Source organism: Rattus norvegicus, chromosome 2, assembly GCF_021556685.1.
Source record: "Rattus norvegicus strain SHRSP/BbbUtx chromosome 2, alternate assembly SHRSP_T2T, whole genome shotgun sequence".
NCBI classification, from domain to species: Eukaryota; Metazoa; Chordata; class Mammalia; order Rodentia; family Muridae; genus Rattus; species Rattus norvegicus.
Genome location: NC_141535.1, coordinates 12,483,453 through 12,555,541, shown reverse-complemented (window position 1 = coordinate 12,555,541; position 72,089 = coordinate 12,483,453). Strand labels below are relative to the sequence as shown.

General features: G+C 37.6%; 1 protein-coding gene and 1 long non-coding RNA gene across 3 annotated transcripts; both read left to right on the top strand.

Moving 5' to 3' along the window:
• Nucleotides 1-11,454: 11,454 nt before the first annotated feature.
• LOC147995958 (uncharacterized) lies at nt 11,455-20,024 on the top strand. The gene is made up of 4 exons (XR_015677486.1): nt 11,455-11,676; nt 14,856-14,910; nt 16,438-16,527; nt 18,367-20,024. It is a non-coding gene; the product is annotated as an uncharacterized LOC147995958 (long non-coding RNA).
• A 3,735-nt stretch (nt 20,025-23,759) lies between these two features.
• Nucleotides 23,760-60,993, top strand: LOC147995957 (uncharacterized). Of its 2 annotated transcripts, XM_087643068.1 has the most exons (5): nt 43,188-43,289; nt 47,493-47,626; nt 49,792-49,887; nt 55,477-55,586; nt 58,664-60,993. In XM_087643068.1, exons 1-5 carry the CDS (start codon nt 43,220-43,222, stop codon nt 58,674-58,676), a joined length of 423 nt encoding a protein of 140 aa, XP_087499194.1. In that variant the 5' UTR covers nt 43,188-43,219; the 3' UTR covers nt 58,677-60,993. The 2 variants fall into 2 exon arrangements, 1 of the variants encoding a protein (XP_087499194.1); XR_015677477.1 differs by lacking the exons at nt 43,188-43,289; nt 47,493-47,626; nt 58,664-60,993 and adding an exon at nt 23,760-23,865 and having other exon boundaries at nt 55,477-57,194.
• The last annotated feature ends 11,096 nt before the right edge of the window (nt 60,994-72,089 follow it).

The window sequence follows — 72,089 nt, the reverse complement described above, 5'->3', positions numbered from 1 at the left end:
AGCGGTCTATATTCTTATGTCATGAACTTTTAACCATGTGATGAAATAGGGCTGCCCAGCACAGATGGCCTATTCTGAGATATTTCCCCATTTTTGTGGTTAGCCTCAGGCTCTTCTTTGGAAGTGGGTTTTATGATCTTGTCATGGATTTTATGGTCTGTTCCTAGAGTTGGTGTTTTATGATTTAGTTTCTGGCACTTATAGTCTATTTTTGAAGCTGGTACCTTATGGTCTCTTTTGAAAATCAGGCCTGGTCCTTAAAATGGAGACAAATGTGGTTTATGTTGATCTTTCAGTGATATCTTGACTTCTTCCTTTTAAACTTTTATCCCCTTGATCTTCTTTTGTTGTCTTACTGTTATTGAATAGATAGGGAGAGAGTGGGAAGTCCGTCTTATCCCTGATTTTGGTGGTTTTTTTTTTTTTCTCCATTTAGTTCGATATTGGTTACTGGTTTGCTACATATTTCCTTTATTATGTTCAGGTATGTGCCTTGAACCCCTGATCTTTCCAAGACTTTTAACATGATTAGTTGTTAAGTTTCATCAAATGCTTTCTCAGCATTTAATGTGATGATCATGTGATTTTTCAGTTTGTTTATACAGTAGATTATGTAGATACATTTTCATGAATAGAACCATCTCTGCATCCATGGGTGAATGATGTGTTTGATGTGTTCTTGGATTCTTGAAAGAATTTTACTAAGTATTTATTTGTCAGTATTCATAAGCAGAATTTGTCTGAAGCTCTCTTACTTTCTTGAATATGTGGGTGACTCTGGCCTCATAGAATGGATTAGGTAGAATTTCTTCTGTTTCTATTTGGTGGAATAGTTTTAGGATTATTGGTATTACCTCTTCTTTGAAAGTCTGATGGTACCCTGCACAAAAATGATGTGTCCCAACGCCTTTTGAGGGGGGAGGGGTCAGCATGGGAGACTTTAAGTGACTGCTTTTTTCCTAAGGCATTATAGGGGACTATTCAGATAGTTTATCTAATCTTGATTTAACTTTGGTATTTAGAAAAGCATACATTTCATGTAGATTTTCCAGTTTTGTGGATTATGGGCTTTTATAAAGACCTAATGATTTTTTTAATTCCCTAAATTTCTGTTGTTATGTTTCTCTTTTCATTCTAATTATGTTAATTTGTATTCTGTCTCTGTTCCTTCTAATTAGTTTGGACGAGGGTTTGTCTATCTTGTTGATTTTTTTCAAAGAACCAGCTCTTGGTTTTGTTGATCTTTTGTATTGTTTCTTTAGTTTCTAATTGATTGATTTCAGCTCTGATTTTGATTATTTCCTGCCTTCTACTCCTCTTTGATATGCTTGCTTCTGTTTATTCCTAAAGCTTTCAGGTATACTTTTATTATTTATTTTTTTATTGGGTGTTTTTTATTTGCATTTTTAATGTTATTGAATTTCCTGGTTTCCTGGACATAAGGCCCCATCCCACCTCCTTCCCTTTTCTGTAAGGGTGTTAGCCTCCCCAACCTCCCGCCCCTTACGGCCCTCCAATATTCCCCTATACTGGGGGATCCAGTCTTGACAGGACGAAGGGCTTCTCCTTCCATTGGCAACCAGCAAGACCATCCTCTGCTACATATGCAGCTGGAGCCATGGGTCTATCCATGTATAGTCTTTGGGTAGTGGTTTAGTCCCTGGGAGCTCTGGTTGGTTGGCATTGTGTTCTTATGGAGTTGCAAACCCCTTTAGCTCTTTCAATCCTTTCCCTAATTCCTCCAATGGTGATCCCATTCTCAGCTCAGTGATTTGCTGCTAGCATTCACCTCTGTATTTGACATGCTCTGGCTGTGCCCCTCAGGAGACATCTATATCAGGCTCCTGTCAGCATGGCCTTCTTAGCTTCATCAATCTTATCTAATATATGGGCTGTGTAACCATGTGAGGCAGGCTCTGAATGGCCATTCCTTCATTCTCTGCTCCAAACTTTGCCTCCATATCCTCTCCTATGAGTATTTTTGTTCCCACTTTTAAGAAGGAATGAAGCATCCATACTTTGGTCATCCTTCTTGAGCTTCATGTGGTCTGTGGATTATATCTTGGGTAATTAAAGTTTTGGGGCTAATATCCACTTATCAGTGAGTGCATACCATGTGTGTTTTTCTGTGATTGGATTACCTCACTCAGGATGATATTTTCCAGTTCCATCCATTTGCCTATGAATTTCATGAAGTCATTGTTTTTTATAGCTGAGTAGAATTCCATTGTGTAGATGTACCACATTTTCTGTATCGATTCCTCGGTTTAAGGGCATCTGGGTTCTTTCCCGCTTCTGGCTATTATAATTAAGGCTGCTATGAACATAGTGGAACATGTGTCTTTTCTGTATGTTGGAGTATCTTTTGGGTATATGTGCTGGAGAGGTATAGCTGGGTCCTCAGGTAGTGGAATGTCCAATTTGTTGAGGAATGTCCAGACTGATTTCCAGAGTGGTTGTACCAGCTTGCAATCCCACCAACAATGGAGAAGTGTTCCTCTTTCTCCACATCCTCTCCAACATCTGTTGTTACCTAAGTTTTTGATCTTAGCCATTCTGACTAGTGGAGGTGGAATCTCAGGGTTGTTTGATTTGCATTTCCCTGATGGCTAAGGATGTTGAGCATTTCTTTAGGTACTTCTCATCCATTCGATATTCCTCATCTGAGAATTCTTTGTTTAGATCTGTACCCCATTTGTAATAGGGTTATTTGACTCTCTGGAGTCTAACTTCTTGAGTTCTTTGTATATTTTGGATATTAGCCCTCTATCAGATGTAGGATTGGTAAAGCTTTTTTCCCAATTTGTTGGTTGACATTTCTTTTTTTAGGTTAGGGCAGTTTTCTTCTATAATTTTGTTGAAGATATTTACTGGCCCTTTAAGTTGGGAGTCTTTACTCTCTTCTATACCTATTATCCTTAGGTTTGATTTTCTCACCGTGTCCTGGATTTCCTGGATGTTTTGGATTAGGAGCTGTTTGCATTTTACATTATCTTTGATGGTTGTGTCGATGTTTTCTATGGTATCTTCTGCCCCTGAGATTCTCTCTTCTATCTCTTGTATTCTGTTGTTGATGCTTGCTTGTATCTATGGCTCCTGATCTCTTTCCTAAGTTTTCTATCTCCAGGGTTGTCTCCTCTTTTGCTTTCTTTATTGTTTCTATTTTCATTTTTTGATCCTGGATAGTTTTGTTCAATTCCTTCACCTGTTTGGTTGTGTTTTCCCTTTAATTCTTAAGGGATTTTTGTGTTTCCTTTTTAAGGGCTTCTACCTTTTTACCTGTATTCTCCAGTATTTCTTTAAAAGAGTACGTATGTCCTTCTTAAAGTCCTGTAACATCATCATGAGTTGTGATTTTTAAATCCAAATCTTGCTTTTCCACTGTGTTGGGATATTCAGGGCTTGCCATGTTGGGGGTACTGGGTTCTGATGATGCCAAGTGGCCTTCTGTTGCTTTGATTCTCGCCTTACCTTTTGCCATGTGCTTATTTCTGGTGGTAGCTGGCTTTGCTCTTTCTGACAGTGGCTTGACCCTCCAGTAAGCCTGTGTGTCAACACTCCTGGAGACCAGCTTTTTCCCAGCGGGATATGGTTACACAGAGCTGTGGCACAGGGTCTCCTCTGTGTCAACTCTGGGCACATGCAGAAACCGGAAGGATCCTGTGTCAGACTGCTCCTAGGTTCCTGTGTCCAGAGGGCTCCAGTCTGGTTCCTCTTGGGTCAGGAATGTGACCAGAAGTGGTGTTCTCACCTGTGCTCTTGGGATTGTCCACACTTCTGAGAATTCAGCTCTCTCCCCACACCAACTGGGTACAGAGAGCTGTGTCCCAGGATCATCAGCTCCAGGCACAGGCCTACCATATCCTCTAACAATGTATAACAAACTTTTTATTCTGTTATTATCCATTTGTCTATCTATCTATCATCTATCTATCTATCTATCTATCTATCTATCTATCTATCTACCTACCTACCTACCTACCTATCTTTCTATCATCTATACATCTCTATGTGCATATGTCTTATAAGACATATGTCTTGGAGAGATCAACTGAGCCCTGAGAAGGGTTATTCATATCTTCTATCTTACCTGATATTACTACTTTAAGACAGTCTTTTACCACCTAGAACTTGCTATTTTGGTTCAAAGCTGTAAGCTAGGTGTTCCATCTGCCCTCTTGTCTCTTCCTACATAGTCATGCCCAGCATTTCATGAGTTATCATTAACTTTACTCAGTAACTATTTTCTGTTATGATTATTTCTTAACACATTTCTTGGAACATTTCTGTGATTCCAATAAATATTCTGACAATTAGTGAGCATTGATATCCATAAAATATCTTTTCAATAGCACAGTTAGTAAAAGTTTATGGTCCTATCAGATCTATCTTTTGAATGTAAACCCAGGCTAAGACTTGGAGTTTATTATTTGATTACACAGCACACCTACAGTATGGAGTTCTGTGTACACATTCTCAGTTGATTATTATACACCAATACCACCTAAAGAGGGCTGACACTTATGCCTTTATGTTCACATCTATTTACGTTATGTATTTGTTGTCAGTGATTCTCACATGTGTGGAGGTAAGTGGACAATTTGAAAGAGTCAGTCCTGTTGTTCCACCATATGGGTGTTGGGGTTGAACTCAGGCCATCAAGCTTGTTGGAAACTGCATTTACCCATTGAGTCATCTCTGCAGTTCTACATTTAGGTCTTGTTTACTCTTCAGGTTAAAGAACATATTTATGAATTGTGTGTTAAAACAGTAGTTGGAGATATAAGTCTAAGATAATAATTTATTGAAAGAAGCAATAAGGTATCAAGGTTGGCATGAGCAAATGTTTTCTACTTTAAAGTGATGTAGAGTAGTTACTCCTCTCATCTGCCTGTTTCACCAAAGAAAGTTTTACTTCAAGTTTGGGGCTTTTTATTAAACTTTACTCAAATGGAAAGCTTTTTCCTTTCAGCTATTAGGTTTGTGCTTGAAATATTACTATCTATGTGTATGTTTTCTTTATGTTTGATGTAGAAAACACACTACAATACATCATTAGGATGTTAAAAGTACATGTACTAGGGAGTGAAAGATGTAGCAGTGATGCTCCTGGATATTTATGTTTGTTGGCAAAGCTACATGATGCGAGTTTCTGTCATATTCACGATAAAACAATCATTAGCCATTATTAGAATTTATGTAGAAACAGGGGAGATAGAATAAATAAATTATAAGTTTGAGCAAAACATTATCTGTTTCTTTGAGAGAAAAGATTCCATTGCTTTTGTTTTGTTACTATCATTTCAATAGGATGAATTCTTGGGTGACAGATGATTATTTGACACAGAAATTCTAGTCTTAAACAGAGTGATCTAGCACCATATTTTTAAGTTGATGCTATTTAATGTTCCATTTTTAAAAGATATATCAAATCATTAAAAATGTAATAGCTTCTTTATCCTGTGTTGTCTGGGACTAAGCTGACAAAAAAGGATAAACACAGTGCATACCAGGGTTCCTTTGGTAATACCATAAACATGACACATGTCATCCAATGATAAATTGGCTTAGTGTCTGTTCAATTTCAAATCTAAAGCTCTAGAGGCAGAAGTGTTAGGAAGCAGGCATAATTCTGGCGAGCAGAGGCCTCAGATGTACAAAAATTAGTGTGCATGGAACAGATAACAGAGGAGGAGATCCGTAGCAAGAGGAAGTTTACACAGGTTTAGAGACTTCCTGGGGTTTAGGTAGTATTGGCAGATGTTAGGTGGGGAGAACACATCTGTAAGCACGATAATGAGCATTCCCAGAATCTGAAGTGACAACTGTATCCAACACAAATGCTGTCTTGTTGCTTTATTTGCATACCAATTAAATTTTGAAATAAAGAAACAAATATTGGGTTACTGAATTTGTTTGACATAAAATATAGGGCTTACTCAATACAACTGGGTCAGGAATATTGGCTGTTTGACAGCTGCTGTATTTATGAAAGATTTAAACAACAACAACAACAAAAATGTATCCAGATTGTTACCACCCACAGTTTTATAAGTATGAATCTGAAATGGGTTCAAGATGGTTTGATAGCCTGAGGCAGCCACCATGGAATGCTTATACCATGTGTTTTGAGAATGCATTCAGTAGGGGATATTTCATAGTTTTAAAGTAGGAACATTTAAAAAAAACTATCTATGTATATTACATTTGATTGTCTCTACCATTCAGGCTTAAACTTTGTATTAAAAGAATTTGATATTAAACCTTATTTTTAATTTTAAATCCAGGGAAATTTTCACAGTCATCAGGGTTTAATTATATGTAATGAGTCAGCCAGGAACCATCTTTTTCACTTTTATTTGTATGTCTGGTGTGAGTGTCCGTGTAGAGTATTCATGTGTGCATGCAGAGGCCAGAGATTGATTTTGGGTTTCATTTTCTATTGCTCTTCATCTTCCTTTTGGAGATGTGGTGTCTCACTGCTTCTGGAACTTAGTGATTGGCTGGACTGGCTGGCCTCTAGGGCTGCAAATGCACTTTCTATGTCTTGCTTCCCAGCTGCCATGGAAAGTCAGTTCATAGTGCTAAATGTAGCTGCCACCATTGTATAGGCTCGACTACTGAGCAGAAGATAAAGAGGAGAAAGATGTAACAGGGCCAGCTTCTGTCTGTGCTGGTTTGTAGTTAGGTGAAACTTCTTCTCTGCCACATTCTTTTGCCAGCATGGTGTTCTGTCCATTCAAACATGGACTGAACCTTTTGAACCAAATATGTGTTTTTTCTTTTTACTTGTTGCCTTCAGGTCTCTGAGGACAGCGATGAGAAAACACATCTACAGTTCAGTTTCAGGCATGTAGAATGTCTGTTAGTGTCCATATACTTTACTCTGTCATGATTAAAACACAGTCTTGGTCATTAAAAATCTTTATAGTGTCATTCTGAAAGATATACCGATTATTTCAATGTCATTGATATGTACAAGGTGGGTAGTATTTGGCCATGAATCTTAATTCTAGGAGTTTATATTAGAAAATTCTCCTGGAAATTGATCCTAATTTATTTTTGTTTGATACAATGGCTATGCTTTACAATGTGTACAAATCAAACATTTAAGTTAAATCATATTTCCCTCGATTATATCTTCAGAGGCACCTTTTATTACCATTTGCCTCTTCATTTAGTTTATTTTCAATAGATGTTGGCTTTTCTTGTTAAAACCTCTCTCTTCCACCTTATATTCCTGTCAAGTAGTTAATCATCTTAAAGCCTTAAATGCTCTAGAAAAGCACTTGCAGTTTGAAGGCCCCCTGAGGTAAAGCATTATTTAAACAAAAATTTGCTGTTTGAGCAGAATTACCTTCTTTTATCTATTTGGTAAAATAACCTACTCAAATACTTGGTTCAGCTAGGCCAGACAGTATTCTCTTGACCATAATAACTAGTCAGCAGAATGCTCAAATAACAGGCTAATTTGAGTGAATCTTTTATTATTGTTGTTCATCCATTAACTCTACCACTGTTTAATGAGATGCTCAACAGAACTATGTTTGGTGAGATACACTTTTTATGCCTTCTAATAACTCATATTTTTATAGTCCGTGTAAATCCATAAGCAGAAGTGAATGGTATAATTTTGGCATATTCTGGGTGCTTGGTTTGCTAAGAGAGCCCCAGAATAAGTGTGGGACAAAGTTGTGATTGGCACAGGAAGTGTCATGATTAATAGTGATTGTCAACTTGACAGAATCTGAAATCACATGTGAAACACTTCTATTTATCAAGATTAGCTTAGCCTTGGATCATGCCTGTCAGAGATTATATTTCTTGGTGAGTCGTAAAGACCCACCTACCCTAAAAATGAGTGACATCCTTCCCTGGGTTTAAGTCCTAGGTTGCAGTGGAAGAAACTCAGCTGAGTAAAGCCATTATCCTTAGCTACTACCTGACTGTGAATACTATGGTACTAGATACCTCAAATTGTTGAAGTCATGACTTTCCTTCTATGGTATCCTTGAACTGTGAGTTAAAACAAAGTTCTTTTTCTTACATACTTTTGTTTGGGCCTTTTAGCACAGTATCAAAAAGGTGGGTCAGGGTCATTGATCCTAGTGTGTAGCTGATTGGTCCTCTGGGTCAAAGGGTGAACATGAGTCTGAGAGGGCAAGACATTAAAAATGCCATATACAATGGTAAACATGAATGATAGCTTTACTCAAGGGAATAAACACACCACCTCAACATTTAAACAGTAGAATAGCACTATTTCCCTTGTGCTTTATAGAACACTATTCTGACAGCAGTGATGTCTCTAGAATTTCTGGAACAAGTAATCTCAGAAATGATGAAGTAAAGGTTATTTGAAAATAATTCTTAATGCCTGTCTTCTCTGCAAGGCAAGTATTATTAAGTGGCCTAATTAAGGGCTTAGTCACACTATTTTTATTGCCTGAATTAGACTGAAGGCTCAGAGAAGCTTTTATAGTAGCTTGGTTTCTTGATTCCAGCTGGGCCCCTCTCATCCAAAACTGCTTCCACAGGGCTGAGTCACACTGGTGTGTCAGCCTGATGGAGCCTCTGTTGCTCTTGGCTGACCCTGCCTCTGTCTAATGAGCCTGCTGCTGCCTGCTCTCTGTTGAAGGCTCCCAGAGGGCAGGCACTTGTGACTCTTTTTGCAGCTGATGCTGCTATTGAAGGAGCACCATGGATGGAGTCCCAAGTTCTTTCAACAAAGCAGAGACTTGCATGAGATGTGACAGGTCTATAGAACTACTTATCAACGAGGGAGAGGCACAGGGGGTTGGCACTTCCAGGAATATGACAGAAAGGATAGGAAGAATAAAAAGCTGTTATCACACCTGCCACAGAGGGCAATAAGAGATATGGCAGAGTGGAAAGCTACTAAGGCAGTTGAATGTTGGGTGAACAAATGGTATATTTAGGGTATAAAAAGAGTTCGTTAGAAAGAGTTTTTAGATCATATTGCTTCTCTAACGAATAAAGAGAGTTCTACTAAATTGCATAAGTTGTAAAAAGGGTGATTTTTTTTGCAAATTTGTGAACACTATGCATGAATGATCTGTTTTACATGACTGCATGGTTTACATGTAGAATTATTTGTCTCTGCACACTTCCCATCACAGGACTTAGTATAGGAACTTCAAGTTATGAAGTATTAAGTCATGCTTTGGAGGACAGGATTATTGGGATAAACTTATTTTGGTTCTCACTCTTCTGAGAATATGTAATCACCAATAAATCACTGAAATTCTATATGATCAGAGAAATCTTGATTAGGAGTATTATTATTTGGATTGTGATATTGTCTGAGGACGTTATCATTGCAGAGAGTAAATTAAGAGACATTCTCAGAGCAGATAAATCATCAACCACTTAGAAGTAAAGGGAACCGAGAGCGTGGTTAAGAAGGTGTGTGTGTGTGTGTGTGTGTGTGTGTGTGTGTGTGTGTCCACATATGTGTATATTTGCATGTGAATGTGCATTGCGTGTTTACATGTGCATACATATATGTGCATGTTTGTGCATGTGTACGTGACTATCTGGGTCTATGTCTATGTGTGTGGGGAGGAAAGATTCACGAATTTGATGTGGCAGACTAAAAGTGGTTGAGGTGATGTTGAAAGCAGACCAGATTACAGCACATGTGTTGGTTAGAAAAGTCATTCCGAGTTTGGGTCTAAGAGTTCTTGAAAGTATGCTTAACAAAAAGCAGGATAGCCAACTGTATGTTTTATAAATGTATCTGTAGAAACTATATCAGGAATGGTTTTGGGGCTATCAAGATTTAGGGGGGGCATCACAAAGATGATCCAAATGGGGAAGTGAGCATGGCAGACGTAGAACAGGGCTAATGATGCAGGGTGAGCCAGAAGACTGGGAGAATGGTTGTCATGATAAAGCCGAGTAGGAGGAGCCTCTTCCAGCATAAGGCAGTGCTATCCGAGACACATGATTATGAGGAAAAAGATGTTTTTATTTGCATTTAGTTACGATCATTAGTCTTTGCGCAAGTATGTCAACAAGATACACAGATCTTACAAAGAAGACTAAATTGTAGAGAGGGAAAGCAACAAGTCAATGTTCCCTCTTGTCAAATTTCCAAGCTTCGGCTTTCAGATACCTTCCTGAGACTTTTCCATATTTGTGTGTGAAAGTGACTAAGGGAATTGAGACTAACATAGGACAGGCCTTGGCAAGGAAGTCAAAATGGCTTTCAGGAAGTTGTGAGGGAAGAGAAATAACTAAGGAGCTTCAAATTTCTTAGAAACTACCTTGGTTCGCACCTCTTTTGGCTGGAAGCATTACCAGTAGTCATTAGAGTGACTAATCTTTCTTCTGCTGTAGTCACCCTGTCTTAGTCAGCTGGGGCTGTCAAAACAACATATTAATACCATAAGCTGGGTGGCTCAACCAATAAACCTTTTTTACTGTTCTTGGGTGCTGAAATAGACAAGACTAAGATATTGTAAGGCTTTTTCCCCTGTGATATTGCTTTTGAAACTTTGAAAAATGAAACTGTTAATAGAATTTCTCAGAAATAAAAAGCACAGTCCTTAAATAACTTTTATTACACTATAGATATAATTACGTTTTGTTATTTTTATTAACGTTTACATAATATAGAAATTAAACTATATTATTCATGTGAACATAAAGAATAAAACAGCATATACATGGTTTAGTACTAGACTCAGATGTAGGAATTTTCTGGAAGGATTGGAACATACTCTAATAGGCATTACAGTACACTGCCTCTGCAGAATCCTTTTCCTGCTTGCCTCTGTGCATTCTTACGTGGCAGAGAGATTAAGGCAGCCATATGGGATCCACTTCCACAGACACAGTGCCCACATCAATCCCTCAAATGTCTTTCTGTGAGAAATCAGGCTGTAGAATATGAATTTTGGAAGGAAAAAAATCCCAGCCCATGGCAGCACAGAATTATCAAATTCCTCATAGAATAATAAAATGTCACAATTAGTTTCATTTGTTACTCTTTTCAGGATGGTTTGCCCATTATTTTTCTTTCTGCCTCTGGATCCCCAGCTGATTTCGGCAACTTCCATGGTGACGTCAGAGCCACTTAGCTTAAGGAGGATTTTTGTGAACACCAATGATGAAATTCCACCTAACTGATCTTTTATCTTTTGTCCTAACTTACCACTTGTCTTATGTGGGTTAACCAAGGAAAACTTTGTTTCTGAACATTATGTGCATCTGAGGTGGGAGATGTGGGAGATTTAGGCGAGGATAGTAAGTTTAGCTGTCCGCATGTTCATTTTGAATATGCTGGACAAAATAAAGCTGATCTTGAGGAATTGTGACATTTTGTTTCTGAAATTGTGCCACTGAATGATTCATCAAGTCCTGTATGGCTATGGGAATTCCCCATAATAATGATGTTATCATCATGGTATGTGGTCAGGCAAGAATCCTGATAGTCTGTGGCTCAGAGAGGGTCACTATCTGTTGGCCTGTGCACTGGAGGCTTTCCACGGAATTCTCTGGTCTGGCTAGGTGCACTGGTTCAAGTGAAAGGGAGTGAACTCAGGTAGGGAGGGGAAACGGCTTTCACTGCCACCTCTGCTGCTAGTGCTGCCACAGGATGTTGGGCTGGACTGAGCTAGCAGGGGACTGACTATCCGGCAAGGGGTTCAGGTGAGCTTCTGGTGGTGATTTCAGGAATGCTCTCTTTCCCAAGTGGGGGTGTTATAGCTCTTAAGACAGAAGTTCTCAACGATGGAGTGATTCTTGCACACCTATAATCATTCTGAATAGGATTCTTAAATACAGCTTTGGGATGGGTCAGGGTCTGGCAGCAGGTACTTTCTATGGACTTGGCCTGAGAGTTTAGGAATACCTCATCTACATATTTAGGGGCGTGGTCCTGCTTCTGTATGACTGATCTGTCTTGAGCCTACCGACCTGTCCTCACCTGTGGAGAAGGAGCTTGGGGCATTGCCCAACGTGACTGATGTGTCTCAAACCTCTCTATAGGAGGTTGTGGAAGGCTGTAGCTACATGAAAGGGGCCTGATCTCCTGGGAAACTGGGAATGCTCCTGCCATCTCTTAGGGTCTTCCAACAATTCGACCTATCTCGACTAGGAATCAGGGTAACTTTCCCGGCCCACTGCCCCTCAACTATATCACCTTTTCTACTTTAAACATAATAAAGAGAAACTTCTGGATTAGAGAAGAACTTGCGGACAATGGGATAGTCTCAACCTGCTTTCCCTTCAACAGCTGACTTACTGTAACATATGCTACTCTAGAATTAACTTGTTTCAGTAAATATTTTCACTTCTTAAAAACAGAAGTAATTAAAATTTTACTATTGACCACATCTACAATGGAAAAACAATTGATATTTATGATAACTCCAAATTATGATGAAATGTTGAATATAAGTAGTACCGTATTAATTTATAGTGACCTAAGCAGCAAAGTGAAATTTAATAAGCATTACAGGGTTAGATTCAAAGTTTTGTTTTACTGAAAGGTTATATTTGGTTTGTCCAGGATGCCTCATATCTGTCGTCTTCGGTAAACTACAGATTTACTTCATAGACTTATGCAGAATGTAATGTTATGCTAGATGGACAGAGGGCATGATCCCCATTTATGGAAGGTGCATGTGATAATGAAATATTTAAAATGCAAATGGAGGAAATCTCTGTGCCTCAAGGAATCAAATGTGTTCAAGTCTGCTTGGCACAGGGGAGCTGAGTAGGAAATGATATGTTTAAGGATGGCAAACTACCCAGTCACCTGGAACATCACATCACTTCTATGCAGAAGGGAAATTGGAAATGCCCTGAATAAAGGCAGGCAGAATGGTTATGTGCCAACCTAACTTATCAAAGAAAGAAATGGAGAAATTGTGGGCTTGTCAAATTTTATATCAAGACAACAATATTTCATAGTATACACACATGCTTTTAAAAGTACAGAAGGAGGTAATTCTGTCTGCTTGAAGAAACAAAGGAGCAGAGTAAAATGTGACCAGAGATTCATACTGGACAATGGGGTGCAAGCATCTAGAGTAAGAAACACAGTGTGGGTGTGGATTGTGTGCTTGGCTGGAACCCTGTAACCTGGTGAGCATTAGAACTTGTGCGTCAAACTTCTGAGTTTACAGTCTACTAAAATACTGTGGACAGTAATTTTTCTTGTACCCATGAGCACATATGTCTCTAGTTTATCTGACTTAAGCTGGCTAACTTAAACCAGTTATCCAGTCCAGTCTATTAGGCAACGATCAGCTATTCTTTTTTCTCATTAATTAATTTATTTATTTATTCATTTTATTGCTGCCCCCTTCCCAGTCCCCCACCCTGAGACGATGGTCTCTCCTTGGATATCCTCTCAACCTGGCACATCAAGTCTATGCAGGATTATGCCCATCCTCTTCCTCTAAGGTCAGACAAGGCAGCCCAGTTTGGCAATCTTCAGTTGTCGGGAACCCAGACAAAGGCTGAGCAGTGCATTTGCTACAAATGTGCCGGAGGCCTCAGTTCAGCCTACGTATGCTCTTTGGTTGGTAGTCCAGTCTCTAAGACTGCCCAAGGGCCCATGTTAGTTGACTTTGATGGTCTTCTTATGGAACTTCTAAACCAAAGACCTGGGATGGGGGAGGCTCCAGGAAGCAATACAGGTGACCTTAGTTGAAACACATAGCAGTGGGGATATGGAACCTGAAAAGGTTACCTCCTATAACCAGGTAGGACCTGCAGTGAAAAGGTAAGGACACCAACCCATGCACAAAACTTTTGACTCAAAACTTGTCTTGTCTAAAAGAAATGGATTCCTTCACATTTAAGACTTTACTTTTGCCTTTGTGAACTGTACTAGATAATGAAGGATAAGTCCTTCTTTCATTAATATTGAAAATTCTTAAAATCAACTGTAAATATCAACTTACATTTTTCATTCAATCCAGGGCTGTATCTAGTTCCTCTTAACTTTGGAAATCAATAGATAACTCAGAGAGGAGGACAGCCAGACACAAAGAAGGCAAACAGAAGAGATTTTAAAGAATACTGTCACTCCTCAAGAAACTGTCAGTTGTCCGTAACTCTTCAGTTTGGACAGAGGCTCATGAGTCTCCATCTTTCTCCCATCCATGCTGGAATGGTTTAAAATGAAGGTGTTTTTAGATAATTTAATGAGATAATGCTCTCATTAAAGCATTTTTGGTATGTTTTGTTGATAACTTCAAAGTGTCTGTCATTCTACTTCTGGACATTTTCATGTTGTTCCTGTTAGTCTTCACCTGGGTTTCCTACTTCATACTCTGACTCATCTATTCACTAATTATGTACATAAAAATATTTTAGTTTAGATCACTGTCCTATTTTTTCAAGTGCAGGTATTCACTATTTCAGTAGCAAAGCAAAGTAGTATGTAAAAATTGATCATAATTTGGAGCTTCACCAATGACATTGTAGCTTCCCTATGTAGATGGATGACACATGTTAACTGTCAGCATTGAACTTCGTGGTTTTGTTGTTTTTTCTGGGCTCTGCTGTCAGCATCAAATGCACTTAGATATCTTAAGGCTGTGCAAGTGCAGAGCAACTTGCCTTTCTACCATCCCTTTTCATTTAAGCCAGTAACTAAATGGACAATTAGCACTCAGGTTTTGTGAGAGATGTGTTTTATTTGGCATGGGCCCTAATGATCAGATAATGAACAGCTTCATTCCTATCAGGAGGATATTCTAAAGGATGGTTTCTCTTCTTAATGCTGACCCTCAGTCTGAGAGACAGGCTGCTCTAATCATGATAGTTAATGACCAATAAGTGGTCATTTATCACATTTTCATTCTTTAGTTCAGGCCTCAGCCAGCCTCGAACATAAAGGATTGCAACTATGATGAAACGCTTTAACAGGTAATGAAAGAGATGATGAGAATTTTTAGGGCAGGGTTCATGCTCCATATGTTCTCTGTAGTAATCATGTTGAAAAATTGTAGTTTGGCTCTGAAGCACCACACAATTTGATTCACTGGACATTTATTGACTATCCTATCTGTAACTCATAAAAGTGGAAAGAGAAATGAATATCAAGGAACACATCTCTGCCTTAAGAAGTCTATACTTTAGTGGGAAGTCAAGTTCTACGAATTTAAATGAAATAGGTTGGGGCAATATGGCTACTAAATTCACATATAGAAATTACTGTGTATTCAGCAGAAGAATCTTAAGTCTACAAAAGTTAAAACTTTTAAATTGTTTCTTATAACCCCTTGGCTTATGCATATTTAACACTGAATAAAACATAACCCAACACTTGAAAAGTTCAAAGTTAAATTGGGGGAGTTTATTAACTACACGATTAAAGCTGATTTGTTATGTTTAAATTTACATAATCCATTTACAAGGTTTATTCATTTAAAATCTCTAAATTAGCAGTTTTCTTGCTTCTGTTATTCAGGTCATTGCACCTTAGAGAAGCTAAATGTTTAAATGTTCCCTATAAAGAAAGCAAATAAAATTTAAATATCTGACATCAGAAGGTCAAAACAAGGAAACTAGTCAATAGCTGTCTGAACAGAGGTGAAAATGAAAATTAGAAATTTGTATTAAAATTATCCTATAAATATTATCTGAATCAAGTGATAAAATATCAGATTAAAATTTATAAAACCTGAGCTATTTTGAAGTAAAATGCTATGGTATCATTTCTTTTGAACATTATTTATGTCATATATCCTGTTCCCGTTTTTATGAAACAGTATCCTAAAACATTTTAATGTCTTTGTTACTACATTCCAAAGACACCTAAAATTCCTTGGCTTAAACTTTGTAACATGTGCTTTTAATTACAATATTTATTTTTCATAGGAGTACACTTTATAACTGTTCATTAACTGAGTTGTGATTATATAGAATGGAAAGGGGAAAGGTGAAGTTGGATAAGTAGAGACAGCATCAAATCCACTGTGGTACATACCTCAGCAGCAGCCAAGAATAGTCTCTCTGTTCAGAGAAGACAGAATTCATATTCTGTTGTTGTAAAATTATAATAAAGGTTTTCTTTTACCCCCTCTAGATCCAGCACCACAGTACCCCAAGATATCTGGTAGATATCTTGCCAGAAACACATCCCACCTCTGTGGCGGCCCACACACTCTCCCAAAGTCAAATCACCACAAGAAAGAACACGCAACCCAATAACCTCTGATCCGACTGATAAGATAGAATTGCCCACCTAAACATACAAAGCCCTGTACACATCCATCCCTTAAGACTATTCATGACAACCTGTAAATATACAGAGTGGAATCTTAACTTCAGCCTCCATGTTCTCTGTAGCTTCTCTGCAGTCTCCTTCAGTCTCCTGTCCTTTCTGTTCCAGTCTCCTCCTCTTCCCTCAAACTTTTGTCCTGCCCATCTTTCTTTCTCATCCAATGACAGGCCTCATTTATTGTGTACCTGCCTCACCTGTGGGACATCATCCTACAATATTCGCTACCTCCAAATCTTTTAATTCATCTAGTGCCTTTGGTGAGTATCAAAAACTGCTGGAAATGCAAATATCCTCCACTAAAGGATCATAAAATCTAAAAATAGAACTAAAGTTGCAGCATAGATAAGCTCTGGTGGTTGGTGTAACATAAAAAACCCCACAGAAGGATTAATTGAACATTTAAAGGCAGGGAACTGCTTCCCATTTGCTTCACGCCTGTGGGATGGGAAGAGTGATGAGTAAACTTGATTGTCAATTTAGGATTAACAATCACCTTGAAAGGGCTGGGGAGATGGCACAGTGGGCAACTATGCTCGTGCAGAGGACCCTGGTTTGGTCCAGGTAGCTCACAACTGTCTGTAACTACAGTTTTAGCGGAAACAGTCTCTGGCTTCTATAGGCATCTACACACGTAAACCTTAAACTCACACAGCGACATGCATGCGCGCGCACACACACACGTAGTCACCATGGAAACAAATTTCTGGGCATCTCTGTGAAGGTGTTTCTGTTAAATAGGTTGAGTTGTGAAGGCCCGGACTAAGTATAAATGGCACCATTCTATGCGATAGTGTCCTGGACTGAATACAAGGAAGAAAAGGAGCTGAATGGCAGAACTCTTCTCTGTGCTTCTTGACTGTAAATGCAGCAGGGTTTGCTGCTTCCATATTCTGTTCCTTGACTTCTTCCCCATGGTAGATTGTACCCTCAAATTGGGAATCAAAATAAGTCTCCCATTGTGAAGCTGCCTTTGCCAAGTTTTTGTTACAGCAACAAGTAAGTAATACAGAGAGTAAGTTGATGGGATGTGCTGTTGGATGTATATTGAAACTCAAGTGCTGAGAAGTCTCCTTGCTCTACAGGGATGAGCAACAAAATAAAATTTCAGTTGCTTATTCATGGAAGAGCTTCCTGCAGTAAGTTAAAGAAAAACAATTCAATTCAATTTAGTCAGTATATGTCAAGCAAAGTACTCTTTGAATCTTGCTGGAATCTGAGTACAAGAATATCACAGCCAGTCTTCCAGAATCCAACTCTGTAGATGCAGATATCTAAAAGCAGACATGACATAGAGCAAATACATTATCACCTATCTTGGTCAGATAATTTGGAAGAAATAAATTGAGGCCTAGCAACAAAATGAATCAGAATGGAGAAGACCTAGACAATAGACTTTAATCAGCCTCTCTCATAATTTTACTTTGCTCACGATGGAAAGGACATCTCTCAGATAAAGAATAGGATATTGACAGGTTGGTTTACATCTCAAATATAAGTAGAAAAAAGCTTTCATTTTTATTTTTTAGAAATTCCAAGTGAAAATTTTAATTTCATTTAAGTGAAGGTACTTTGGAGATGGATTCGTCACTAGAATGATTTATTTCTTTAATATGCACAACTGCATTCACTAATGAGGGCAGAGGCATGGTGCCACATCATGAAAACACCAGTATTTTTTTTTCCTCTCCAGAGATTGTCTCAGCAGCTCCCGATCACAGCCAGAGAAATTAATACCAGTGACTTGACTTGAAGTGTGACTCTGATGGAGGAGAAGGGAAAACTGAAGAGGTTTATGCTAAAAATCAGAATGAAATACATAAAAAGGTTTAAAATTAAAGCTCCATGTGTACAGTTTCAAGAGGAGGCAACATGGCAAACATCAACACTGAGGGGTTGCTGTAAATTCTGATGTTGAACTATTAGAGCAACTTGATTATTTTCCATATAGAAAGTAGACTTTTACAACAGTCTCAGGATTTATTTCGCAAGAAAGATTAGATAGCTTAGTTCTTTCTCCTTGAGGGTACATAGAAGCTATGAATGTCACTGATTAAGTTCTATTAGATGACAAAGTAAAACAGTTTTTATTTTTGCAGGTATAATTGTGATGTCTCTAGTTACTGACTTAGCATCACCAACCATAAAGAAACTTCTGGACAAGCCTCACCTATTTAGGCAAGCACTTCAAGGAAAAGGCTAGGGGTGAGAAAGGCTCTTTGCTCCTGGAAGGGAATAAGTGACTCAGCAGGAATTTAACAGCTCCACAGAAGGAATTTCCTCAGTAACCATCTGAGTTTGGAAGAGAACCTCATGCCACTGATGTCATCACAGGTCTGGCTATTACATGATGGCTACCTCTCAGAATGTGGATGAAAGCACCTCTCAGAGTCCAGAGACTGACAGACAATATCAGTGAGGTGCTGAAGGGGCTATTTTAAGTAGTCAAATTTCTGAATATTAATGTACTCTTCCTTAGATGTTGTCAGACCTGGATAGTGAGGATCTCAACCATGCACAAATAAAAAGTAAGTAAGTAAATAGATAAATATATAAATATATAAGTATATGCACACACATAAGTGTAAGATAATTTACCTATGAAACCCACTGTCAATGCTGTCAATTAGTAGTGTTCACCTCATTCATGTGGATAGATTTCAATTTCTATACCTGTGGCTTAGTCTTAATATTAATAAGATTACACAATGTTTCATGGAACATCCTATCAAACAGCATACAATCTTGTTCCATGAAAGGAGTTATATATCTTTAATTCACTTACTCATGATGAGAAAATTATCGCTGCTTCCCCCATCAAAACAAAACAAAATAATACAAGGGCAACTATGGGCAGAATCCATCAAATAACTGTCGATTTTGAGGTATACCTACATCCTTTGTTCTGCTGTTTCCTTTCTGTCTGGAAATATTTATATTTCACTAAGGAGTAGACTGGGAATGAAATTAAGCCTCCATGTATCATACAGACAATAAAGTAGAGATAGCCAGCTGTGTGCAAGACTGTAGGAAGAAAGCCAGCTCTGCTCCCTCCTAAATGTTTTTGCTCAGTTCCTGGGATAAAGAAAATCAATTCTTTGAAAGGATGAGGACATTAACAGAAATACTCTCATCAGGGTAAACTCCAGTCATGCTAAAAAAGCTTTGCAGTCTTCAGGAAGGTAACAGAGCCATTCTTTACTAGTGAGCTAGTATATGGAGTTAATGTTTAAGAAGTGGTTCAATTTAGCGATGACGAGGTTTATTTGTCTTATTCCTGTGTGCATCATCAGAGAATGTTCTTGCCAAGACTACGTTCCTCTTCCCCAGCTTCTGGAGGCCATTGCCTCACCCTAATAGGGAGAATGTAAATCCGAGAGAAATGAATCTCCCAAAACCTCCTCAGAAGCAGAAAGAAGAGCCTATGGAGAGAAGGCTGAGGAGTAAGAATAGGAAACAAACGAGTACAAAAGGCTTTGCCTTTAGAAACATGTTCATATCTTCTACCAAGGAAGCATTCTGAAGGCTATTTAGGACACTTTTTTTTTGGTCTCTATTTGGATATACATACAGTCTTAGAATTTTAGAGATTTTGGTAATGGACACTTTAAAAAATTTCCAAATGTTCATGGTTTCGATATAAGGTTGCAATTTTCCATTTACTTTGATTTGCTAATCTTAAATGGTGTAAGTCAATAAATATGTTTTCCAAATATTTTTTCAAATATTATTAACATAAATAAAAGTTTATCTATGCAAATAAAAATATTTCTGCCTTTTCTATTTTACATCTACAAGTTGTATCTATATCATATTTTTCAACATAGTTATAACGGTTTAGCAATATATTCTTATTTATTCCAGAAAGCATCTGTGATATCCATTTTATTCAACACATGTGACCAAAATGGAACACTTGGAACTGAATAGTTCAAAAACAAAGCTATTTCTCAAAGTTCTGGAATTTAGAGTTCAAGCTATAGGAACCAGAAAGTATGCTGCCTGGCAAAGGCTGGACTGAATATGCTTTTAGTGTACTGTGTTCTTACCAGCATAAGGATGTCTTGTCTTGATCTGGAAGAAGGCAGAAAGCATGAGCCAATTGCTGTGGGGATTCTCTTTTATAACAGTGTCATTCTCACAACGAATGCATGGGGTTGGGGTTGGGGTTAGGGATCAGGTGTAGGGAAAACTAAAGAGAGAGGGCCAGAAGACTGAAAAGAAATTTCAGGGCATGCCAAAGACATGATGGGGGAGGTTCCAGGGAATCTAAGGGTGACTCTACCTGAGACTCCCTAAGACTGGGTGATACTGATCCTGAAGAGACCACTTCCTGGCCTGGCAGGACTCCCCATAGAGGGCAAAGGACACCAATATACCCACAAAACCTTTGACTCCAAGTTTGTCCTGCCTACAAGAAATGCAAGGACAAAAATGGAGCAGAGACTGAGGTAATGACCAACCAATGACTGACTCAACTTGAGACCCATCCCATGACATTATTAATGATACTCTGTTATGCTTGCAGATAGGAGCCTAGTCTAACTGTCCTCAGAAAGTCCATCTGCCAATAGAGAGAGAGATGTAAAGACCACAGTCAAACATTAGATGGAGCTTAGGGAGTCTTGTAGAAGAGCTGTAGGAAGGATCAATGAACGCAGAGGGGATAGGGAGTCCACAAGAAGGCCAACAGAGTCAACTAACCTGGAGCCTTGGAGGCTCCCAGAGACTGAACCACCAACCAAAAAGCATACAATGGCTGGACCTAGGCCCCTATACATTTGTAGCAGATATACAGCTTAGTCTTATGTGAGTACCCCAACAGCGGGAGCAGGGACTAACCCTGACTCTGTTGCCTGCCTGTGAACTCTCGTGCCCCTAACTTGGCTGCCTTGTCTAGTCTCTGGGGTAGAGGATGTGCCTAGTCGTATAGTGAGGGGCCATGTGTGTGTGTCGGGGGGACGCAGTCACAACAACGCATCTCTCTACCAGGATGATTAATGCTTAGTGAGTCATGAAGGCATAAGGACAGGTCCTTCACATGTATAAATTTCAGTGAAGACAATGCCATACATAAATTATGTTTTTCTGTTCACACTTAGGACATTGTCACAACTTCTAGAATAGTTCCTGTGACTTCCAATGAGAGACTAATCAATAGATTATAACTTTGAGTTGGTATGTATGTCACTTCATAAGTATATTAGCCTGCACTAATGTTAAAATAAGTGAGTATCACTAATTTTCAAACACTTCAAGGGATACTTTTAACATTTTGATCATCTTGGCATGGTTCTGCTGCATTTCTATCTGTCACATATTGTACTCACAGGGTAAATATATTTATAAGTGAACAAAGCCAGGAGAGTCAGATCAGAGCAGTTAGGATTACACATGTAGTTGGCAGATGATGATTATTCCATAAGCACTGAGCATTATTTTCACATTTGATCGAGTATGGAAAAATCCACTGAAATATTAAATTTCAGGAATTTGAATATGGTATGAGCTTTCTGAAAAACCACAGTGTGCTTTAGGAGCAAAAGAAACCTAGGCAATTGCCAAGGGAACACATTTTTATTTTTTTCTGTTTTAAAGTAAGCAGTGTTTTTTTCTTCATGACGATTGATTAGTTTCTTAAGAGCATCAAATCAAATTGATTTTGTTGAGAGTTAACCATCAATCAAATCATTTAGTCGGAGCAAATCTGCCCAATTTAAGTTAAAAAGTAATGTGAAACTTAAGGCTCTTAAACCTGACAAATGTATATTATTAATTTTTGAACACATTTAAAGATTTATTGATTAGGGACTAAAAATTTATGCATGAAAACATGACTAAAGTGATGATTTAATTGAACAAATAGCATTTTCATTATTAAAGTCACACTGTAAGTGTTGTTTATGGGAATAGAAAAGTTATAAACATTTCCCAGAACTTATTGCAAAAAAACTTTAGAAATAACTCGAGATTAAAGGTATACACGCAGAGTTTGGGGCAGCTTTGTAAATATAATATCTACCTAAGATTCCAATTCTAAATACAAAATGTGGGTGAACTACTCTTTAAAAACTTCAAGTTGAAGCTTAGATTTTTACATCTGTCTTACGGTATGCCTTCCAATTAATCTATGTCATAATCACTGCTTCAACATTTATCATAAGTTGAAGCCTACATTTGTCTTCCCAAATGTAATAATCTTGACCTTTCTATTTAGCTTGTATTTTGGAAAGGGCATACCCTTCTTGTACATCATCATACACAAAGAAGGACATGCAGAAGCTGCACAGCAGCAGATCTGGAAGAAATCCCAAAAAGATTTTAAAGTAATGTCATGTTTCAAAAACTACAAAGAAGTGTTTCCTTTTTCCATTTAGATTGATTGTAATTCTTTAGACTTGCTTATTATCCCTAAAAAGGCACATAGTTTATTTATTTTTGCTGATGAAAATGACTTATACTGTTTGTAATATTAAGAGGTGTACCTATGTCTATGTTTATTGCTACATCATTCATGATTGCTAAGAAATGGACCAAACTTAGGTGCTAACAAGTGAAAGGATAAAAATAATTTTTAGACATTCCTAAAGCTATTCTGTTAACAGGAAAGTGTTTTTTAGTTGCAGGGTATGCTTTTTCCTTTCTTCTTTTTCCTTTCTTTTTTAGCCTTCCCTCCTCCTCTCCTTCAATCTCTCATATCCTATATCCAGTTAACATATACCTATATGTAAAATATATACTAATATGGAAATAATTTGAACACAAGGAACCTTGGTTTCAACTAAGGTATATAAAGCAAATTCCTCCTGGGGTACATTGAAGAAAATACTGCTAGATTTCAAGAGGTGCCAGACAGCTCTGTTAAATGTTGACTTAGTAAAGCAGTTCTTAGATCTTTTATCTCTCAAAGAAAACATATTCCTTTCACTCCAGATTCCCTCAGTGTGTCCCCTGCTCTCTTCATTTCCTCTGTAAACTTGACGCTCAACTAGCTTTTTATCACACATAATTCAAAATGGCAACTTCTCCACACACTGAGAAGCATGAGCTTCCAATTAGTGCCACTGCCGGGTGTCTCAGTATGGAGAGCATGCAGAGAGAGAGAGTGAATCTCTTGTTACCTTTTCAATTCAGAGCCAGATAAGGGAGTAGGAGACTTGCCAGTGTTGGGCTTGGAAAGGGAGGACATTCTTTCCTGGAGTCATTTCTGGTCAGGGGTAGTCAACAAGTAAGACCACGCTAATCATGTGTGTCATGTTTGTTGTTCCTCATATGCCCTGTAGAGAAACCCAAGGTAGGCGTGAAGAGAAAAGAGATAAAACTAAAACATGCAAAAGCGAAGGGCAAATATACACATTGAGTGATATAGAGAAATGACTTCCAAAGCCTGGTTGCCCCCAGGGCTGAGAGAATTTGCATATATACAAAGAAATGCTATGTGACCTTGCTACTTAACTTAAAACTATTGGTTGAATAAAGATGCTGACAGGTCATATGAGGGCAGAACAGAGATAGAGGAGGTTTGAGTTCCTGGGCTTGGTGTCTGAAACAAGAACCATGAGGAAAGAGGAGAAGGTGGAGACAGAAGACATCATGGGGTAGGTGAATTGAGTCATGAAAACATGGCCATGAAGGCTGGCCAATTGAAATTCAGAGTGGCCTAGATCATAGATCATAGCAAGATATAACTCAGAGTTATTGACAGGAAAGACATATTGTCATAGAGCAGTTATTTGCCCAGCTCTAATAATGTAAGTCTTATGAAAAATATAAACGTTTTGTGTCTTTTACCTGGGAACTGAATAATCCAAGGTCAAGTAGAATCTACAATTTGAGAATAAATATTTACAAAAACATGATATATGAAACCAAAATGGATAGTTTGAGATTTCAAACAAACTGTTGGGAAACAAGAGAGGGTTTCTTCAATTCTTCATAGAACAACAGAAAGAAGGGAACAAGAATACAGTTATGGGGCATTAAAAGTTTCTGTGCAAGAGACAGCTGATTCTTGGAGCACAGAAAAAGCAAGAGTGTCCCACAGGGAGTCTGAAGAGACATGAAAGTTCTAGCACATGCTCTAGAGCTTGACTAGTGAGGAACAACTAGAGAAGATAGTGGATGAACTTCTAGACAAGAGCTTCATGTGAAAAATCTTTGAGAGAGACATTGACATGTTTAGGAAATGTAAAGAGATTTTTACCGAATCCCTCCATCTGAAGAACAATCAGAAATGTAGTAGAAGAAAGGAAGAGGAATGTGTCAGGCAGAGCCTTGAAAGGTAAGAACAAAGGCATATGACATGGACATGGTAGTGATGTCTGGCATGTTTAACTGTCATGCTGTATGATAATGACAGAATTTGCCAGATATAATATTTAAGGTTAAATGGCCAAGATTCTTTCAAAACCGGTATAGCCATCAAGCCAAGATTACAAGAAGCTCAAATATGAATATTAAGCAGCACACACACACACATACACACACACACACACACACACACACACACACACACACACACACACACTTGTGCTGGTGTTACATTTCTCTTGATAAGTTTCCTGTCCTCCCAAATTGTCTTCATTTTACTGACTTCCATACTTTATAAACCCAAGGTCTCTACTGGCCATACTTCGCTTTGTAGGCTGTGTGCAGGGCAAGGTCTCTTACTGTCCTGAGATTTCTGAAATGGTAAGTCTTCCATGGCCTGTGTTACAGTTGGAGGTGCCTGCCAGGTGTTTTGCCATTGTGGGAAGCAATCATAGTATGGAACTTCATGCTGGCAAAAGATATATCTTCATCTTTTATGATCTTATAAGTGTTATTCTCCTTCCTGAAAAGATAGACTTCAGACTTGGTTCCAGAGTTTGATTCACTGGTTTATGTCAGGAGCAGGCTGTCAAACTTCAGTGCTATTTTTAGGTGAGTTGGGCTCCAGCCCACTGGGTTAGGGTTCTGCATGTCAAAGCTATGTTTTCTCAGACCTGAATTGTTCAGGTTGTTAGCATTTTGTTCTTCTCTGGTGGCTCTCAGGGCAAGATTGTAAGAGCCAGAGGTAGGAGAATAAGTACAAGAAACAAACACAGGCCAAGGATATCACAACCCCAAGGGAAGAAACAACCCTGTGCAACAGAGGAGAGTGGCAAGCTTGACTGTGGTCTTGCTAAAAACCATTAGATCATATACCTAAAACTAGCTACCAAGGTCTATACCTTTATTCAGCCACTTCCTTTTCCTGAGGCTGACCACAAAGGTCTAGCTATCAAAGTATTTAAGTCCAGCAATCAAAAGCCCCCTTTGGATAATGTAATTAAAATACCCAATCAAAACAAACAACATCTTAGTTCTAATGTATGCCTCCCCATTTTCTCCTAAAAGTTATGCTTGCAAGATCATTTGCTATTTTTTTGTTTTTTGTTTTTGTTTTTGTTTTTTGTTCTTGTTTTTGTTTTTTGTTTTTTTGTTTTTTTTGTTTTTGTTTTTTGTTTTTTGTTTTTTTGCCTGAGTCAGAAAGCAGCTATTCTAACTTTTCTTCTCCACTTAGAAAAGGATCTTTCTGTAAAAACAGGGATAATGGTGTTATTTTTGCCTAATCTGGGTTCCCAAGGGAATTCCTGCTGTTTGGGGAGTCTCCTAACACAATAAATCTCAACTAACCACCTATTTAAAATATGTTTTGTGGATCAAACTTAAAACTCAAAGTAAGTGAGAAAAGTTTTCTTTTTAATTTTTTTCAATTAGTTTAGAAAATAACATTATTCAATATAACTCTGTTTAGTGTTTTACAATTTTTTTCCATCTTTATTAAATTGGGTATTTCTTATTTACATTTCAATTGTTATTCCCTTTCCTGGTTTCAGGGCCAACATCCCCCTAACCCCTACCCCTCCCCTTCTATACAAGTGTTACCCTCCCCACCCTCCCCCCATTACCACACTCCCCCCAACAATCTAGTTCACTGGGGGTCCAGCCTTGGCAGGACCAAGGGCTTCCCCTTCCACTGGTGCCCTGACTAGGCTATTAATTGCTACCTATGCAGTTGGAACCCAGGGTCAGTCCATGTATAGTCTTTGGGTAGTGGCTTAGTCCCTGGAAGCTCTGGTTGGTTGGCATTGTTGTCCATATGGGGTCTCAAGCCCCTTCATCTCTTTCAGTCCTTATGCTGATTCTTTCAACCGGGGTCCCATTCTTACTTCAGTGGTTTAATGATGGCATTCGTCTATGTATTTGCTGTATTCCGGCTGTGTCTCTCAGGAGAGATCTACATCCAGTTCTTGTCAGATTGCACTTCTTTGCTTCATCCATCTTATCTAGTTTGGTGGCTGTATATGTATGAGCCACATGTGGGGCAGGCTCTGAATGGGCATTCGTTTGGCCTCTGTTCTAAACTTTACCTCCCTATCCCCTTCCAAGGGTATTCTAGTTCCCTTTTAAAGAAGGAGTGAAACATTCACATTTTGGTCATCCTTATTGAGTTTCATGTGTTCTCTGCATCTAGGGTAATTCGAGCATTTGGACTAGTATCCACTTATCAATGAGTGCATACCATGTGTGTTTTTCTGTGATTGGGTTACCTCACTCAGGATAATATTTTTCCGTTCCACCCATTTGCCTATGAATTTCATAGTCATTGTTTTTGATAGCTGAGTAATATTCCATTGTGTAGATGTACCACAATTTCTGTATCCATTCCTCTGTTGAAGGGCATCTGGGTTCTTTCCAGCTTCTGGTTATTATAAATAAGGCTTCTATGAACATAGTAGAGCACGTGTCTTTTTTATATGTTGGGGCATCTTTTGGGTATATGCCCAAGAGAGGTATACCTGGGTCCTCAGGTAGTTCAGTGTCCAATTTCCTGAGGAACCTCCAGACTGATTTCCAGAATGGTTGTACCAGTCTGCAATCCCACCAACAATGGAGGAGTGTTCCTCTTTCTCCACATCCTCGCCAGCATTTGCTGTCACCTGAGTTTTTGTAGGGTTTTCTAGGATGTAGCTTGCCTCCTTATGTTGGGCTTTACTGTTTATTTTCCTTTGTAGGGCTGGATTTGTAGAAAGATATTGTGTAAATTTGGTTTTGTCATGGAATATCTTGGTTTCTCCATCTATGTTAATTGAGCGTTTTGCAGGATACAGTAACCTGGGCTGGCATTTATGTTCTCTTAGGGTCTGTATGACATCAGTCCAGGATCTTCTGGCTTTCATAGTCTCTGCTGAGAAGTCTGGTGTAATTCTGATAGGTCTGCCTTTACATGTTACTTGACCTTTCTCCCTTACTGCTTTTAATAATCTTTCCTTGTTTTGTGCATCTGGTGTTTTGACTATTATGTGACGGGAGGAGATTCTTTTCTGGTCCAATCTATTTGGAGTTCTGTAGGCTTCTTGTATGTTTATGGGCATCTCTTTCTTTAGGTTAGGGAAGTTTTCTTCTATGATTTTGTTGAAGATATTTACTGGTCCTTTGAATTGAGAGTCTTCACTCTCTTCTATACCTATTATCCTTAGGTTTGATCTTCTCATTGTGTCCTGGATTTCCTGTATGTTTTGAGCCAGTAGCTTTTTCTGTTTTACATTATCTTTGATAGTTGTGTCGATGATTTCTATGGAATCTTCTGCTCCTGAGATTCTCTCTTCTATCTCTTTTTTTCTGTTGGTGATGCTTGTATCTGCGGCTCCTTGTCTTTTCCCTTGGTTTTCTATATCCAGGGTTGTCTCCTTTTGTGCTTTCTTTCTTGTTTCTATTTTCATTTTCAATTCCTTCACCTGTTTGATTGTGTTTTCCTGTAATTCCTTCAGGGATTTTTGTGATTCCTCTCTAAGGCTTCTACTTGTTTACTTGTGTTTTCCTGCATTTCTCTAAGGGAGTTCTTTAAGTCTTTATTAAAGTCCTCCAGCATCATGATCAAATGTGATTTTAAATCTAGGTCTTGCTTTTCTGATGTGTTTGGATATTCCGTGTTTGCTTTGGTGGGAGAACTGGGCTCCGATGTTGCCATGTAGTCTTGGTTTCTGTTGCTTGGGTTCCTGCGCTTGCCTCTCGCCATCAGATTATCTCTAGTGTTACTTTGTTCTCCTATTTCTGACAGTGGCTTGACTGTCCTATAAGCCTGTGTGTCAGGAGTGCTGTAGACCTGTTTTCCTGTTTTCTTTCAGTCAGTTATGGGAACAGAGTGTTCTGCTTTCAGGCGTGTAGTCGTCCTGTCCACTCGCTTTCAGCTATTCCTGTGGGCCTGTGTCCTGAGTCCACCAGGCAGGTCACTTGGCACAAAAAATTTGGTCTTACCACTGGTCTCGGCCCAAAGTCGCTACTAGGGTTTGAGTTTCAGCTCTCTGTGAGGGCAGCAACCAGAAGGGCCTGCCCCTACTTCTGGGTCCCTGCGCACAGGGACCCTGATGGCGCTAGGTGTTTTCCTCTAGTGTCAGAAATGTGGGCTGAGTAGTCTCCTCTGGTTTCCCAGGCGTGTCTGCCCCTCTGAATGTCTAGCTCTCCCTCCCAAGGGATTTGGGTGCAGGGAGCTGTTTGACCAGGTCCCTTCAGTCTGGGCGCGTTCTGGACCAGAGGACTGCTGCAGCTTGAGTGCCGCCATCTTCCTGTTCCCAGAGGCCCTATGCAGTTTCCTCTTGGTCCAGGGATGTGGGCAAAGGTAGGCAGAAGTTGCGGTCTCTCTTGCCCTGTAGTCTCAGGATTGCCCACATGTCTGAGTGATGAGCTTTCTCTCCCATGGGGTTTGGCAGCAGGGAGCTGTGGGCCGGAATCAACGAGGTTTGGGCTCTAGCTAGAAACCACCATAATTTTTAATCCTAATATGGTCACCTATTTTTAATTTAGTGAGTTTGAGACTTGGTGTATAAGTCAAATAATTTCTAAAAACAGAGAGATGGAAAAACAACATTGGTGAACTTTAGGGAACAAGATTAATTATTTTCTTACTTTCAATTGAAGAGGAATAACTCATTTGTTGTTTTATTTTGCTTCTAGAATATAACTTATCATATCCTAAATAGAACCAATAATAAATCCAAATCAATCCATGAGGGTAGAAAACATGGTTTTCTATCCAAACACTTTTAAGATGATGACAATGGTAGTAATAGTAATAATAACAATATCACAGGATGGAAGAAAATGACGGAGGAGCAGGAAGACAGGATACAGCAGGTGGTAGAGACCAACACAGTATTTTAAGACATACTGGACAAGCAATGGATCACACTAACTCAACTAGAAACATTAATTAATTAATTAATAATTTTAGTGAGGCTCAATTGATGCATCTGATATATTCTATAGTTTGGTTTGCTGAGTGTTCATTGGAATATGAGTCTCAGTGGTATGGAAACAGGAAGATGATTGAAAACTGCTAATATAAATCAATAGACCCACTTTCTCTGTCTGTCTGTCTGTGTTATTATGACTATGGGTATACCTGTGACTATGTTGAAACACCATAATCTAAAGTAAGCCAGAGAGTAATTTAGCAATGAAGATTCAAAATACCTGGAGAATGACTAACTCTAAATGTCTACTAAGGGTTGAATGGATAAATAAAATGCATTATATTGTCATAATGAGTTGAAATACTGCAATAAAAACAAAACTGTTGACACCCGCGGATGCCGGCCCGCAGCAGCTCTCTGCTCCCAAACCCCGTGGGAGAGAGACCCCACCGCCTGATCAGGTGGGCACTCCTGAGGCTGCAGAGCAGAGGAGACCACCAAGACTGCCCACCCCTGCCCACATCCCTGGCCCAAGAGGCAACTGTATAAGGCCTCTGGGTTCCCGTAGGGGAGGGCCCAGGAGCGGCAGGACCCCTGCGCCTGAGACACCGCCGGAACCTGAAGGAAACAGACCAGATAAACAGTTCTCTGCACCCAAATCCCGTGGGAGGGAGAGCTGAACCTTCAGAGAGGCAGACACGCCTGGGAAACCAGAAGAGACTGCACTCTGTGCACATCCAGACGCCAGAGGAAAACACCAAACGTCATCTGGAACCCTGGTGCACGGAGGCTCCCGGAAAGAGCGGCGCAGATCTTCCCGGTTGCTGCCGCCGAGGAGAGGACTTAGGCAGCACCCCACGAGCAAACTTGAGCCTTGGAACCACAGTTAAGACCAACTTTTCCCCTGCAAGAAACCTGCCTGGTGAACTCAAGACACAGGCCCACAGGAACAGCTGAAGACCTGTAGAGAGGAAAAACTACACGCCTGAAAGCAGACACTCTGTCCCCATAACTGGCTGAAAGAAAACAGGAAAACAGGTTTACAGCACTCCTGACACACAGGCTTATAGGACAGTCTAGCCACGGTCAGAAATAGCAGAACAAAGTAACACTAGAGATAATCTGATGGCGAGAGGCAAGCGCAGGAACCCAAGCAACAGAAACCAAGACTACATGGCATCATCGGAGCCCAATTCTCCCACCAAAGCAAACACAGAATATCCAAACACACCAGAAAAGCAAGATCTAGTTTCAAAATCATATTTGATCATGATGCTGGAGGACTTCAAGAAAGACATAAAGAACTCCCTTAGAGAACAAGTAGAAGCCTACAGAGAGGAATCGCAAACATGCCTGAAAGAATTCCAGGAAAACACAATCAAACAGTTGAAGGAATTAAAAATGGAAATAGAAGCAATCAAGAAAGAACACATGGAAACAACCCTGGACATAGAAAATCAAAAGAAAAGACAAGGAGCTGTAGATACAAGCTTCACCAACAGAATACAAGAGATGGAAGAGAGAATCTCGGGAGCAGAAGATTCCATAGAAATCATTGACTCAACTGTCAAAGATAATGTAAAGCAGAAAAATCTACTGGTCCAAAACATACAGGAAATCCAGGACTCAATGAGAAGATCAAACCTAAGGATAATAGGTATATAAGAGAGGGAAGACTCCCAGCTCAAAGAACCAGTAAATATCTTCAACAAAATCATAGAAGAAAACTTCCCTAACCTAAAAAAAGAGATACCCATAGACATACAAGAAGCCTACAGAACTCCAAATAGATTGGACCAGAAAAGAAACACCTCCCGTCACATAATTGTCAAAACACCAAACGCACAAAATAAAGAAAGAATATTAAAAGCAGTAAGGGAAAAAGGTCAAGTAACATATAAAGGCAGACCTATCATAATCACACCATACTTCTCGCCAGAAACTATGAAGGCCAGAAGATCCTGGACTGATGTCATACAGACCCTAAGAGAACACAAATGCCAGCCCAGGTTACTGTATCCTGCAAAACTCTCAATTAACATAGATGGAGAAACCAAGATATTCCATGACAAAACCAAATTTACACAATATCTTTCTACAAATCCAGCACTACAAAGGATAATAAAGGGTAAAGCCCAACATAAGGAGGCAAGCTATACCCTAGAAGAAGCAAGAAACTAATCATCTTGGCAACAAAACAAAGAGAAGAAAAGCACACAAACATAACCTCACATCCAAATATGAATATAACAGGAAGCAATAATCACTATTCCTTAATATCTCTCAACATCAATGGCCTCAACTCCCCAATAAAAAGACATAGATTAACAAACTGGATACGCAACGACGACCCTGCATTCTGCTGCCTACAGGAAACACACCTCAGAGACAAAGACAGACACTACCTCAGAGTGAAAGGCTGGAAAACAACTTTCCAAGCAAATGGTCAGAAGAAGCAAGCTGGAGTAGCCATTCTAATATCAAATAAAATCAATTTTCAATTAAAAGTCATCAAAAAAGATAAGAAAGGACACTTCATATTCATCAAAGGAAAAATCCACCAAGATGAACTCTCAATCCTCATCTTCGGTTGGTTTATATACAAGTGTGCAATTTCTAGGCTTGAAAGTAAAATGATGCTATCTGGTGCTGGATAGAGGAGCCTTATTTTTTAATATGGCAGCTTGCTATTTTTGTAACATGGTGATTTGGTTGAACACAATAAAGTACAGTAGTAACTGAAAAAAAAAAGTGAAACTGGCATAGTGATGAAAAATTAGAGACATACAAGAGATAAACAAATTATCATGTACATTCAGGAGAATGCTGCTTAACTATTACAATGTAGCAAGTTGTGATGTGAAGGGATAGTATATAAATGAGAGTGTCATCATTTCCAATAATTCATTGTTCAAATCTAAAAATCAAATGATCCAATAATCTTAGTTTCTCTGGCCTCTGAACTTCATTATTAAAACGACTCTAATTATAAAAAAAAAACAAAAAACCTGTTATGTTGCATGCAATAGTATTGATGAGTTTCACAAAAATGAGAATGAAAAGATAAAATGATTCATTATATGCAATTTTATGCATAGAATGTTCAAAACCAGGAACCAGTTTGAGCTGCTCTCTTTTATACCCATAAGAAATTAAGAGCTACTGTATTGATCCTGTAACTTTCTTTATACGGCACTAGAACTTGGCTCATTTTGTCTGACATTAGGATTCAAACTCTAGAAGTTGAGAGAACTGTCAAAGAACAGAAAAATGTTAACAATGAAGGAAACTTTATTTCTAGACTAAAGAGTCTCCTAGTGTTAACTTTGAGAAAGAATGTAGTAAGACCTAAATACATCATGCATTATGATATTTTAGCATTTTATAGTGAACTCTGCAATAAAGGATACTGCATTAAGATAGCACGAGAGGATCAAAGACCAAGAGTTTAGAATCAGAATAGGTTTGTGCTGAAAACTAGAAGATAATGACATACACAAAAATTAAAGCAATGATAATGAAAATATTAGCCAATTTATAATCTGCTTTTAAATCCTAGAATATTCTCAATCAAATGGGAAGGTATAAAAAATAAAGACATTTTGGATCAAACATTCACTTTAGCTCACTCTTTCTCAGATTTCTTTAATAAAATACAATATAATAGAATAATGTAGGACGGTACCACACACCAGTGTTGTCACTATTTCTGTGTGAGACAACTCCCAAAAAAGGCAAAGTTCATAACTAGTAGAAGCTAGGTGTGGCTGTTTCCTTAACTACTGCTCAATGAATATTGGAAGAAGGGGAGGATGTATTCTCTGGAAGGTTTTTTAGAGGAAGCCGGATTGTGGTTGCTCTTTGTTTCCATAGTGCTCAGGTGAGTGCCAGGTGTCTTTTACAATGAACCAGGAAAGCAAGCATGGGATGCACCACAATCCCAAGGTTCTGCATTTCCTTTCTCCTTCAAACAATTGTTTTGTCCACAGCAAATGAACGCCTGTTTTGCTTAATACCTTGTGATGCTATACCTGTCTGTTTTTACAAAATTGGAATCTTTGCTCAAAGAAAGGAATCTATAAAGCAGATTGGCAAAACAGAATGGCAAAGCCACACCAGAGACTGAATAGAAAGGGAGACCTTTAGTTTTTAAGGTATAGTGTTCCAAAGGATCTTCTTTTCTAATGTAGAAAACCAACATAAAATATTTAAATCTATATAGTTGGGGTTTGTCATGATGAATATGTTATTAGAAATGTTGTTAGGGCTGCAGATGTAGATCTGTGGTTGAGCTCCTACCTGACATGTTCTAGGCCCGGGTTTGATTGCCAGCACGTATGTGCACCCCACATCCCCCCAGGAATGAAACAAGAATCACAGAATGTTTTCTCTTAAACTGAGTGAAACTGAAAAGAAAGTGTAGACATGGGTGGTTCAGGCTTGTTATTGCTCATTCTGAGCCTCGATGACCCATTAGATTAACTGAAAGGTGAAAATGTGTGACTTGACTGCTTGCCCTGTTCACTAAATAGCAGTCGGTACAATAAACGGGTTTTTTTTATTTTTTTTAAAGAAACTGTTCATTTAAACTTTTGGATTTTTATTTTCCACTGCACTAGATCAGAGTGGTAAGAGACACTATTATTTGTACCAGCCAGCTTGCTGGACAGTGGTTTAAAGAAATGGCATTCTTAATTCCAGAGACAAAGGTCAAAGACGAGCACGTGGCTGTTAAAACGTATATCATGAAGCACAAATTCTTTACTGCATGCAGTGGCAGTCCACAGAGAGCAGGGGAGAGTGCCTTTAGAATATATCTGTGACATATTGCTACGACATGACACTATTACATTTTGGGTTTTAGCATTTTTAAAGAGGAAGTAATAGTTAGAGAGATGAAGAACACAGAATTAAGTACGGTAGTTATACACAGAAGGGTAATTTGGTTTTGATGTATTGGCCTGGGCCTGTTAACTAATAATACCAAATTTTAAGTAGCATCTCACCAGTATGAAGAAGAGGTAGCATCATTATTAATGTCTAAACTATAGTGTGTTTCACACAGGATTATGGTAAAGGTCAGGCTGTGTTTCTCTGAATTAAAAGCTATTCTGAGCTATCGAGTTCCTAATCAAGTCAGACCTAAAGGTGCATAGCTCAGTTATAATGAGGCACAATGAATTTAAATAAACTGCAAGATACTGTATAGTGATTTATATGTGCACTGTGGTATCCTTTTAACTCATTAGCCATGAATGATACTATGTGTTTGCAACTGTTTTTTGCTGTATAACTATTTTTTAATCACAATATTTCTTAGTAAAAGTGTCGTATGCTCCCATTTTATTTCTGTAAGTATAAAGCAAAAGGCTAAGGGTGCTCCTGGCATGCACCCAAGCATGAGTCACAGCACAAAGAAACTGTCAGATATCGACTCAAATAAATTTTACAAATTAACAATGTGTGACTGCGTTCATGCTTATGTTTTTGCAAAATGGAATTGCCATGGGAATTAGGAAAAGCATGAAAGGTTATTTAGAGGTTTTGAATTATAATCCAGACATATACTTACAGAGAAATTTAAAACAATATCTTGTGTACAGTGAGCGTTTGTTAAAATACAAAATGAGAACTGAAAGTTAGTGAGAAATTCTGCTTAATAATTTGTGTCTTATCTAACATCTCCCATTCTCGTCAGCACACAAGTTTTGTAAGTCACATATCCTTATATATTTCTTATACAGTACGTTTACATCAGCTGCAAGATTTTCATTTCATTTATGAAAATGCTCTTATTTTCTCTATTTCTAGATTTAAAGAACATCTTAGTAATGTATAACCAAATGTTCGGTGAAAGGAAAAAAGATACAATTAACAGATTTCTCTTTATGGATAACCCATTTAATACCAATTAAAAGCTGAGAATGGCAGATCAAGTTGCAGTATTTGGGAATTGCTGCAAGTTCAAGGGCATTTTGGGGCTAAATATATGAGCTACAGTGAAGACGCTGTCTTAAATCTCTGTCTACATGTCTCTCTCTTCTCCCCCTCTCTCTTTCTCTCTCTCTCTATTGCACACACACACACACACACACACACACACACATGTGCAAACACACCACCCCCACCCCCACCCCCACCCCCAGCATCTCTACCAAGAAAACAAAACAGCCAACCAATCAACCAACCATTCAAAAATCAGGTAATAAAATACAACCACTAATTGACTCCAATATCCTAAAATAGTTGTGCCTGTTCCAGTAAAAGTCATACTTTTATACTTTACATGGACTTTCTATTTGTGAATTATGTTTATTTTAACTGGGTTTTGCACTTAAGCCAGATTTTTAAGGGGAACAATAATTGCTTTGAGTTTTATTATCAGTTGCATTTCTTTTTTCTTACTCTTTTTTTCTTGAGGAAAAAAAAAACTAGTGAAAACTTGACCTTACAATGTGAATTCCAATGTAAGTGCAACTCCTGCTAACTGCTCTCTGATAGCTATTGACCTTTCGTTCCTTTGAGGGAGACGTTTGACCTGGTTCACTGCTGTCCATGAACAGCTGCAGCTCAGCCTTCTTTGAAACTCGATGTTGTGAACTGAACGTTCACATGTTAAACTCTAATGTGACTGCATGTGGAGATAGGGTCTTTAATGAGACAATTAAGGTTAAATGAGATCATGGAGTATGCCCTCATCTAGAATGATGGTGTCCTCAGGAGGGAAAGAAATTCAGACACAGAAACATTTAGAGGAAAGATCAAGTGAAGATATTCAGTAGGAAGATAACTGTCTATAAGCAAAGGAGAAATGTCTGAGGAAAACCAGCCTCACAGACGCTTTCATCTCAGACCTCCAGGCTCCAGAATCATGATACTGCAGGTGTCTATCTTTTAACCATCCACTACTTGCTGCCTTGGCCATCATCAAAGTACTCTCTGAACTATTACTAAATTGAACTCTATCCCTCTTGAAGATCATGTAAGAGACCAAGAATATTGCCTAATCTCCAGTCTAAGTCAGAAAGACAATAGTTAGCCACACTCAGCTCCTGGCAATCTTTAAAGAAGTTTGGGATTCTTTTCTGATTATGTTCTAGTATCCATAATATTGTTAGTATTATCAACTTTTATACACAAATTCACTATGAAGTTAAGACATTCGATCACACATGCTTATATATTTTCTGCATGTCTATTTTTGATCATATTATATGGTCTTCATTGGACATTAAAGATCATTGATCATAACTTTGGGGGAAAAATACCCATTCTTACTACTTCTTAGGCTCTCTAGATTACTCATGTAATAAAAAACAAACTAGTCTGTAGGGTTGTTGGCCCATCTGCTCTGTCCCTGGGTACAGCCACTTGCGGAGGTAGAACATGGAGATGGACTGCGCTTACCCCACACCACCACCAAGGCAGGTGCTAGACTGTAGGGAAGCACCAAGACACTGATCTGTATTTGGGAAAGCGCAGTCTGAGACATGTGAAAGCTGGAGCTGGTTCGGGGACACTGGGACCTGTGGTAGGGTAGGGCCGCGGGAGTCCTCAGGTGCTTGGACAGTCGGGCACCACTGGGAGTAGTGGAAGAGCAGAGATCAGAGTTGGGGGATGGGCTGAGGGGAAAGGGGGAGCTTTGGCTTGTCCCAGCAGGGGTAGTCTTTGTCTTGACAGTGGTTGGCTTGGTGGCTGTTGTGACTGGGAGAACAAAGAGGCCTTCTATAAGAGATTAGGCTGTGGCTCTTTAGGCCAGGGCCTTCTTCATGGCTCCTCATGGTGGATCTTGGTGAAAAGACACAGCCCATGGTTCCAAACAGTTTATTTTCCTGGTATGAAATGGATGCGCATGTGTCTTTTCCTATTGTCTTGGTCTGAGATATTAGGGATTCCTCATCTACATGTAGAATGGCTTGGGGCATTGCCCTTATGAGACTGATGGCTCCAAATCTTTCTATGGGGGATGGGAGCTGTGGCTACATGACTGGGGCCTGGTGTTGGGTGGAAGTGAAGCTCCTACTGTCCATACATGGTCTCCAGGCCGTCTAGTCTTCAGCTTGACTTTACCAGGCTTCCTCTCATGGTCTACCACCCCGAACCAGTCACTCTACACAGCTCTTTTTAGATACCTTTTAAGTCAGAGTTCATTGCTTTTCCTGATATAGCATCATGTAATCTAAAGGACTTTTATAATTGGTGTTTGTTGGATAGATGTGCTTTAATGTTCAGACGTAAGAACTGCAACCAACAGAATGATAACCTTTAAATAAAATAAAAAATCAAATTCTACTCTTATTATTCTGAATGTTTTATTTGGACATACCTGAAATTGTCAGTAAGTCAGCCTCACAAAAACATGCTCAAATGACCCACTGTCTAGAACTATGACCTGGGTATTTTCTTATTTTCTTTTTCACTATAAAAGTATAGGTTTAGTATGACTGAATGATGATAATTCTACCTACGGGCTACTGCATTGAGCAATTCATTTGTTGTGTCTCTTTGGTAGGCTTTGAATTTATTTATTTATTTATTTATTTATTTATTTATTTATTTATTATTTAATTAATTTATTTTTACACTTCAGATTTTACTCCCCTCACAGTCTACCCCCAGAGTTCCACATCCCATATTCCCCCCAACCCCTGTCTCCACAAGGATGTCCCCACACCCCATCTACCCCACCAGACCTCTAAACTTCCTGGGGCCTCCAGTGTTCTGAGGGTTAGGTGCATCTTCTCTGACTGAACCCAGAACCAGCAGTCTTCTGCTGTATATGTGTTGGAGGCCTCGTCTCAGCTGGTGTATGCTGCCTGGTTGGAGATCTCAGGGGTCCAGGTTAATTGAGACTGCTGGTCCTCCTACAGGGTTGCTCTCCTCCTTAGCTTCCTCTAGCTTTTCCCTAATTCATCCAGAGGGGCCAGCAGCTTCTGTTAGTTGGTTGGGTGCCCATATCTGCATCTGATTCAGCTGCTCATTGGGTCTTTTGGAGAGCAGTCATGGTAGGTTCCTTTTTGTGAACAGCCCATAGCTTCAGTAATGGTGTCAGGTTTGGGGGCCTCCCCTCTCACTTTGGGCCTGTTGCTGTACCCTCTTTTTCTCAGGCTCTTCTCCATTTCATCCCTGCATTTCTTTCAAACAGGAAGAACTATGCGTCAGAGCTTTGGCTGTGGGATAGTAACCCCATCCCTCACTTGATGCCCTGTCTTTCTGCTGGAGGTGGGTTCAGTAAGCTCCCTCTCCCCACTGTAAGGCCCTTCATCTAGGATTCCCCCTTTGAGTCCTGAGAGTCTCTCACTTCCCAGGTCTTTGGTACATTCTTCTCCCAAACTCCTTCCACCTGAGGTCGCCTGTTTCCATTCTTTCTGCTGGCCCTCAGGACTTCAGTCATTTTCTTCATACACAGTACCAGATCATGTTCCCCTCTCCCCCACCCAATATTATATATTTTGGATATTAGCTCTTTATCAGATGTGGGGTTAGTGAAGATATTTTGCTCCTTTCCTTCCCCTATCCCTCCCTCACCTTTGTGGTTGCTTTTTCCCCCATGCCAAGTGGAACTGAGGCATCCTCAATTGTGTCCTTCAACTTGTTCAACTTTTTGAGTTCTATAGACTCAATCTTGGGTATTCTGTACTTTCCTTCCTTTCTTTCTTTCTGTCCTTCTTTCTTTTTTTTTTTTTGCTAATATCCACTTTTTAGTGAGAACTTAGCGTGCATGTCATTTTGGATCTGAGTTACTTCATTCTGAATGACATTTTCTAGTTCCATCCATTTGCCTGCAAAATGCAGAATGTCCTCATTCTTAGTAGCTCAGTAGTATTCCATTGTGTAAATGAACCACATTTACTGTATCCATTCTTCTATTCTGGGACATCTGAGTTGTTTCCAGCTTCTGGCTATCACAAATAAGGCTGATGTGAAAATAGTGGAGCATGTGCCACTGTGGCATGGTATGGCATGTTTGGGGTATATTCCCAAAAGTGGTGTTATGGATCTTTAGGTGGGTCTATTTCCAATTTTCTTTTTTGGAAGAAATTTGAGTTTATTAAAGATGCATAATTTAAAAAGTAATATAAAATATGATTATTTTTTATTCTTTTTTTCTCCATCTTTATTAATTTGGGTATTTCTTATTTACATTTTTATTGTTATTCCCTTTCCCGGTTTCTGAGCCAACATCCCCCTACCTTCCGCCTTCCCCTCCCCTTCTATATGAGTGTTCCCCTCCCCATCCTCCCCATATTACTGCCCTCCCCTCAACAATCACTTTCACTGGGGGTTCAGTCTTAGCAGGACCAAGGGCTTTCCCTTCCACTGGTGCTCTTACTAGGCTATTCATTGCTACCTATGAGGTCAGAGTCCAGGGTCAGTCCATGTATAGTCTTTAGGTAGTGGCTTAGTCCCTGGAAGCTCTGGTTGGTTGGCATTGTTGTTCATATGGGGTCTCGAGCCCCATCAAGCTCTTCCAGTCCTTTTTCTGATTCCTTCAACGGGGGTCCCATTCTCAGTTCAGTGGTTTGCTGCTGGCATTCGCCTCTGTATTTGCTAGATTCTGGCTGTGTCTCTCAGGAGAGATCTACATCTGGTTCCTGTTAGCCTGCACTTCTTTGCTTCATCCATCTTACCTGGTTTGGTGGCTGTATATGTATGAGCCACATGTGGGGCAGGCTCTGAATGGGTGTTCCTTCTGTCTCTGTTCTAAACTTTGCCTCCCTATTCCCTCCCATGGGTATTCTTGTTCCCTTTTTAAAGAAGGAGTGAAACATTTGCATTTTGATCATCCTTCTTGAGTTTCATGTGTTCTGTGCATCTAGGGTAAATCAAGCATTTGGGCTAATATCCACTTATCAGTGAATGCATACCATGTGTGTTTTTCTGTGATTGGGTTACCTCACTCAGGATAATATTTTCCAGTTCCATCCATGTATTTCCAACTTTCTGAGGAAGTTTCAAAATGACTTCCAGAGTGGTTGTAGCAGTTTGCAAATCCAACAGCAATGGAGGAGTATCCCTCATTCTTCACATTCTCACCAACATGTGTTGACCTTAGCCATTCTGACTCCAGTAAGATAGAATTGTTTTGATTTGCATTTCTCTGATCACTAAGGATTTTGAACATTATTTTATGTGCTTCTCAGACATTTGAGATTCCTCTTTTGTGAATTCTTGGCTTAGTTTTATACCACTTTTTTTTATTGGGTTGTTTGGTTTTTTGGTGGTAAGCTTCTTAAGCTCTTTATATATTTTGGATATTAGCTCTTTATCAGATGTGGGGTTAGTGAAGATATTTTGCTTATCTGTAGGATGGCAATTTGTCTTATAGACTATACCTTACAGAAGCTTTCCAGTTTCATAAGGTCCTATTTATCAATTCTTGATCTTAGAGCATGAGCCATTGGATTTCTGTTTAGAAAATTTCTGCCGGTGCCAATGAGTTCAAGGCTCTTTCTCAATTTCTCTTCAATTAGATTCAGTGTATCTGGTTTTATCTTGAGGTCCTTGATCCACTTGGACTTGAGCTTTATGCATGATGATAAGTATGGTTCTATTTTCATTTTTCTACATACAGACAGCCAGTTAGACCAGCACCATTTATTGAAAATGCCTGCTTTTTTCCATTGTATATTTTTGCCTTCTTTGTCAAAGATCATGTGTGCATAAGTGTGTGGTTTTAGTCCTGGGTCTTCAATTTTATTTCATTGATCAACCTGTCTTTCTCTGTACCAATACCATGCAGATTTTATCACTATTGCTCTGTAGTAGAGCTTGAGGTCAGGGATGGTGATACTCCCAACCATTCTTTTATTGTTTTTGCTATTCTTGGTTTTTTGTCTTTCCAGATGAATTTGAGAATTGCTCTTTTCATGTCTTTGAAGAATTATTTTGGGATTGTGTTGGGGATTGCATTGAATCTGTAGATTGCCTTTGGCCAGTTTTACTATGTTAATTGTGCCAATCCATGAGCATGGGAAACTTCTCCATTTTCTGAGATCTTCTTTGATTTCTTTCTTGAGAGACTTGAAGATCTTATCAGAAAGATCTTTCATTTGTTTGGTTGGAGTTATGCCTAGATATTTTTTATTATCTGTGGCTATTATGAGGGTAATTGTTTTCCTAATTTTTTTCTCAGGCTGTTGATCATTTGTATATTTGTTGATTAGGCTACTGATTTATTTGAGTTAATTTTATATCTGGCTACTTTGCGGTTGTTTTTCAGCTGGAGAAGTTCTCTGGTAGAATTTTTGTGGTCACATATACTATCATATCATCTGCATAGAGTGATACCTTTAATTCTTCTTTGCCAATTTGTATACTCTTGATGTCTTATGTGGAATAGACATGGGGATAATGGGTATTCTTGTCTTATCCCAGATTTTAGTGGGATTGCTTCAAGTATCTCTCCATTTAATTTGATATTGGCTCTTGATTTGCAGTAAAGTGCATTTATTATGTTTAGGTATGGACCTTGAATTCCTGATCTCTCCAATACTTTTAACATGAAGGGGTGTTGTATTTTGTCAAATGCTTTACTGCATCTAAGGAGATGATCATGTGATCTTATTTCTCTGAGTTTGTTCATATGGTGGGTTATGTCAATGGATTTTCATATATTGAACTAAACTTGCATCCCTGGGATGAAGCCTACTTGATCATGGTGAATGATGGTTTTGATGTATTTTTGGGTTCAGTTTGCAAGAATTTTATTGAGTATTTTTGCATCAATATTCATAAACAAGATTGATCTGAAGTTCTCTTTTTTGGTAGGGTCCTTGTGTGGTTTAGGTATATGCATAATTGTGACTTCATGGGAAGAATTAGATAATGTTCCTTTTGTTTCTGTTTTATGACATAGTTTGAGGAATATTGGTATCAGGTCTTCTTTGAAGGTCTGGTTTAATACCTGAACTAAATCCATCTGGCCCTGGGCTCTTTTGGTTGTGAGGTTTTTAGTGACTTCTTATATTTTCTTATGGGATATGGGCCTGTTTAGAAAGTTTACCTGCTCTCGATTTAACTTTGGTATATAATATGTGTCTAGAAAATCATCCATTTTCCAGTTTTGTTGAGTATAGGCTTTTTGTAGTAGGATCTGATGATTTTCTGAATATACTCTATTTCTGTTGTTATGTTTCACTTTTCATTTCTGATTTGTTAATCTGGATATTGCCTCTGTGCACTTTAGTTAGTTTGGTAAGGGATTTATCTATCTCAAAGAACCAGATTTTGGTTTTGCTGATTCTTTGTATTGTTCCCTTTGTTTCTATTTGGTTGATATCATCCCTGAGTTTGACTATTTGCTGCCTTCTACTCCTTTTGGGTGAGTTTGCTTCTTTTTGTTTTAGAGCTCTCAGGTGTGCCGTTAAGTTGCTAGTGTAAGATCTCTCCAGTTTCTTTTTCTTTTTTCTTTTTTTTTTATTAACTTGAGTATTTCTTATATACATTTCGAGTGTTATTCCCTTTCCCGGTTTCCGGGCAAACATCCCCCTCCCCCCTCCCCTTCCTTATGGCTGTTCCCCTCCCAACCCTCCCCCCATTGCCGCCCTCCCCCCCACAGTCTAGTTCACTGGGGGTTCAGTCTTAGCAGGACCCAGGGCTTCCCCTTCCACTGGTGCTCTTACTAGGATATTCATTGCTACCTATGAGCTCAGAGTCCAGGGTCAGTCCATGTATAGTCTTTAGGTAGTGGCTTAGTCCCTGGAAACTCTGGTTGCTTGGCATTGTTGTTCATATGGGGTCTCGAGCCCCTTCAAGCTCTTCCAGTCCTTTCTCTGATTCCTTCAACTGGGATCCCGTTCTCAGTTAAGTGGTTTGTTGCGGGCATTCGCCTATGTATTTGCTGTATTCTGGCTGTGTCTCTCAGGAGAGTTCTACATCCGGTTCCTGTCAGCATGCACTTCTTAGCTTCATCTATCTTATCTAGTTTTGGTGGTTATATATATATGGGCCACATGTGGGGCAGGCTCTGAATGGCTTTTCCTTCAGTCTCTGCTCTAAACTTTGCCTCCCTATCACCTCCTAAGTATATTTTTCCCCTTTTTAAAGGAGTGAAGCATCTGCATTTTGCAGCTTTTAATACTCTTTCTTTGCTCTGCACGCTTAGTGTTTTGACTATTATATGATGAGAGGATTTTCTTTTCTGGTCCCATTTATTTGGTGTTCTGTAGGCTTCTTGTACCATTATGGCCATCTCTTTTTTTAGGTTGGGGACATTTTCTTCTATGAATTTTTTGAAAACATTTTCAGGTCCTTTGAGCTGGGAATCTCCATTGTCCTCTATTCCAATTATTCTTAGATTTGGTCTTTTCATTGTGTCCTGAATTTCCTGAATGTTTTGGGTTAGGAATTTTTTATTTTTTGAATTTTCTTTGACCATTGTGTCAATCTCTTCTACCATGTCTTCTACACCCAAGGTTCTCTATTCAATCTCCTGTATTCTGTTGGCGATACTTACATCTGTAATTCCTGACCTCTTTCCTAGGTTTTCCATTTCCTGGTTTGCCTCATTTGTGTTTTCTTTATTGTTTCTACTTCTACTTTATGCCATTCTGTCACCTGTTTGGTTGTGTTTCCCTGTATTTCTTTATGGGACTTATTTGTTTCCTACTTAAGGGCTTCTACTCGTTTACCTATGTTTTCCTGTGTTTCTTTCACTGAGTTATTTATGTCCTCCTTGAAAGATTCTATTATCTTCATCAGATAGGAATTTAAGTCAGTTTCTGATTTTCAGGTGTGTTAGTGTTTTCAGGGCTTGCTGTGGTGGGAAAACTGGATTCTGTGATGCCCACATATATTGGCTTCTGTTGCTTATGGTCTTGTGCTTGCCTCTCAGCCATCTGGTTATCCCTAGAGTTTGTTGCTGACCTGGGAGACTCTGTTTGAAATCTGCCTCTTTTGTCCCTGGGTTGCAACAGGTCTCCTAGTAGGCCTGTGTCCTAGTAGGTCTGTAGCAGACCTCCTGTGGTATTCAGAAGGCCAGAGAAGCTGCTGATTTGTTGCCCTGGCTGCAATGGATCTCCTGGGAGGCCTTCAGACTGTTGGCTCTTCAGAGGGGCAGTCACACTGTTGTCTTGTGAGAAGTTGTTCTCGGGTTGGGGTTGGGGGTCAATGGACTGTGGATTCTATTTCCTTGTGTATAGCCACACTTCAGGGAGGCTTTCAGTCTTTTTGGGTCAGTTGCCCTGCATGCCTCAGAGCCCGTGGGAGGTCTTCAGACTGTGGTGTCAATTGATTAGTTGCCCTGTGTATTGAGGAACTCCTAGGATGCCTTGAAGCTGTGGTATCCTAGGTGGAGTGGATCTCCTGGGATGTCTCTGGTTGTGGTGTCAGATGCCTTGGGTGCAGCAGATCTCCTGGGATGCCTCAGGATGTGTTTTGAGTACAGTGGTTCTTCTGGTATGTTTCAGGATATGATGTCATATGTTCTGAATTCAGTGGTCCTCTGGTATGTCTGATGATATAGCCTCTTCTGGGGAGCAGACTTGTTTGCAGTCTGTATCAGCATAAAGGACCATTCAGAAGATGATTGTTATTCAGTTGGTGGCAGTTTTTGGGTCCCTGAGTCAAAAGATTTATCATATGCTACCTAGTTCCAAAAGTCCAGATTTTTCTATGTAAAACTAGTACTTTCATTCTGTTCTTAGGTTATTTTAAGTTGATTATATATCTTTAAATATCTGTAGAATTGTGAAATTAGCCCCCCACCGCTATTGCTCTACCCCCGTTATTTTCCTCTTCCCTCTCTTCCTCTTCCTCCTTCCTTTTTAAAGGTCTATTCCTGAGGGTGGAGAGTGTAAAGATCCTGTACACTGTTCTACTCTAACATAAATCAGACCAGGAGAAAATTGCAAGTCATTCTTAGGGCTTTCTCTGGGTTATTTATTGTTTTGTTTGGAAAAATAATGAATTAATGACAAAGAAGTCTTAGCATCTAAAAATTAGTATTTATTTTAGAATTGTAAACAACAACAAATATACACCGTGTTCATTTTGACTTTCTGGACTGCTGAGAGCTCACTCTCTTTTAATTAGTTTTAGAGTTCTTTGAGTACTTGAGCATAGTCCTTGGTAGAGCAAAGTGTAAATAAATACTTGGTCTAAGGGGCCACTTTAACCCTTTAGACCAAGTTTCTATTAACTTTCTTTGAAAGTAATTCATTTCAGTTATGAGTGGAGATAGCGCTAGTCCCCAAAACAGTTCCCTCTCTTTCAGCTGTGTATTCTAAGAAAAGGGAAAGTAGTCTTGTGGGGGACATGTGGTGACATAGTAGGAACTGGATGGTGGATATTCAAGGAAAGGGGAATATTGAATTGGGAGAGAGTTAAGGAGACAGGGATAGTAGAGGGTGGAAGACAGTATATCTAACAGTAACAATAGACGAAAAACACATATAGAATCTGAGTTTATTGTCTTTACAAAGGTTTAGTTTTTTAAAAGAATTAAATTGGCCTTTTCTGCACCAAGCAGGAATGATAGAGTTCTATCCAGAAGCCATACGTCATCAAACAGCCTGTCAGGAATACTGCCCCTTGATGTTGTGCTCAAGAGTCTTAGATAACTCCCAAACAAACACAAACACAGGCCAGTGTAATTGATATTTATTGCCCAGCAAAACTTTGGTAAAACCTATTCTTGAAGAAGTCACATGTTTTGCTTTCAATTATGGAAAAATTTTAATTTTGAAAGTTGATGTTGACCTGGAAGTTTCCTTCCTACTAGCTTGATTTTTGGTTGTGGTGTGTGTGTGTGTGTGTGTGTGTGTGTGTGTGTGTGTGTGTGTGTGTGTTTTATGTGTGTATGTGTTTCAGACACTACAGGGGAAAACTTATGGGCTATCTTCCCATCTTTTATACGTTGAGGTACAATAACCAGGCAAGGTATGGCTGTCTTATAAGCTGTGACTAACTGCTGTTTAGTTGAACATAAGGCCTGTTCCAGAAGACTTGTTACTGTCAGTTGGGCCAAAAATATTTACTTGAGTAGATCATAGGCTTTGGAGCAGTGCTTACCACTATTATGTTGCTAAATGTACATATGCCAAATTATTGCCTTGTGAATTCTTATCTTTAAATTCATAGGTTAATATAGCTTTTAACCCTCATCAGAGAAACTTTCTTCTCTGAGACTTTCCCTGGATACCAAGCATGTACTTGCTGCCTCCTCTTGCTGTGCTTCTCTCAAAGGCCCATGCTGCTGTGTGGAGATATTACATCACTTACTAATGATCACTTAACTTTTTCTTATATATTAAGTGTTTTTCCTGTAAGTTTCATGGAGTAATGGCATTGTTCATGATGCTTAACACTGTTTCTGCTGTGTCCAAATTATGTTGATATTTAGTGTACTCTCAATACTTAAGACAATGGCATTTTAACTCATATTTGCCCAAATATACTACTACAACTCTCTTCTGTATTATGAGTTAATTTCACCAATATATGAATTCTGTATCTTTTATTTATACTAAAAATTGTTCTTCCATTGCCAATCTTCTAAATTCTACTTGAGGGATAAAGTTTTGTTTGCAATTGTGTTTATTTTCTATTTTGTGTTGACTTAGACTGATTGAACAGTGCATGAAACTAGAATATGTCTTATTATAAACAATTTATTTCAAAACATGAAGGTTATATAAGGAAGAGGCTTTATCAAAAGTTAATTTGTAGGATGAAAGGAGTTGCCAAATTCACTCATGCACTATAAAAAGATTCACCCCCGTGAGAGGGCCTTCAAAGACACACTCTTGGGTATTGTTTACTACAACCATAGGCATTCCTTGCTTTGTTCTGCAGGATGCTTAATATATCATTTAGATCTACATGTCTCTTTCTCCTGATATTTCTTTTATACTTTCACATCCTGCCATGTCCATTGAAATCTAAAATAGTCTGAAACTATCTAAGTCACAACAAATCTGCTGTGTGAATAAAATCTTTATGGAGAGCTGTGAGGTTTCCAAGGCACATGCATAATAGAAATTCAATATCACTTCATTTGAGTACAGACAGAGCTACCAATAGCTGCATTTCAGAGATCCACAAATTGTGCTATGAAAAGAATTATTACGACAGAGAGCCAGGACTATGTGTGGAAGCCTGGGAAATGAATTCTACTGTGAGTACTGTGAATCACTTCAAGGTGAGAACAAAAGTAGAAAAAGACACTCTGGAAATAAAAATTATAATGAAAGCTACTAATATTGATTAATTTTGATTTTTAATTACATATTACTCAGTGTAAGCTAAACTAAAACACAGAAAAGGACAATCAATGAAATGACTATTAAAGTGGAGGATTTGCCATTTGTATCTTCCATGCTCAGAAAATTGCTATAAGAATTTTATATGTAAACTTAAAATATTATAAATTTCATGCTTAAAGAATTAAAATTAATTTTTCTCCTAGGAATGAAATGAAGTCAGGAAATTTTTATGTGTTTCTCAGCAAAAGACTAAAACAGGAGATGGAATGAAAAAACCTAAATTGGGTTAAAATAAATAATACATTTTATTGTGTTGTTTTTGGGAAAATGTCAAAATTAGCTATTGAGATTGAAATTATTTTAGGTTCTATTTTAGGTAAATGTGATTAAGTCTTTAGCTTGATTTTGACCTCTAAGAATATGAATTATGTAACCTTAACTCTACTAAATTACATTTCTATTAATATTTTCAATTTTGCAATTAAATTTTCTAATATTTTCATCTAGTATCTAAATTAGAAGAATATTATAACACAAATAAATTTAATCCTTCTATTTTAACAGGAAATTTTAAGTTAAAATAAATGATCTCTGGTACTCCTTAATTGGTCTATACATCATTTTTCTAAAGAGTTAACTGAGCAACAGACTGCATCCCATCAAATTTATAATTCTTAAAAGTAAAGCTAAGGAGTCATAAGTCATCATTATAGTTGATGCTTATTTAGGATGAAAATTTCTATATCATATTCAGTGTGAATATCTCAAACATTTTTGTATACCTTAGATACAATTATGATTTCTTTATATAACTTGTAGAAGAAAACGTGAAATGATGCATGGGTTTGAGACAATAATTAAGGAAAATCTCTGTTAAGCATGAAATTTAAGCTTATTGATTCTCTGAGACAGTCACTATTTTGTGGTGTACTATCTGAATCAAGCTGGTTCTAGATGGAAATGAATATAAAGTAGAGGACTTTGGTTCTTTTCTTTATTGACATATGGTTGAGTACATAGACTTAGCGTTTGGGCAGAAATGTACTTTGAGAGATGTACGTTGAAGGAACATGGTCCCCACTTTAGGAATGTTAGGAGCTGGGGACTTTGAGTGATATCACAAAATACATACTATATAAGCTTTTATTCCATGAATATTATTCCACCTGTCTGTGAATTTCTAAGTTAATGGCTTTCTGGGAGACAGTGAAACTAGGAGTTGTCCTGGTTAGGAGGAGAAAGTCATTGACGGTATGCTGCTGATAGGTGCATGTTGTCCCTGCATCTCCCACGTTGCTTCCTGGCAACCAGAAGGGTTTACCCCTTATTGCTTGCCACACTGTTCTTCGTCAGCACTGGTGGGGCCTTTAATCATAGACTCAGATATGTGAAACCGAGAGCTAATATTTTCAGTTGCGTATCCCTGGAACGTTATTACAGAGATGGAATACAGTGAGCCTCACAGGCCTACTCAAGACTTTACTCCAATTGTGCCAGTTCGATTCTCAGACAGTGAGGTAACACTCCTAGTGCCCGTGAGTGATGGAAGTGAGGTGCAGAGTCTGGGAGATGCTTGGCTCTCAAGGGCAAAGCTTTGAGGAATGGATGGGTACAGTGATCTCATGCAACACTCCCAAGGGACCCTTCCTTCCCTTCATGAAGCATCTAGGAGAAAGAAGCCATCTGTGAATAACTGACCTTCAGCAAATACTGTACCTATTGGCAGCTTAATCTTTGATTTCTCAGCATCCAGAGGATGTTTTATAAAGCACTCACTTTAAGTTATAGTGTTACCACAGCATGAATGAACAGAGAAAAATATTTTAAAAAATGATCCCAAGCATCACTGCTTAAATGATGTTTTATGAAAAAATGAGATTAAATCTAGATGCCATACAACCAAGTACAGTAAGCAGAGTTCAAATTTAATTGTCAAGTCATGTACAACTAGTTATTTTTATTTAGTATGTTCTACTTACCTACTAGTCCATCTAAACATCTGTAGATCAACAGTGACTCCAGTGACAATGGCAGTTGCCACTTGCATTTTCCTGATGCCTGAATGGTGTTTATGTCATTCAAGGCCATTTGTCTTTTCCAGGAGTTCTTCAAATGCTACTCTGCTGCTTCCACCCTAGTTCCCTCTTCAGAACCACAGAAACAACAATGTGTACTTCGGAGTGATCGCGTAGAGAAGGTTAGACATTTCCACATTAAACTACTCACATCAATGGTACCCAGGAAGTACTTAGTAATCTAACAAATTTCAGGTAGAATTGCTCACAGTTTGGATGTGTAATAAAAGACAATTTGCTGAGAACCATATCATCATAATCCTCACATCTGCAAAAACAATCTATTATTTTTACTGTACAAATAGGGAAACAGGCATAGGGACAATTCCTGGTTCTTACAATTTCACTCTGCTATTACGTGACAGAGGTTCAAGTGGTGACCCAGCATTCCTGTATTTCTCCAGATAAACTCACATTTTAGAAATGTGACTGAGGGACAGTCAGTTCCTTGGGTTCACTGTTTATCCCTTTCTGAAGCTCTGCACTGGGAGCCACAGTGAAGTAACTGCTGTGCTCTAAGCCCTCCAGCTGACGCTGTTTCCCAGCACTAGGCTCTTGTGTGGTCAAGTAGACATTTGGCTCCTCCCCTGCAGGACTGATGTGTTCCCAGAAACTCTTGTAACGTTGCCTTGCTCAGGCCCAAGGAGGAAAGTTAGCACTGGGAAAACGGACATGCTTATCTCTGTGTGTTTTTCTCTCCTTGGTGATGCAGTTTACTGCCCAGGCACCCTTTCAGTACAGTATAGCTTGACAGTTTTCACTGTGCCTTTTACTTCCCTAGATCGGGTCACGCATCGGGAATCTAAACTGTCATTGGATAAATCAAGAACATCTATCTAATGTACAAGCTTGCTGAAGATGTGAGAGTTATCATGATTGGCTCCATCAGATTTTTCTTTATCAGCTCTGATTTACCAGAGGTGCCTATGTACAGCAGAATCCCAGTATTAAAATAATTGAAATTCTATACACACATTTTAATTTCTAATTTAAATCTTAGTGCTGATGTTACACCTCATATTTTATTTTTATTTTTAAACTTTTACTTGTTTATAATAATTATACATATTTATAGACTATGGGTGATAAAATTTGACACATAAATAATATGTGGTGATAAAATCAGAGCAATTAGTATCTTGAGCCCCTTAAACATTGGCCACTGAGGTACTCCATTTTCTTTCCTTTAGTTCTTATTAAAACATATAATAAATTACAACTTGTGACTTTTCCTCAATATTATTTGTACATATATATCATTATATAATATGCATGTCTATGTAAATAAATTAATCTATATATATTTAAAATGTATGTAATTTGTAAAGAAATTTGTATACTTTTGTTTGGTGAATATATACAAATAATTTTTTAATATTAATGTATAAAATAAGGGAAGGGTAATGACTCATTCATTGGGGTAGCATGTTCAGTAAATAACCGCAAATGCTGTGTTTTGATCCAAAGCATCCATAGAAAAAACTGAGTGCGATGTTGTGTGCCTATAGTGTTAGCAATGGGAAGACAGGATTGAAGACTCATGGGCTTCCTGGCCAGATAGTCTTACTGAATTAGTGAACTCCAAGCCTAGTGAGAAACACTCTCTCCAAAAGTAAGGTGCAGGCATTCTCTCTCTCTCTCTCTCTCTCTCTCTCTCTCTCTCTCTCTCTCTCTCACACACACACACACACACACACACACACACACACACACACACACACACATTAACATGAGAATTCACCTTATCACGCTTCTTAAAATACCCAGACAACTCTTTCAAAAGTATAATAAATATCAACACTATGTATTTCCACATTGTGTTTTGGGATGTGTTTAAATTTAGTAAGATCTCAATATAATTCAAGAGTTTTGATCAAAGTACTTTATGCAACAGCTGATAATGTAGCTGCAGTTTGAAACATCGAACATTTTTGTGTTTGGTAGTAAAGTTTTCCTAGTAGCCATTGTCTTCTGTTGCCATCTGATTTGTTTTTGCTGTGCCAAACTGGTCTCCTCTTGTCCAGAGGAGGCTGATACAAGCTCACACATCTGGCCAATGAACATGCTGATTTTCTCCTGACCTTTTCTGTGGCTTAGAATTGGGTGTGTGACACACATTGTGATAGTCAGTTCTTGATGTTTATTCGAAGGAGAGGAATGGGTTGGATACTGACTGAGTTCTGGTATTCTGATGTTCCTGGGACATTTTGATTATATTTACTTTTCTTTTATTTTTTTCCTTAAGGCTAATAGAGTTGACTTTTAAAAATTCTCTAGCAAAAGGCTAGGTAGGACTGGTAAAATTTTATTTAAAATAAAATCTTAATTTTTATTTTATTTTATTTATGCATCTTAAAGATTAGTAACACTAATCTTTCAACATTTTCTGTGTGTATCATTTGTTATCACTCCTCTCAATGATAGCTTTTCACTGAGTGTGATCAACATTTATTTATGTTATTAATTATGAACCAAATAGCATGTGCAGACTGTACACACATACTAATGGGCTTCATCCTGGTGTTTTCACACATGATCCTATTGAACTTGCTTGGATTCACTCCCCACTAAGCTCTTTTGTTCTTCTTCTACCTGGCGTCGTCCCTTTCTCTAGTCCATAAATGCTTCCTTCCTCATTTAGTCACTTGTATTTTAGATTTAGATTCAGTGTATGAGAGAAAACATAAAATATTTTCTCACACATGGCTTAGTTTACTTGACAGAATTTGTTTTCTCTTTTGTCATTCTTTGTCATTTTCAAGTTCACTCTTTGTTCACATAGAAAATGTAGAAATGGAGAAAGGTTGACCCATATATTTTGCACATATACAAATACATATATATTTATACTAAATTAATTTAAGATAAAAACTAATTGGTCACCCTTACTATCTCACTGCTTTAGGGTTCTTGTGTGGGACTGCTGCATGCTTGTCTAATGAAACATTATTTGCCAAAGCTCTAGGTACAATATTAGTTTTCTTTGTTGAGTTTTACTTCTTTTAATTTTTAGAAATCAAAATAATTACATGATTCTCTCCCTGTTTCTTCTCCAACACCATGTGTGTATGTTGATATATTGGCCCCTCCCACCTGACCTTGAGTTTGTGGTTTCTGGCTTCCTTCTCAATTATTCATATATTCCCAGCCCGTGTAGTGTTGCTTGTGTTTATACGATTTCAGGGTTGATGCTGAATATTTGATGTTTTGTTTCTTTCAACTTGTGCTTGCATTTTGCAGATGCGGGAATATAGAAATAAACTGAGCTATAATAAATAACTTGCACTTGTGATGCTTAGAGTATGTGAAGCATGATATAGCGTGCACCTGTAACTCAACGGTGTCCTGGTTGTGATAATGTGCAGATTCCTGATTCCTAGTGTGTCCTTAAAATCTTGTATTTAGAGATGACTAATTTTGTCTCACTGTTAAAGCAATATTTATAAACATCCTAGATTACCCAGATGAAAAAAGTCATTCCATATACCTTCTTCTGCGAATAAGGTGTTTAAATGAAATATTTGAGTACAATTGTAATCTGCTTTTAAGATGAATGTTTTATAACAGTAATCAAATGCAGGTCAATTTATAGCAGATTCACTTGAATTCCAAATCAAATTCTTTATAAATTTGCTGATATAACAACTTATTGGGAGATTACAAAAAAAATCTGCACAAATTGTTTTTCTTTTATATATACATCAGGAATTTATCTACTCCTGTAAGAACCAATAGGTCAAAAATGAAGTTTTCCTTTCTCTAAAATTCAAAGAGAAATTCTCATATTGATTGTGAACCAGGAAATTGTCTGAGCATTGTATTAACTGTTAAGGAAATCACAGTGTAGATGAGAATACAGAGAAATAAAAATAAATTACATTTGCAATCTAATTAGAGGAGCAGCAGCACCCGCACATATGCATACACATGTGCATGCACACATTTCCTTACACATGCATGCACATACATACACACTCACACATATACACAAGCACACATACTTGTACATACAGACTGCAGAAACACACACAGTCACACAGACACACAGGTGGACACAGACAAAAGCACACACATATAAAAACATACATATGTACATACAAACACATTCACAAGTGGGTATATATACATATATATTAATAAATAATATTTGAAATGTAAGAAATCAGAAAAGTAGATATTATTTCCAATCTTCAGAAAACATTTGGTACATTCAGATGTTTAGTAGCAGATATCTTAGAGGAGGGCAAAGGTCTGTCAGAAAGCTCAAGAAAGGGAAGCCTGAAAGAGACATTTATTTTTGGTTGTGAGACTAGCCTCTAACGGCTGAGCCATCTCTCTCCAGCCTGAAAGAGACATTTAAAAGTTTTGGCAACTAATGCATGAAGTGGGAGTGGTGGTAGGATGAAAGAAAGGTTTCAGGACAAGAGTGGCTTTTAAAAAGTGCTAACTTTGTCATAGCTATAGAAACAGACAACAGTAATCAGGGTTGTATGGGGGCTCCTGGAGTTTCATATGGAAATTGTTTTCATAAGAGACCTTGCTAGAATTTGACATCTGGCAGGAGTGATGTGCATGTTGGGAACTATGGTGAAAGTTCACCTGTGATGTTAATAATGGAAATGGTATTTTAAGTGGTGTCCAATATTATTAAGTCAAAGACTTCATTTACGATGGCTTTTAAGCAATGGCTAAAGATATGTCCCCACTTTCAATGCTCATGACTTCTACTGCTACTCTCTGTTAGGGGCCACCACGTAATCGTTTATTTCAGTAAGAAGTCATAGAATGTGCAGGGTAATGTGGCCAGACAAAGGACCTGTTTAGATATTTTTACCTACTGTGTGTGTGTGTATGTGTGTGTGTAAAATAGGATAATCATATCATTATTATTGAAGAGTTCTTTCATCACCAAGTATGAAGGAGTTAAATTCTTTAATATGCTCTGGATTAATATTTCGTAGAGATTTTTCTGATCACCTAAGAGTACTTTCTAACAAACTTGGAGAATTCCTCATGGGGTCTTTTTTATACCCAAAGCAAAATTATTTTTCTCATTTGAATTTTTCTTAATCTTTCTTTAACTCTTGAAACTTATCTAATGACTTTAATTTAAAAATGGTGTCTTCCTATTGGCTTTTAATGACAATGTCAGTGTTAGAACAGTTTCGAGTTTCTAAGGAAGGCAAAGGTTAATGAATCCTGTAAGAGCCAAGTAAATGAGTTCTGCTCATTTTTTTTAGAAAGCAGAGAGTTTCTGAGTTATAGAATATGCCCACAAATATTCTCACACAAAGCATACCTATACTTGAAAGGTCATATACCTTTGAAGATACTCACAGGGAACCATATAAGGACACACAGGTTGCTATTAACCCACTGCATATTTTGGTCATTCATGCATACATATGGTATTTTAATTTCCATTTGCTCATCAACAGTTTACTCTGAAATATATGTAATGTAATACAGTGCTAACTAGAGTCTACTTTAATAAATTTATCCATTGACATCCTATCCTGAGATCCTAAATAAAATGCTCTGAGCAAATCATGTCTTTGAGTCTCGATCAGGTTTTCAACTTATATTAAAATGCTTATGTATGGAAAATAGCAGTCATGTCTGGATACTCTCTTTGGGCTTAATTGTTAGAATTAACTGTAGTTAAATTATTATTATAATGTTTGCCATTTTTATATTTCTGCTTTTGGTAGGCAACTTCAGTGGTCAATGATCATTCGGTGTACCCTGGGCTTGCTGACACAGATGCAAAGAGAAGAGAAGCACCAGAGAGGAGAAATGCAAGGGTTTACTCAGATTCCAGGTAGAGCGTGAGGATAGGGAAGACTGCTGGATAGCGAAGACGGGAATCCGCTGCATAGTTCAACACACTGAAATCGTCCTCTCTTGTACACTCATTACTAGACTTTTCCACATTTTTTCCACATGTGCATTGTCGTTTAGATTCTTATTAACCTATGGAGAATAAAATCAGAGTAAGGAACTTAGTCAAAAGGCTCAATTTAAATCAGCCCTTTACATCTGATTGTAAAAGAATGAACCACTTAACATCGTCTATGCCATGAAAAGTCTTTTTTTCCCAAACACTCCATGAAACTGACTCACTAACACCTTATAAACAAGAAAGCATTTAAAGTCTTTTAGGAAACCCCAAAGATGTGGTATGCACATGCATCAGGATGTATGCTCTCAAGGAACAATTTTTACACATACAATTGTGGATGTTGTGGCTTGTGGAACACTGTAAATATAGCTGGTACATAAAAACTCTGTGAAAATGGTGCAGAAAGAAGACATGTCCTGTAACATTGAATGTTGCCAGTTTCTAACCCTGTGATCACACACTGGTAACTTCAGACTGTAAAGCTTAGCAGAGTAATTATATTAATAGAGATTAAGACAATAAAATAAAACACTGTTAATTTACACTGTTGGGACATAGTGATTACTAACTATACTATTTCCTATTAATACCACCATCATTATTATTTATGATATTTTACTCTTTCTCAATGAAGAAAAGTCTTTATATTTAAAAAATCACCAACTGAAATGAAGAGCTATAACTTGAAAGGGCAGGCAAGAACATAAGTGGAAATCTGAAGACTGAAGATTGAGATGGTAATGAAGAGAGGTTTTATCAAAAGGACAGGAATACATCACGGTTATAGGGGGTGAGAAGAGATAAAATTCATTGTAAACATGCATTAAACTGTCAAAAATAAAAGTTAGTAAAATTAATAAAAAGCTTAGGAAGTGCATGGTATAGTAAAATTGTATCATTGACTTCAATATTATTTTAAAAATTAGGGAGAATTGTCTATAAATGCATGGATCAGTTTCTCTAACACAAAGCATTTAAATTAGATTCATGTTTTTATAATTTAACTAGGTTGATGTGAAGAAAGCACATTTAATGATGGCTTTATTAAAAACACATTATATTTAACAGAAAACAAAATGTGCTATTTATATTTGCATAAATATAATTGTGCCATATACATTCATCTCTAAGCCTTAAATAATGCTATGCTGCAGCTTCATATTAACATTACAATTTTACATAAGTTATGCAATTAAATTCTTGCTTAAAATGAGCAATTGTAAACTTTCTTGAATATATATGTGTAAGCTCCTAAGGAATGAACTTAACTTTCAGTAATGTCCGCTATATTGTATGTTGCTTTTCTGCTGTTCAGCCAAGGGATAGGGTGGGAAAATAATTTCACACTGCATATAATGCATCTGATATGAAGGAAACTTGAAAATTATTTAGTTACAGATTTCTCTGACCAGGCTTGCAAAATGGCATATATTATGTTAATGGGCAAGCATTTGAAAATGAATTTGAATATTAAATGCAGTAAGTTTGGGTTCTGACATGAATAAAGGCATAGTTGGTATACAATTTAGAAACAGGTTTCTTGTTAACTCTTTCATTACATTTGCTTACAGTCATACCTCATGCTGAAAACGGAAAAGTCCCATATGTTTTTATCACTGAAAATTCCACCGTATTAAATCTAACCAAGGGCATACAAATGGAGTTCTACTGTAGTATTAGATTGGTTAGTCATATTCTATGTTCATTTGCTCCATGTTGTTCAATGAAAAAATTGTTGCTTATTCATTGAAAGTTGTAAGTAGAAAAGAAATGAGCAAGATCCATCACTGTATTAATAATATGCCACACTTCAAGCTTTCGTTTGTACAGTCACACATTTGGGAGGGTGTATATCAGAATGTGTGCTCGCCAGTCACTATTATATATTCAAATCAAATTTCGCATTTTCAAGTCCAAGCAGAAACCCCAAATTTACTATTTAGTGGATTCACAGTGTTTAAATCTACAGAAAATGAATAGTTAATAGGAAACCTTCCTACCAAAGCCTATTTTTATTGAAGGAGCAAAGCACTACAGTACACCGGATGTTTTAGGTCATTTATTTTGTTTTTGCTCTGGGTCATTTTACAAAAGCACTTCTGCTCTCTAGCGTTAAAATGAGAGCCACTCTACTCCCCAGATATTACCCAGCAGCACTTGGGGGCTCTTAATGATTAATACCATCACCGTCCAGCCACAAACCTTTCTGCCGCAGATAATGCCAGGCAGCAAGCACGCTTGACACTTTTAATGTATAATTAAGTAGGAAAAGTCAGCACTCAGTATGCAAATTTTTCAAAATGATAAATGATGCCATACAGCAGTAGGGATTGATTTGGTGTAAATGAAACTAATTAAGGAAATGTCAAACATAATTAATAAAACAGGTTTAAGCTGCAAAACATTGTCAATTGAATGAATGAGGAGGCATTGGCTCCCATTGTTTCTGCTTTATTTAGGGCTTGTGTTTAGCTTGTACTGCTCCTAAATGCACTTTCAGTACCTCACGCCCTCCTCTACCAATTCCCAGAGAGGGGGAAAATAAATTTGCTTGTCTCTCCACTGACTGCAGAAATTAATTGCAGAAATCTTGTCCCATCCAAGTGTTACATTCACTCACAGGACATTAACATAACTAATTTCAAAGAGCCCAAATGGCTGTATAATAGAGCACTGTCAGTATGCCTGACAGTCTTTGGTCATACCAAATTAGCTTGGTTTTCTAATTGAAATTTTTTTCCTTCCACTCTTTTTATAATTTTTCCTCAGCTATTCATTTTTGATAAGAACAAAGGTTTTATAATTTACAAAAGAGTGCTTGACCTATAATTACTTGGAGGAAATTAGGAGAGGTAGAAAAGTCAGATTTAGTCCTGGTAATGATGCTGGAGACCTTGCTCCCTCTAGGGAACCTGAAGAATAATGGAATCTTCTATTTTTACGGGCGACCTGTGCACTGGTGCTGACTCTAACTGTGAATCCACTTTACTTTGCAGATCACTTGCTTAACACTAAAAGTGCCAGCAGAATGGCAGGCCATTACTCCAAATGTCATTCAAACCAGTGCCATTTCTGCATGCCCTTCTCTCTCAGAAAACGAAATGGGAAACATCTGCCAGTCCTCAGACCACACTCTTGTAAATCTTCCGTGTCGAGTTATACAACTTAATTTGTGAATCATTTGGGTAAATTAGGGCAAGAGAGGGTAAGGAGTTTGTCAAGAGGAAGAAATGCAAGGAGTGCTAAATTGATTTATTTGAAAAGATATCCAATGGGCTTGATTTTAAAATTGTCACCCGCATGTGATGGCTATAATCTTATCATACTTGACACAGTATTCAAAGTCAGAAATCCACTAGTGTATTCTCAATTGAGAGAAGTCTCAATAGCACATACTTTCCTATTAATTATGCCAGGAAATGACTCAATGTATAAGAATCAAGTCTTTTTAAACTTTGAATTATGAGTTATATACTTAATATGGCATTTCAGATTAACTGGGGAAATTGAATGGAATTGAAGTTAAAGATTGCACATGAAGGCAGATTGGGTGTACACATTTTTTTTTAATCCATACAACTTAAACTGAAATGCTGGAGATACAAATGTAGGGGCATATTTGTGTGTGCCTAATAGCTTTTTCTTTTTTATTATTAATTGGATATTTTATTTATTTACATTTCAAATGTTATTTCCTTTTCCGGTTTCCCCTTTAGCAACCCCCTATCCCATTCCTCCTCCCTCACCCTCTGCTACATATGCAGCTGGAGCCATGGGTCCCTCCATGTGTACTCATTGGTTGATGGTTTAGTCCCAGGGAGTTCTAGGGGTGGGGGATGGGGTCTGGTTAGTTGATGTTGTTGTTCTTTCTATGGGACTGCAAATCCCTTCAGCTCCTTCAATTCTTTCACTAACTCCTTCTTTGGGGTACTTTTATACTTTTAAAAATAATTAAAAATAGAAGTAAATTGTGTTAATATCTATATGTGCTTGTAGAAATTCTTGACTTAGAATTGTATAAGTTTGGGAGTCTACAATCACAGAAAAGCGTACATGGTACGCACACATTTATAAGTGGACATTAGCCCAAAAGCTCAAATTACCCAAGATGCAATCCACAGACCACATGAAGCTCAGGAAGAAGGATGACCAAAATGCAGATGCTTCCAATCCTTCTTTAAAGGGGGAGCAAAAATATTCATAGGAGGGGATATGGAGGCAAAGTTTAGAGCAGAAACTGAAAGAACGGCCATTTAGAGCCTGCCCCCACATGAGGCCCATATATATACAGCCACCAAAACTAGATAAGATGGATGAAGCTAAGAAACTTCATGCGTGCTGACAGGAACCGGATGTAGATCTCTCCTGAGAGACACAACCAGAGCATGTCAAATACGGAGGGGAACGCTAGCAGCAAACCACTGAACTGAGAATGGGATCCCCTTTCGGGGAATTAGAGAAAGGATTGAAAGAGCTGAAGGGGCTTTCAACCCCATAGAACAACAATGCCACCCAACCAGAGCTTCCAGGGACTAAACCACTACCCAACGACTATACATGGACTTACCAATGGCTCTAGATTCATATGTAGCAGAGGATGGCCTTGTTGGGGTACCAGAGGTAGGGGAAGCTCTTGGTCCTGCCAAGGTTGGACCCCCAATGCAGGAGAATATGGGGAGGGGGTAAATGGGGGGGTAAATGGGACGAACACTCTTGTGGGGAAGGGACAGTTGGAGGGGATATGGAGCTTATGGACAGGAAACCAGGAAAGGGAATGACATTTGAAATATAAATAAAGAAATATATCCAATAAAAAATTAAAGAAAAGTTTGGGGATCTAATCTTTCTATGCTTCCCAACATTGTCTTTGGTTACTCAACGTTGCCCATATAGTCATATATGATTGTGTTTTACTTTTATACCTGGATTGAATTTATTATTTTTATCAAAGCACACATCATGGTAATGGGTTCCTTGGTAATATCTTCTGTGTTGTTTGAGACTCCAGAGAAGGATGGAATTGTCAATTTATACTTTACCTTTAAGTAGAATAAGTTTGGACTGAGTCAGTTGGTTGAAAATAAATCATATGTCTCTTGTCTAAAAGGACACAAAATGCTTCTGGATTACTTCATCCTACATGTTAGAGAGACGAGTTAAGGGACTTTTTCTGTTATAAATTGCAAATGATTTATTTTAAACCCATGAAAAATACAGAAATATAATTAAAGTGTTTGTTTTTTCTTAAAACTGGGAAGTTAGGGATCAGTTTTCAAAAAGACCGGTGATTCTAAGGTACAACTAAATAAAATGGCTTAAAACTGTCATCTCAGTCCAGTAATTTTCTTTCTTCTTCACTTTATCTTTGTTGCAATGAATCTTCAGACCCAGTTTGCTCCAGGATTAAGTTTATATCAATACTAACAGGTAAATACACTAAAAATGTTTAGTCCTTTAGAAACTGCCACAGGATTAGCTCAGACTGAACCACAGAAAAAGACTTGTTTTTCCTAAAACCCATCACTAGGTAGGCCCAGATATGTGGGTTATTGTGAATGTAATTATCTACTCCTGATTCTGTTCCTGTTCAAAACTAAATAAAGCAATGGTAGTTGGAAAGACATTCTTCAAGGAAACCAAGAGGATTTTCATTAACAGAAAGGGGAACTAAGATGTTGGTAATACCAAACATTTGCTGAATACACATAGGTTTTAACAGCAAAATATACATTCAGTATGGATCTTTTTGCTCAGTGTTTTATATTAATAGCTTAATGAGAAAGGGAAAATTATGTTTTAAAATTAATGGACTGTATTCTTATGTTCATTGTTTAGCAAAGAATATAAACAAAAAGAGAGTCAAATTTTGGTGAGAATGCTTTGTTATTCATAGCAAAGAGAAACATGATTTTTTTTTAAAGATTTATTTATTTATTTTATGTATAGCATTCTGCCTGCATATGTGACTGCAGGCCAGAAGAGGGCACCAGATCTCATTACAGATGGTTGTGAGCCACCATGTGGTTGCTGGGAATTGAACTCAGCAATTTTCTGGAAGAACAGTCAGTGCTCTTAACCACTGAGCCATCTCTCCATCCCAAGAAACATGATTTATTAAACTGGCATTTGGGATTAGGTCTGATGTTACTTCTGACAACTAGTCTGTTTCTATCTTGCATAAACTTGATACTTTTGAAGAGCGTGTTAGTTGTTACTATGTAGGCATTTAGATGTGCCTTCTGTTTTCTCATGATTAGTTTGTATTATGCATCATTAGAATACATACCACAGTTGTGACATGCTTTCCACACTGTCTCATGTCAGGGAGTCTATGATGGAAGGTTTTATTACTAATGATGTTAACTATGATCCCCTTGGTCAGGTGTTGTCTTCTATATTTCTCTACTACATAATCATAGTAAGCATACCTTAGAATAAATGGTTAAGCCTAGCCCACCCTGGAAGTAAAAATCAATATCTGCATGTATAGGAGGAGGTGTCGAGAAGTTTGAAATATATTTCATAATTATCATTAAAATGTACATGAAATCTGAGTAGTTTCACAAATGAAACATGAAACAGTTTTATATCCAAATTTTCCCTTCAAAAATTTAATTTTGAAGGTTGGCAAGATGGCTCAGAAGTCTTGAATTGCTACCATCCACAAGGAAGCTCACAACTGCCTGTAACTCCAACCCCAGGGTATTGGTCACTTTCTTCTGGTGAATCATATCCACTCAGAAAGATACACTCACATAAGTGAATACATGGATTAGTATATCACACTTGCAATAGTTGCTCTGTGGAATGGTAAGGTTAATTCATTCATGTTTCTGATACATCTTAATTTTTGTACTTGTTTGATGACATTTACTGTCTTTTTTAAATGCACACACACACAAACAGACACATACACACAAGCACACACACACACCGCATATTTATTTATGCCAATCTGATAGAAAAATAGATTTGTATGGATCACATTACTTGATTCCAGTACATATAATGCTACGCTAAACAGCTAGGTATTGTTTGTAATACTGACTATTCCAAAGGAATAGTCTGTTTGAAGCTAGCCTATGTAAAGTAAATGTATCCTACTATAAAACAACTTTGTTGCAAGACAGTATATTATCAAAGGGACAGAAATTGTTAAATTAAACAAAAAGTTGAGAAATATACTCATATAAATATGGTTACTTGAAATTTGAGAATAATCAGGAAGAATGAAAAAGATATTATCTGACCAATCATCATTCCTTCCTAAATTTTTCACAATAATGGGACAGGAATCTATCAAACACAAAATGGTAAACTTTACAGATGAGAGAGTAGCATTGTATTAAAGTTCTACAGTATTAATAAGTGTGCGTTAAAAAGAAATAAAGAGAGTGGAATATTAAAAATGGTAAAAGATTTCTACTGTCAAAGATAAATTATACATTGGTTAAAATGGTTTTAAAAGTATAATTGATATATGAAGAAGATTGATCCACCAATCAGAAAACAAATAATACATTTAAAATTCCACAATTATACAATACTTTTAAAATGTACAGGAAAATGATTTCAAATTCATTAACCATTCAGAAAATTCAAATTAATATCACAATTAGATGTTACTACATGTATACTCTTAAGAAAAAAGCCTTACTATTTTAAGAGGTAGAAAATGCAAAGGATAGAGACTGAGAATGTTTAGGAATATAAATGCACAAAGAGATACATATATCATGCATATATGTAAGTAAGAAATAAAAAATGGATCTATTGGAGGAATTGGAGGAAGGATCAGGTAGGAGAAATAATATAATTATAGAATAATCTTAAAATAAAGTAAAATTGAAAAATTTATTATTCCAAAATTATTTTGAAAATAGAGTATTTTCAAATCAATTTACAAAGGCAGTGTTAAAACTGATAGCAGACCTAGGTCCTTGTCTATCCAATTGTTGAGTGATATCTAGAATTCCAATTTGTGGCTATTAATGATAGTGTAGCAATGAGCATGGTTGAACAAGCATCTCTGTGTTATGATGAAGAATCCATTGGGTATATGTCCCAAAGTGCTATAGTTGGATCTTGAGGTAGATTGATTTCCAGCTTCCTGAGTCTACCATATTGATTTCTGTAGTGGCTGTACAAGTTTGCACTCCCATCAGCAATGGAGAAGTGTTACCTTTGCTCAAACATCCTTCCTAGCAAGAGCTGTCACTTGTGTTACTATTCGTAGCCATCCTGATGTAAGATGAAATCTCAAAATGGTTTCAGTTTTCATTTCCCTGAGTTAAGCAGGTTGAACATATCTTTATGTGGTTCTCAGTCATGAAAGCATCACCTTTGAGATTTGAATATTTGGTTTTTTCATATCAATTTTTTGAGTTCTTTTATATTATTAATATTAGCCCTCTATTGGTGTGTAGCAAAAATCTTGGATGGTTTCTATTTCACTAGGGGATATAGGTTTGTTTATATTGCTTTTCTGACCTTGATTAAACTTTGTTAAGTGTTATATATTGAGAAAATTATCCAATTCTTTTTTTTACATTTCCCAATTTGGTGAGTGTTCCTTTTTAGAGTATGTCCGTTTGATTCTCTGGATTTCCATAGTGTTATGCCCCCCTTTTATCTCTAATTTTATTAATTTGGGTATTCTTTCTCTACACATAAGTTGATTTGGATAATATTTTCTCAAAGAACCACTCTTTGGTTCAGTGTAGCATTTGTTATTTATTTTTGGCCATTTGTTTCTATAGTATTGATTTCAGCCCAGAGTTTGATTCTTTCTTGTCATCTAGTTCTTTTGAGTGTATTCTGTTTCTTTTGCTCAAGAATTGTCAGGTGTGTTGATAATAGTATTAAATCACTCTGATTTTTTATATATGACCTCAGAACTGCTTTCATTATGCCCCTTAAGTTTCATTGTATGATATATTCATTTTCATTCATCTAGAATGTCTTTAATTTTTTTTAAATTCTGTATTGACACATTTTTTTACTCATTAGTGAATTGTTCAGTTTTCATGAGTTTGTAAGCTTTCTATTATTCTGCTGTTGTTGATATCCAGCTATAAAACATTGTGGTCAGATATAGAATTTGAGGTTTTATTTTAACTTACTTATATATGTCAAGCTTACTTTGAGTTTAAACCCCTAATACCAGGAATAGGTTACATCTTTTTAAGTCATTGGCCAAAGTGACCTAATAGATTTCCCTTAATATTATAGGCTATTTTGAATGTTATTTATTACCCTCCAAAACCTGATGGTAATGCTCTGTTGCTAAAGGTAGTATATATGAATATGGAGAAATCAAGCTGATACTTCTCTGTAGCATCATTTATATTGCCTAGTGTCCATAGTGCTAGAAGTTACTATAAATGCTACTGGAGGAGAAAAGCAGTCTCCACACAGCTCTGAACATTGCATATTATAAGAGAAAATGTCAATAAGATATACCCATTGATGCAGTAGATGCATTAATGTTATGGGAATAACTAGTGCCTTACCAAAGGGTTAAAGGTCTGTTCCTTGATGTGGAACCCATATCTGACACTGTTAATTAGACCAAGAATATGGGCCCTAGGGTAACACCTAGTATTATTTTGTTAAATGTACACGGTTATAAAACAACTCTTATCGCCCTATTGCGGTATGTATGAATAAGTGCATCTCTCAACCCTCCTCAGAGAATTATTCTTTCAGTAGATGCTAACAGACATAGAGTCACAGAGCTGGAAAATATGAATTGTATAGGATATTGTGTGGAGTCAGTCAGCCCTAAATCAGATGTCTTTATTTAGCCCCTTACTTTAAAGCTCATTCTTCTATGTAGCAGAGAAGCTAGCGTGATTTAAGACCCAGAGACTGGGGATAACTCAGAGAAAATGGTATTTTCTTGACACAAGAATTCTGATAAACATATGAACTTAAATCAATAATTTCAGCATGCAAATGTCCTGAATGTGTTTAATCCAGAAATAATCACAGCCCAGAAACTGAAACTGGATGAAAAAACTCTATCCCAAACTAAGAAATTATTTGTATTCAGCAGCTAATGGGAAATGGAAAAATAGTTTTCTTCAATGTAGCAATACTGATAAAATAATTACTCCAAGACAGGTGTAGTTTTAGGTATACTTTTGTTAGGGTCCAACATTTACCAAAGGAAGACCCCAGACTCAAATAGGCAAAGGCAAAGAGTGCTTATTGTGCAAAAATTACCAGCATTCTGGGAATCAAAATGGCTAAGACTGGAGGAGCTCACCGGCCCTTTTTTATGTAAGGCTAGGGAAAATTTCCAGAATGGTTACAAAAACTCTAATATGATTGGTAGGGGCATAGTAATGACATTAATGCAATTTTGATTGTCTGCTATGTTAGTTTCTTACATTTGATGAAACCTTGAAGAATTTTGGAAACCAGCTTAGTTCTTGGGCTTGTTATCTCTTTCAGCTAGGTGTCCCAGGAAGTAACTTAGCTCCAGACATAGCCTCCCTACGTCGGGACCACCATTGTCCCTGTTGTCAGTGGCTGCTTCTGAGGAGTCCAGTTTGCTTCCCGGGGAATTAAAAATTTGTATTCCCAAGGTTTCTGGGGCCTCTCAGTTGAGCAACACAAAACTGTCTCCAGAGTGCTTATGAATGTGTGTGTGTGTGTCTATATGTGCGCGTGTGTGTGATATGTGTGCTCTTTTAAGTGAAAGAAAGAATATGAAGATGGAGATGATGGAGAAGATCTAATAAAAGTTATAGGGCATATGATTAAAATACATTGTATGAAAACACTTTTAAAATGCAAAGGGATTATATATTGCTGGTGGGAATACAAAATTGAACAGCCAGGATGAGTATGTTCTGCCAATTTCTTGAAAGCATATACTTACCAAATAATCTACATCATTCCTTTATATTTGGATTAGGAAACATTAATTAAAATTTCATAAGTGATTGTGCATAAATGTATATTGGTTTTATGTTCTTATTTGTAAAATAAAACAAATTTGAAAATAATCCAAATGTATTTCCATAAATTTTATGTGTTCATGTAGTGGGATACTGCTCAACATAATAATGAACAAATGTTTAAAATGTATATACCGGGAAATTTTGAATGGGTCTCATAGGCATGTTGAATGCAATTCGTTTCAGAAAGTTTTATGCCACAGAATTTTTATATGAATTATTCAATACAACAAGAACAAGAGCAAAAATGTTGTAATTTTAGATGATTAATCAGTGGTTGGCAGACAGAGATATTAATCTACAGAGTACAGGTCAGTGTTATTGTAAAAGAATGGGATTAGGAGGTGCCTCATCTCGTTGTGTTTTCCTGCACTGTTAGGTCTAAGAACTCACAGAAATACTGAAATTTGTTGGACAATACAACAAAAGAAAAAGTACGTTTTGTGACAATTCTAGAAAGAAACTATACCTATATTGATTCAAGGATGCATGTATTACTCTTTTCTGAAGGCAAATATTTTTATTTGTGCTTAAATTATTTCAGCATTAATTCCTAAAATGCCTTTTGAATTTTATTTTGTATAATTCCAGGTGATTTTTTTGCATTTTTATGAGAATTGTAATCAGTAAGATTGAAAGGTTTGGAAAGAATCAACTCTGTAATTGCTTATTAGCAGATTATCAAACTCTTCTAATTATTAAGTTCTAGCAGATATAGGATCTAGTAGGTCCAGATTAATGTTTTACTAATTGATAGACTATAAAACTAATTAATACATTTCTGCAATGTAGCAATTAATATTTCCAATTAAAATGATCTAAGTATTGAGATATCTAAAATTTCACATTATTATATTATTATTATTAATATTATTATTGAAATAAAAGAGAAACATAGCTTGTTAATGCCACAAAACTGGTGTGTAGATAATAAAGGAAACAGAAAAGACAACCCCAAAATAAGTATATGCAGCTATAGACATATTTGAAAGAGATATCAAAAATACACATGAGATAAAATAGCATCTTTATCAAATAGTGCTCAGGAAACTGAATGCTCACATATAGAAGAATGAAATGAAATGAACATCTACAACTCTGTACAAACATTAGCCCCAAATGATCAAAAACTTCAGTGTGAAACCTGAAATGCTGACACTGCTAGAGGTTTCTTAGGCTGTGCACCCCAAATGCAAATATACGACAGTTTTTGAACAGGACTCCATTTACTCAAAAATTAAAACCAGTGCTTGACAAATAGGACCTCATAAATAAAACTCAAAAGCAAAGTGAAGCAAAGAAAATAATGGTGTGAATAGAAGCCCAATAACCCCTTGGTAGTTGTACATCTAACAGGGCATTCATAACTAGAACACACAAAGGACTCAACAAAAAAGGACCCAAAAATACCTTGTTTGAAATGGGTTAATCTTGCTAATCTGTTAGCAAGTTAGAAGGAAGAGGTGGAGCTAAGGCAGACAGTCCTGCTTCTCAGCATCTCTCAGCAACCCAGACGATGCTTCTAGCCTCTGCTCTTGCTTTACAACAGTGAATCAGGACAAGACGAATTTGCTAATGTGCATGTGATCCCCAAAGATGACGATGCCTGGGCTCTTATTCTGTATTGTTTCTAAGATTGTGTCCACTAAATGCCAACAATAAAAAAGGAAGAAGTCTTGGCAGAACAGGAAAAGTGGTGTACACTTGATGATCTGACGACTTAGATACTGTTCATGGCATAAAGCCTAGTCCGTGCTCTTGCTGTTTCTATGGCTTGGGCTTCGTTGTTGCTCTTCCACTGTTCGGCTACATTATTTGCTAGTGGATCATCTGGATCTGGAGCACTTAATAAAGCCTGGGCTGATAGCAGAACTGTTTGGATTTGCAGTGCTGGGGACCACTTATCTTTCAAAATACCTAAACATATTTTTCCAAACTTGTCTACATTAGGATGATAAATTTTGGTCAGGAAATATACTTTAGGTGCTGCCATTGGATATTCTTCTGGAAGGAATAGTTCAAGTTTAAAAGTCCCTCCCTTAAAGGGGGAATCCTGGAAGCCAGCAATAACTACAGAAAAATAATGAGCATTTCTCTCATCTGGTTCTGCTTTAATGACAGGCAGGGCTCTCTGCTGTAACTCCTTTTCCCATCATGGTCTAAGGACGAGGCACTGTGAATGATGGTAGTTGTCAGGGTTAGCTACCAGGGACCTGGGTATGTTTATTTTATTTTTTAGGGGTAAAGTAGTTTTATTTGAATTTTATGGTCTCCTCTACCCTCCCACCTCTTAAGGGATCTAATTGCAGTTAACCAGTTAAGTGCTGCTAACCAATTTTTTAGAATATGCTCTCTAGCCAAGTCTTACTTGAGATGCTGTAGATGGACAAGCTTGATTATTTGAACCAAAAAGGGAACATTAAACATCACAGCCTCACATTGTGACTTTGCTGTCAAGTGTAGCTTCTCTGCACCCCCCAAAAAAGCAAACAAAGAAAAAGCTTGTGACCATTTTGTATGGCTTGTCTGGAAACTTCTTTAAATCTTATGGCTTAGTAAAATATTCTTTGTTATTCAGAAAAAAAAGGAAGAGACGGAGAAGAAAGAAGAGGAGGGGAGGAAGAGGAGAAGAAAAGGCCTTAGCCTTAAAATATTTTATCATAAAATATCTTTAAAAGCATTCAAAATATTTAGCACTTAGGAAAATACAAATCAAAAACAACTTTGCAATTTCTTCTTACCTTTCAAAATGGTTAAAGCCATCAAGACAACCTACAAAAAATACTGGCTAGGATATGTAGAAGTAAGATCTTTCATTTACAATTTGTGAGATTAGAGATGGGTTCAACCATTCTGAAAATCAGTGTGGTGAATCCTCGAAAAGCTAAAAATAAATTACCACATGATTACCCAACTTTACCACATGTTGGTATATGAACAAAGAACTCAACATCCCAGGCCACAGACTTGTCCAATTAACATGCATGCTCTGTTCAAAATAGCTAGGAAAGTAAAAGAACCTAGATATCCCACAACAGATGAATAATAAAAAATGACATATCATATTTATTATGATAGTTATGAATTATGAGTATTATGATCATTGCATCATACCTGATGCAATACTATTCAGCTGTAATGAAAAATTTCACTGGAAGGGAAGGGGATGTAGTACAGAAAGACAGGAAGAGAGGAGGGATAAATATCAATGTGGATGTTTTAGCAATAATTGCTAAGAGCAGTCAATGCATTGGAGCAACATTATTTTGTAATTCATCAAAAATTTATATATAGTATATGTGTATGAATGCACATGAACAAACACACAAACATACCCACACACAGAGACAATACAAGAATACACCCTCGAGAAGATAATTTTCTTACCAAGAGCTATAGACCATCGCACAATATCTAAGGATCAGGCATTGGAAATCTCCCATAGCGTAGTTGGTCATGAGAGTTGGAGAGTGCCCCCCCCAAATATATGCTATTGCTATTTCCACCTATTCCCTGAATTTGCCCTTATTGCAAAGGGTTTATGTAATTTTCTATTTTAGTCTTCAGGGATTAATCTATAGTTTTTCCCATGCAACACAATGTTTATATGAAATTAAGGAAATATATTGAGAACATTAATATTGTTAATATAATTAATATTATTTCAATTATTTATCAAGTTTAGAAATGTATTTGTAACTTGAACAAAAAAATTGATATTAATATTTTTAAAGTCCATTTCAGGATTACATAATTCACATGATTAGCACTAATTTTGGCAAGTTATAATTTTTTTTACTTAACAAGTAGAATGTTCAATTATATACCTATTAAACAGCAATATAATAATAATAATAATAAGAGCTAAACAGTAATAAAAAGTAAAATATTTAGCATAGTTTGACAGAAAAGGAGGTAATATGGTAATGATAATATAATATTAAAATTTTCATATGTCCCATGGATAATATATTTTAGAAATAGTGCACAAAATATACATACTCAAAATGCTATTAGGTTTATAAAAACATGTCTATTTTATATACTTTAAAAGATAGTTAATCTTTGGTTAATATTTGTCACTTTTTCCTAAGGTAAAAAATGGGAAGAAATCATTTGACTGTGTAAGGGGAAATCTATACATGTGCAAGAAAGTACACATTATTCTGTTGTGAGAGAACTCATAGATCTAACCTCTGTGTCTATTGAACTCTTGTAATGATTGTTTGTGAAAGAAAATCATGCATTTGCCACAAACTCCAGGTTACAAGCAAAGAAAGAGTTTAATTGAAGATAAACCAACATTAACTCAAAGTCAGAAAAATGTTGGTGATAATACTCAATATACTTTACAATTATTAATGTGTTTAAAGTCTTCATGTGCCTTCTAGTCTCCATCTGCACCCAGAGCCAGGGCTTCCCCACAGCTCTTGTTCCCAAACACAGCCTGGAGAGAGCTGATGTGCTAGGAGTACTCTCCCTCCTAAAGTCTTCATGCTTTATTTGTTAGTAACTGTAATGGAGACAATTTTTTATTGGATATTTTTATTTACATTTCAAATGTTATTCCTTTTGCCGGTTTCCCTCCATAAGCCCCTATCCCATCCCCTCCTCCTTATTCTATATGGGTGGTCCCCCTCCCCAACCACCCCCCCTTCCTGCCTGGCCTGATATTCCCCTACACTGGGTGCGTCTAGCCTTCCTCCCATTAGTGCCCAAGAAGACCATCCTCTGCTACATATGCAGCTGGAGCCATGGGTCAGTCCATGTGTACTCTTTGGATGGTGGTTTAGTCCCTGAGAGCTCTGGTTGATTGGTATTCTTGTTCTTATGGGGTTGCAAGGACTTTCTCCTCCTTCAGTCTCTTCTCTAACTCTTCCAGTGGAGACCCTGTTCTCAATTCAATGGTTTGTTGCTTGCATTCACCTCTGTATTTGTCAGGCTCTTGCTGAGCCTCTCAGGAGACAGCTATATCAGGCTCCTGTGAGCATGCACCTGTTGGCTTTAATAGTACTGTATAGTTTTGGTGGTTGTGTGTGTGTGTGTGTGTGTGTGTGTGTGTGTGTGTGTGTGTCTGGATCCCCAAGTGGGGCAGGTCTGAATGGCCATTCCTTCAACCTCTGCTATACACTTTGAATTAATCTCCCTTCCTATCAATATTTTTGTTCCCCCTTTTAGGAAGAACTGAAGCATCCACACTTTGGTCATCCTTCTTCAGCTTCATGTGGTCTGTGAAGTATATCTTCGGTAATTTGAGATTTTGGGCTAATATCCACTTGTGGGTCATTTTTTGTGATTGGGTTATCTTACTCAGAATGATATTTTCTAGTTCCATCCATTCATTTGTCTATGAATTTCATGAAGTCATTGTTTTTGATAGCTGAGTAATATTCCATTGTGTAGATGTACCACATTTTCTGTATCCATTCCTCTGTTGAAGGGCAGCTGGGTACTT

What these genes read in the sequence shown, in the direction of transcription:
- LOC147995957 (XM_087643068.1), top strand. Translation starts at nt 43,220, where the DNA reads ATGGGGTCTCGAGCCCCTTCAAGCTCTTCCAGTCCTTTCTCTGATTCC. An exon ending in CAACTGGGATCCCGTTCTCA is followed by an intron (nt 43,290 to 47,492) that starts GTTAAGTGGTTT and finishes ATTTGAGTACAG; the next exon opens with ACAGAGCTACCAATAGCTGC. An exon ending in GTACTGTGAATCACTTCAAG is followed by an intron (nt 47,627 to 49,791) that starts GTGAGAACAAAA and finishes TGTCTTTTCCAG; the next exon opens with GAGTTCTTCAAATGCTACTC.